The sequence below is a fragment of the Bufo bufo genome, chromosome 2 (assembly GCF_905171765.1).
Source record: "Bufo bufo chromosome 2, aBufBuf1.1, whole genome shotgun sequence".
In the NCBI taxonomy this organism is placed as follows: domain Eukaryota; kingdom Metazoa; phylum Chordata; class Amphibia; order Anura; family Bufonidae; genus Bufo; species Bufo bufo.
Genome location: NC_053390.1, coordinates 148,144,761 through 148,216,849, shown reverse-complemented (window position 1 = coordinate 148,216,849; position 72,089 = coordinate 148,144,761).

Below are 72,089 nucleotides of genomic sequence, written 5' to 3'. Positions count from 1 at the left end.
AAACTAGACTGTGCGGTGACCGTGTCAGAGTACTGCAGCTCAGCTCCCATTCAAGTAGATTGTGCTTTTTATCACATATTCTGACATTTTAATTTAATCCCTCATGAATCTCTTACTCTTTTTTGAGTTATATTTTTAGCCGTGCCCAATGAATATTTTATGGTACAACATTGGCAACTAACAATATGCTCACTATCATGGCAGACTCTCTATCTTCCTGGTAACATTTTGTTTGTGAATGTAAATCTGGACAGAAAGTATGTTGATATTACAAAAACAGGAGGACCATGATCTATAAACTTCTCTTTAAGAAATTAAAATCATTTCCCTTTTAAAATTCTTTAATGCTGTGAAATGTTTCTACAGTCATACACATAAATGTACCCAGCAATAAACAAGCCGGTCACCTATTGATTAAAAAATGATGAATGCAAAACATTGTCCAAGTGATTCACAGACTGTAAGGTTAAACAAATTAGTTTTCTGTATCCATCTGTGAATTTTGGCTGTAAGTTTTATGATGCACCCAGTGAAACTTAACTGGACTTCTGATTTGCAATCTGGTACACAAGTATGACTTGTAAACAGCCACGGTTACAAAATAAAGTGAATACAGAAAAGAAACCATATAAAAAAATAAAATTCTTATATACATTTTCTTCACATAAAATAATATAATAAATATATTGATGACCTATCCTCAGGATAGGTCATCCATATCAGATCGGAGTGGGTCCAACACCTGGCACTCCCATGATCAGCTGTTTTGGGCTTCCGCTGCACTGGACGCTATACAGCATCTGGAGCTGGAGACAGACACCTCTGGACAATGTGTAGTGGCCATGCTGGAGTACTGCTGCTCAGCTCCCATTGCTATCATCAAGGGTATGTTCAGACGCAAAAAATACATGGTGAAAAAATCTGTTGTGTATTTGTTGCAGAATTCACAAAAAAAATCCAAGGTTAACCATCATATTTCTTGAAACCACATCAAAAAGTGACACACCACTTCTTGAATGGCAACGTGGCAACAATGGGAAGCAGATTTCCTGCACTCCCCACATGGATTTCGGTGTGGAACACATGTCAAAATCCAAGTGCAATTTACACTGTGAACATACACATACATCTTTATATTCTTTTTTTTAAAGAATATTTCTCACCCTTCTTGTCTTAATGCTTCTACTTCCGCTGTGTTCTATGGTTGTCTACTTTGCATGCTCGAGATGTATTTAAAAAAAATCATTCTAGGAGATGGGATAGCCATTCTACAAATTTACTCTCTTGTTTTTTTAAAGGCAATGTGTTATGTTTTTATGTTAAACACTTTAGAATTTTGGTGATTTTTTTAATTAAAAAACTAAACTTGTACAGTTTTCACAGTGACCACTAGTGATGAGCGGCAGGGGTCTATTCGAATATTCGTTATATTCTACATTTTTTTTACTCAAAAAATTGGCAATGAAATGATCGCATAATAGTATCAATACAGGCGTGGGTCAAAAAGGAATCTATAGCACTATAGAATATAGTGCTATATATTAGTATTTTTAGAATATTCGTAATTTTCTGTTCACATCAGATGGAAAAAAGACGAATATTCTAAAAAACTAATATAGCACAATATCGAATATAGTGCTATATGTTCGTTTTTTAGAATATTCGTCATTGATGAATATTATAAAAAATGAAAAAATATAGCATTATATTGAATATAGTGCTATATATTCGTTTATTTGAATATTCGTCATTTTTTCCATCTGAAGTCATGATTCCTCCCCGCTTAAATTGCTTGTCAAGCAACTTAAGCAGGGAGGAAACATAACCTCAGATGGAAAAAAATGATGAATATTCTAAAAAACAAATAAATAGCACTATATTCAATATAGTGCTATATATTCCTTTTTGAAACATGCCTGTATTGATCATTACATTGCCGATTTTTCAAGTAAAAAAAAAATATATATTTGAAAAACGAATATATAGCACTATTTTCTAAATATTCACGAATTCTCTAAGTTGCGATATTCGGGTTAAATATTCGTAATTTGAATATTCGCGCTCAACACTAGTGACCACTAGGCCCATTTATGTGTTGAACCTTCCTGTTCTGTACAGGTACTGTAACTTTTCAGTAGCCATTATATTATGATCACAGCCAGAATTACAATGGCACATATCACCTTTGTATAGATAACACAGGATCCCTCATTTACAATAAGAGGTATCACAGCTTATCATGGCTAGAAAAATCTGGACACTGTGACACTAGTTAGGCTACTTTCACACTTGCGTTTGGTGCGGATCTGTCATGGATCTGCACAGACGGATCCGTTCAGATAATACAACTGTCTGCATCTGTTCAGAAAGGATCCGTTTGTATTATCTTTAACATAGCCAAGGCGGATCCATTTTCTATTGTGCCTGATTGTGTTATAGAAAACGATAGTCCAGCAGGGGTACCCTGTTTATTCATAAAGTAACTAAATTTAATAGGTAATTACAGAATTTACATATACACAGACAATACAGTACCATGCAGATGATCCATGTGGAGGCCAGAGTATTTAAACCCAAAATGCCGGTATGCACGGCGGGGGGCCGGGGAGGATTATCCCTAGCAATGATTCCCTGAACTGGTCCTCTGCCCAGGGACGTCTCCAAATGGTGGGGGCGCCCTGTCCCCGTACCTAGACTCAAACTCCTAGATATCCCTGGTGAGGTGAGTGGTGAGTAGGGACGGCATACGTGGTGTCTAGCATGGAAAAACAGGCACAGAAGAAAGAATAAGTTTAAAAGGTGTCCACTGTATACTGCCCTCGTGGTATAACCAGGAGGTACAGGGCACACCTAGAAGATAAAATACACAAACAAAACGCACAATTAGATATAGATATATTTAAGATAGGTATAAATGACCTACAGACCCCGACGCGTTTCGCCCATACGGAAGGTTCATCAGGGGGTTACGTGTAGTAGGCATGTAAGGATAACGGGACCGTTGCCAATGGTTATGGCCGCCCCGGTTCAGTGATGCGTGTGTGCATATATAACAGGAAAAAACAATCCTTAATGACACTGCAGACCCACAATAATAGACCGATTGCCAAATGGCAGTTTACATACGATTATGGCAGCGTGATGAGAGAACTCGGCCGCCAACATGCACACTGAGGTAGGCAGTAAAATATTGCACAATAGGTCATTCCTAAGGAGGCTCATAGATAAGAGCATACGTAACTGGCTGAATTGCAGCACGAAAGGTATGCGTGCCCCAGTTTAATCACCCAGGATGCCGGGCTAACCCACCAGCGGATACATGGTGTGGTCAGTGGTGTGAAATAATGGGTCTGACCTCAGACCCATTATTTCACACCACTGACCACACCATGTATCCGCTGGTGGGTTAGCCCGGCATCCTGGGTGATTAAACTGGGGCACGCATACCTTTCGTGCTGCAATTCAGCCAGTTACGTATGCTCTTATCTATGAGCCTCCTTAGGAATGACCTATTGTGCAATATTTTACTGCCTACCTCAGTGTGCATGTTGGCGGCCGAGTTCTCTCATCACGCTGCCATAATCGTATGTAAACTGCCATTTGGCAATCGGTCTATTATTGTGGGTCTGCAGTGTCATTAAGGATTGTTTTTTCCTGTTATATATGCACACACGCATCACTGAACCGGGGCGGCCATAACCATTGGCAACGGTCCCGTTATCCTTACATGCCTACTACACGTAACCCCCTGATGAACCTTCCGTATGGGCGAAACGCGTCGGGGTCTGTAGGTCATTTATACCTATCTTAAATATATCTATATCTAATTGTGCGTTTTGTTTGTGTATTTTATCTTCTAGGTGTGCCCTGTACCTCCTGGTTATACCACGAGGGCAGTATACAGTGGACACCTTTTAAACTTATTCTTTCTTCTGTGCCTGTTTTTCCATGCTAGACACCACGTATGCCGTCCCTACTCACCACTCACCTCACCAGGGATATCTAGGAGTTTGAGTCTAGGTACGGGGACAGGGCGCCCCCACCATTTGGAGACGTCCCTGGGCAGAGGACCAGTTCAGGGAATCATTGCTAGGGATAATCCTCCCCGGCCCCCCGCCGTGCATACCGGCATTTTGGGTTTAAATACTCTGGCCTCCACATGGATCATCTGCATGGTACTGTATTGTCTGTGTATATGTAAATTCTGTAATTACCTATTAAATTTAGTTACTTTATGAATAAACAGGGTACCCCTGCTGGACTATCTATTGATACATATTGAAACCCTGTCCTAGTATAAGCTCGCTATCTGTATTGCTGGACTTCTGTGTTATAGAAAACGGATCCGTTCTCATTGACTTACATTGTGTGTCAGAACGGATCAGTTTGGCTCAGTTTCGTCAGACGGACACCGAAACACTGCAAGCAGCGTTTTGGTGTCCGCCTCCAAAGCGGAACGGAGACTGAACGGAGACAAACTGATGCATTCTGAGCGGATCCTTTTCCATTTAGAATGCATTAGGGAAAAATGTATCCGTTTTGGACAGATTGTGAGAGCCTGAACGGATCTCACAAACAGAAAGCCAAAACGCCAGTGTGAAAGTAGCCTTATCTGAGTGTACTATTTAACTATTTCAAATTTTACTGTATATAGTATTTATCTGGAATTATGTATGCACAGTTTATCCAGATTTCTTGGCACTGAATGACACTAATTATATTGTTTCTGTCTAAAATTGAATCATTTCACTATGGCTGACCAAAGGAAAACTAGTGGTGATCTGGAGTTTTGTAACAGAAATACAGAGCTCCAATAAATATATATTATGACATTTAACACTGAAGAGGCTTGAACCTACAGTGGTGCTTGAGAATTTATGAACCCTTCAGAATGCTCTATATGTCTTTATATAGTCAACCTAAAACTCTAGATCAGATTTTCACACAAGTCCTAAAGTTGATAAAGATTACTGATTCAAACAAATGAGTTAAAAATATTAGACTTGGACATTTATTTATTGAAGAAAATGATCCAATATCATATATATGTGTGACTGCTAAAAGTGTGTCAACTTTTATGATTAGCAGATAATTTGAAGGTGTTTTCAATTAATAGGATGACAGTGTGAGCGAGTGACCTCATTTAGTTAATGAACAGGGATTTATCAAAGTCTGATCTTCATAACACATTTGTGAAAGTCTATGACGGCATAAACAAAGCTTATTTTTGATGCCTTCAGAAGAGTTGTAGATGCTCATCAAGCTGGAAAAGCTTTCAGGACCATCTATAAAGAGTTTGAACTCCATCAATCCACAGACAGATTGTGCACAGCAAAGCATGTAATAGTCTTCGAAGTCAAAAGCAACCCTAGGTAACCTCTAAGCCTTTCTCACATTAGCTAATGTTTATGAGTCTAGTATCAGGAAGATTCTGAACAAACATGATGTACATAATAGCAAGGAGAAACCCTTAGCTCTCCACAAAGAACATTGCTACCCAAGGCAGGGCTCCAGATGGCGACCAAAATGGTCGCCAATGCGACTTAGAATTGCAAAATGGCGACAAGACTTTGTAGTCTTGTCGCCATTTGCGCCTAGAGCCTCCGCTGCTCTGCCGCTTTAAGAAGAACGCATTTCATCCAGCAGGCAGGCGGCAATCCAATAACAGAGCTCCGCACAGTATAGAGCTCTGTTATTAGAGAGGAGGCTGCTGATTGGTCAGTATCAGTGTGCTGCTGTACCATTGGATGCTCCTCTCACACCCCCATTCTCCCGCGCTGAACACAGCAGCAGCTTCAGAGTCATGAAGACAGGGAGCCGCTGCATAGAACAGAGGTTAGCTTGAGAAGCCACAGACTGTCACAGTCACCCCTGCGCTGCCGCTGATAAAGGCTAATCCTTATCGTCTTTACAACCCTGATAACACTCAGGGGGCCGCTGCTGGTGCTCCGTGTGAGCTCCCTGCCTGGGCTCACAAACATTCTTAATAAGGGAATAAAAGGGTTAATAGGAGCCGCTGGTCAAGACACTAAAAAGCCAGTGAACCATATCTCTTTCAATAGTCCTTGCTTAGTAGGTGGAGAGGTTATCTCCTGGAGGTTATCTCCTCCTCCTAAGACTTTTGAAAGAGATATGGTTCACTGGCTTTTTAGTGTCTTGACCAGCGGCTCCTATTAACCCTTTACATACTTAACATTAGCAAGTGGTGAGATGACTGATGATCACCTCACCACTTGCTAATGGCTGCTGCTGCCCAGTATTCCCCCCGCCTACCTACCTACCTAACTTTCTCTGCACATCTCCTATTTTATGCTAAAGTGGGGGGGAACCTTTTCTGGTGTGAGCCTGATAAGTGCGATTGTGACCAGTTCCATCAGTTGGCACACGTGCAGCGGTATGAGGGAGCACTCTGCCATTTGTACAGCCTACGATGCGGAGATGCCACCACGCTGGGGAGGCTCAGGTGTGGCTGGCAGTGAAGGTGTTAAGGCTGCCGGTCGTTAAAGTAACGTTAGGCTGATATAAGGGGCAGCCGCGCAGCCCACCTGCTCCTTGCAGGACTCTGATCATGCACCCTCCCTATCCGCCCTTCCCAAACTATGGGCCCACTTACCGGCTACAGCCCCCCTACTACAAACCCAAGGGGACCTACTGGAAGCCTCCCTACAAGGGGGCCCATGAAGTCTGCCCTTCTCTTTAACTGCCTGGATAACTACCGGATATGGGCTCAGCTGTAGGCCTTGCTCAGCCAGCTGGGGCCGGAGCTGGGACTGAGCAGCTCTTACACCAAAGTAGTAGGGGTTCAGGTGAACCCCAGAGTGGACGCATCTGTTCAGTGTTCACTGGGGCCCCGTACGCTGAAGAGCCGCAAGGGATGGGCCCTACTGTGCCATGCCACACCTGGGCAGCATGCCGGACTGCGTAACGTCACCCCAGTCCGCTTTCCCCGCACTGTAGCCAGACAAGTCTTTTATTTTTTATTATAATTATATGTATTTTACATTTGGCGACTAAAAAATTCATTTGGCTCCTAAATTTTTCAGATTAGGAGCCAATGGCTCCTTGAAATTTTTTTTTTGTCTGGAGCCCTGCAAGGGAAGTTTGCTAAAAATCACCTGGACAAGCCGAAAGGGTATTGGATCAAATGTTTTGCAGATGGATGAGAATAGAACTTTTCGGTTTAAATGAGAAGCATTATGATTGGAGAAAGGAAAACACAGCTTTTTAGCATAAAAACCTAATTTAATCTGTGAAACATGGTGGTGGTAGTATCATGGTTTGGGCTTTCTTTGCTACAGCTGCGCCAGGATGGCTTGCCAATCATTGAGAAAACAATAAATTTGATTTATACCAGAGAATTCTAAAGAAAAATTGTCATCTGTCCACGAGCGGAATCTCAAGAGAATATGGGTCATGCAGCAAGACAATGGCTGTAAACACACAAGTCGTTCTATCAAAGAATGATTAAAAAAGAACAACATTTTTGAATTACCAAGTCAAAGTTCTAACCATAATCCAATAGAAATGTTGTAGAAGGACGTAAAGAGAGTGGTGCATGGAAAGAAATGCGCCAATATAACAGAGCTGAAGCTGTTATATACAGGGGAATGGGCTAAGATTCAGGACTAATCAACAAAGCAGAAATGTTTAGTTACAAATATTGCTGCACAAAGAGGTCACACCAGATATTGAATGCAAAAGTTCACATACTTTGGCCACTCACAGACATGTCATACTGGATCACTCTCGATAAAGAAATGACCGAACCTCAGGACTTGCCAAAGAAATGGTGCAAATACATTGATAATTGTCGATGTATTACAAAGAAACAGGACTATTGTCTAAGGCAAAGGAAGGTAATACCGTTCATCTTCATACTATTAAAACATATCAAACGCTGTTGGATGTTGCTTATTAAATAGTCTGTCACTTGAATACAAATTTTCACCTTCTTGGCTCTGCATGAATTTTCAAAAGGATCTCATATCTTTTAGAAAACAGCGAGCCAGTTATAGAAATGAACCTGTTTTCATAAATGTTATCCTCTAATTAAGTATCCCCTGAAGATAAGATTATTAATTATGGCTAGGTACAGGCAAAAATGAAAATTAATACAAAACAACACGATAAAGAATATACCTTTGGGTTGAGCATTAAAATATCTATATTTTTTATTAAAAGGAATGTGTCATCAGAAAATGGCATATTTCAATTATGGTTTAGTTAAACATTTGTTTAACCCCTTCTACCCCAGGCCAGTTTTCACCCTCCTTTCCAGGCCAGTTTTGGCAAATCTGACAAGTGTCACTTTATGTGGTAATAACTTTGGAACACTTTTACTTATCCAAGCCATTCTGAGACTTCTTTCTCATGACACATTGTACTTCATGACAGTCATACATTTGAGTCAATATATTTCACCTTTAATTATGAAAGAAATCCCAAATTTGCCCAAAATTTTGATTTAATTTCAATTTCTCTGCTTTTAAAACAGAAAGTGATATTTATTACTTAACATTCCCCATATGTTTACTTTATGTTGGCATCATTTTGTAAATTAAATTTTATTTTTTCAGGACATTAGAAGGCTTAGAATTTTAGAAGCAATTCTTACAATTTTTAAGAAAGTTTCCAAAACCCACTTTTTAACCTCTTAAGGACACATGACATACCGGTACGTCATGATGTCCTGGTACTTAAGGACACATGACATACCGGTACGTCATGATGTCCTGGTACTTAAGGACACATGACGTACCGGTACATCATGTGTTGTTCCGATCACTGCCGCCCGGCCAGCGGTGATCGGAACATGGTGCCTGCCCAAATCATTGAGTAGGCACCTAGGCTAAATGCGCGGGGGGGTCCTGTGACCCCCCCATGTCGGCGATCACATCAAACCGCATGTCAATTCAGACCTGCGGTTTGATGCGCTTTTTGCAGTTTCTGATCCCCGCGGTCCCTGACTGCGGGGATCAGAAACTTTATAATGCCCAAAATATATATGTTTCACCCCCCCTGCACCCCTGAATAATTTTATGGCGGCGGGAGGTGCAGGGGGAGGGTTGCGGGCGGTGCGGGAGGCGATCCCCCGCCCGCCTCCCCTTGAATAATCGTTGGTGGTTAGTGGGTATACCAGGATGTCAGCACATTGCTGACACCCTGGTATAAACGGCTGACATCAGTGATGCGATGTCAGCCGTTTAACCCTTTCCATACCGCGGTCCGTACGGACCGCTGTATGAAAAAGGTTAACAGCTCAGGGAGCTCCCTCCCTCTCCGATCGGGGGGCTGCCGTGCCTTTGCAGCCCCCCCGATGGGAGAGGGAGAGAGCTCCCAGACAGCCCCCCGACAGCCCTGTCCTTACCCTTCCCCGTCTGCGCAGTTGTGGCCACAACTGAACAGAGGGGGAAGGTTCCCATGGCAACAGGACGCCGTCTCAGGCATCCTGCGTTCCATGGTGCTGAACAGATCTGTGCTGAAGGCATAGATCTGTTCAGACAAAGTGTAAATAAAATACAGTACAATACCCTATATAGTGTATTGTACTGTATTATACAGACATCAGACCCACTGGATCTTCAAGAACCAAGTGGGTCTGGGTGTGAAAAAAAGTGGAAAAAAAAGTAAAAATCAAAAAACACATTTATCATTGATTAAAAAAATTAAATTCCCTACACATGTTTGGTATCACCGCGTCCGTAACGACCTGATCTATAAAACGGTCATGTTACTTTACCCGAACGGTGAACGCCATAAAAATAAAAAATAAAAAACTATGATGAAATTGAAATTTTGACCACCTTACTTCCCAAAAAAAGGTAATAAAAGTGATTAAAAAAGTCGCATGTACGCCAAAATTGTAACAATCAAACGGTCATCTCATCCCGCAAAAATCATACCCTACCCAAGATAATCGCCCCAAAACTGAAAAAACTATGGCTCTTAGACTGTGGAAGCACTAAAACATGATTTTTTTTGTTTCAAAAATGAAATCATTGTGTAAAACTTACATAAATTTAAAAAAGTATACATATTAGGTATCGCCGCGTCCGTATCGACCGGCTCTATAAAAATATCACATCGGTGACCACCATAAAATTTTTTTAAATAAAAACGGTGTAAAAAAAGCCATTTTTTGTCATCTTACGTCACAAAAAGTGTAATAGCAAGCGATCGAAAAAATATATGCACCCCAAAATAGTGCCAATAAAACCGTCATCTTATCCCGCAAAAAATGAGACCCTACTTAAGATAATTGCCCAAAAACTGAAAAAACTATGGCTCTTAGACTATGGAGACACTAAAACATTTTTTTTTGTTTACAAAATGAAATCATTGTGTAAAACTTACATAAATAAAAAAAAGCATACATATTAGGTATCGCTGCGTCCGTGACAACCTGCTCTATAAAATCACCACATGATCTAACCTGTCAGATGAATGTTGTAAATAAATAAAAAAAACGGTGCCAAAAAAGCTATTTTTTGTTACCTTGCCTCACAAAAAGTGTACTATAGAGCAACCAAAAATCATATGTACCCTAAACTAGTACCAACAAAACTGCCACCCTATCCCATAGTTTCTAAAATGGGGTCACTTTTTTGGAGTTTCTACTCTAGGGGTGCATCAGGGGGGCTTCAAATGGGACATTGTGTCAAAAAAAACAGTCCAGCAAAATCTGCCTTTCAAAAACCGTATGGCATTCCTTTCCTTCTGCACCCTACCGTGTGCCCGTACAGCAGTTTACGACCACATATGGGGTGTTTCTGTAAACTAAAGAATCAGGGCCATAAGTAATGAGTTTTGTTTGGCTGTAAACCCTTGCTTTGTAACTGGAAAAAAAATATTAAAATGGAAAATCTGCCCAAAAAGTTAAATTTTTAAATTGTATCTCTATATTCCATAAAATCTTGTGCAACACCTAAAGGGTTAACAAAGTTTGTAAAATCAGTTTTGAATACCTTGAGGGGTGTAGTTTCTTAGATGGGGTGACTTTTATGGAGTTTATAATCTAGGGTTGCATCAGGGGGGCTTCAAATGGGACATTGTGTCAAAAAAACTAGTCCAGCAAAATCTGCCTTCCAAAAACCGTATGGCATTCCTTTCCTTCTGCGCCCTGCCGTGTGCCTGTACAGCAGTTTACGACCACATATGGGGTGTTTCTGTAAACTACAGAATCAGGGCCATAAATAATGAGTTTTGTTTGGCTGTTAACCCTTGCTTTGTAACTGGAAAAAAAATATTAAAATGGAAAATCTGCCAAAAAAGTGAAATTTTGAAATTGTATCTCTATTTTCCATTAAATCTTGTGCAACACCTAAAGGGTTAACAAAGTTTGTAAAATCAGTTTTGAATATCTTGAGGGGTGTAGTTTCTTAGATGGGGTCACTTTTATGGAGTTTCTACTCTAGGGGTGCATCAGGGGGGCTTCAAATGGGACATGGTGTAAATAAACCAGTCCAGCAAAATCTGTCTTCCAAAAACCAAACGGCGCACCTTTCACTCTACGCCCCGCTGTGTGGCCGTACAGTAGTTTACGGCCACATATGGGGTGTTTCTGTAAACGGCAAAGTCAGGGCAATAAAGATACAGTCTTGTTTGGCTGTTAACCCTTGCTTTGTTAGTGGAAAAAATGGGTTAAAATGGAAAATTTGGCAAAAAAATGAAATTCTCAAATTTCATCCCCATTTGCCAATAACTCTTGTGCAACACCTAAAGGGTTAACGAAGTTTGTAAAATCAGTTTTGAATACCTTGAGGGGTGTAGTTTATAGAATGGGGTCATTTTTGGGTGGTTTCTATTATGTAAGCCTTGTAAAGTGACTTCAGACCTGTAGTGGCCCCTAAAAATTGGATTTCTGAAAAATTTCAAGATTTGCTTCTAAACTTCTAAGCCTTGTAACATCCCCCAAAAATAAAATATCATTCCCAAAATAATTCAAACATGAAGTAGACATATGGGGAATGTAAAGTCATCACAATTTTTGGGGGTATTACTATGTAATACAGAAGTAGAGAAACTGAAACTTAGAAATTTGCAAATTTTTCCAGATTTTTGGTAAATTAGGTATTTTTTTATGCAAAAAAATATTTTTTTTGGACATCATTTTTCAAGTGTCATGAAGTACAATATGTGACGAAAAAACCGTCTCAGAACGGCCTGGATAAGTCAAAGCATTTTAAAGTTATCACCACTTAAATGACACTGTTCAGATTTGCAAAAAATGGCCTGGTCCTTAAGGTGAAATAAGGCTGTGTCCCTAAGGGGTTAAGAAACTACATCCCTCAAGTTACTCAAAACTGATTTTACAAAGTTTGTTAACCCTTTAGGTATTCCAAAAGAATTAAAGGAAAATGGAGATGAAATATCGAAATTTTACTTTTTTGGCCGATTTTTCATTTCAATCCATTTTTTTCTTTTTACACTGAGTAAAACACTAACAGGTTGCCTAGGAGACTCATCCTGGGGCTGGATCTCCTCGGCCTCTGTAGAAGGCAGGTCCCGATGCCTTTCAAGACATTGGGCAGCCTCTGCAAGGCATCGGGCTGCCTTCTCACCCATTGCTGCTGTGGCGGGGACCCGAAATGCTCCCTCACACGACGCAAATACGTTCTATGCCGTGGTCAGCGCTGACTGCGGCATAGAAGGGGTTAATCTGCTGGCATTAGCTTTTAGAGCAATGCCGGCAGATACAGCAGGGGCCCGGCTATCAGAGACTGCAAGGCCCCTGCAGTAATCGGGCAGGCACCACTCCGGTGCCCACATGATCACCATGATGTAATAGTACGTCAAAATGTGGCAAGTCACTTGCTGCCATGACGTACTATTACGTCATGTGTCGGGAAGGGGTTAAAGAGTTTTTGGTAATTTTTTTTTCATATCACTACACCCCTCAACATAGAAATTTTAACACCAAGAAGGAAAACTGATAGAATTATGGGAATCACAGAATGGAAACAAAATACATTTCAAAATATTTCAATTTATTCAGTGTTGAGCACCGCATGCATGAGGTTATTAATAGTTGCCTGAGTAATGTTCTGCAATGCTGAATGCACTTATATAAAATCATTTATAAAATCACAAAAATCATTTGTACTGTATATGCTGCTGACAGCCCCCTTTGCAATCACCAACCAATGACGTCTAAGATTTGCTTGATGGGAGACAAATCCAGAGATTCTGCAGGCCATCATAGCATGTTTATGCCTCCTAGGCTGCTCAAGCAACATGAGCAACATGTGGCCTGGCATTGCCTTGTTGAAAAAAGGCTCCTTGGGCACTTTACAGAAATGACTGTACAAGTGGTTCCACACAACAAATCAATGTAAGCCAAGCTGTTAGTGTAGTTAAAATGAAGACTAGAGGAGTCCGGCTACTATACATTATGCCAGCCAACACCATAATCTAAGGAGTAGGACTAGTGTGACATTCCTTTGTGAAGCCCTCTTCATTGTGTTGCCCACAAAGTCTCCAGGCATTCTTCTGGCTAGCATCTGAGACAAAAGGGGAAATTGTCATTGAAGAGGATAGACCAGCCTCCATTGCCATCCTGTGTGAGGAAGGCACGCCGAAACGTGTGTTGCGGTATCGCCTATCCTTGACCACACTTATACATGGGTGAATTTTGAATATCGGTGTTGGATGTTTTTCACCTAATGCCTGGACATAGTTACAGTACTTCGAACAATGGTTTGGATTTAGTTACATTGGTTACAGGGTGTTTGCCCAGTGGATGGAGTTCAGCCATTATTTATATCTTTATATTGCAATATTATCCCTATTTATAAAGTTGTGGCCCTTGGATGGCGTTTTTTTTTTCACCTATCCTTGGCATCATGTGATTTTAAAAATATAACATATTTTTATGTTTGTATGACAATAAAGCTTTATTATATTTTATGGGTACGGGAGGATCACAGTTGAAGGTGTGATATGCTCATTAACATACTTACCATCTATACTTACCATTCTAATTGGTCCCTTGCTGACATTACCGGACCCTACACTGTCCGTGCAGGGATAGAAGTTTTAATCCAAGCACTTTACAGCTGGATTAAAAAGCTGCCATAACATTTATATATACGATTTATCTGCATGAGGTATGTGCAGATAGCACGTATATAGCTGTATGGCAGTCATGAAGGACTTAATAAGTCATTGCAAAGTATAAATTACTCTAGGAGGTTTTGTTCGGAGTCTGCATTATTTTAAGTGGACTGGTTTTGGGTCTGTATTTGTTTAGGAGGTCTGACATGGGTTGTGCATTGATTTCTACAACATTTGCCATGATGTCACTTCTCTAAACTTGACAAGTACAACCTAGAGCTTTGATTTTGCCAACTTATTTATATTACTGCCGCCATTTAAGGTCATAGGGGGCATTTGTTTGCGGCATAATTTGCGACTTTTGGCACTTCACACCACTTTTCTAAAGTGACAAGAAAAGGGGATGTGGTGAGGGTGGGGAGTGGGCAGCTCAGCAGGCCAGCACATTTAGGCCTTGTTCACACTTCAGTGTTTGGTCAATGATTTACAACAGTGATCTGTGAGCCAAAACCAGAAGTGAAGCCTACATAGAGATAAGGTATAATGGAAAGATCATCCCCTGTTCCAACACCGTGCTTCATATGCCCTAGGTGATATAACACTGGTAGAGTCACTTATAGAGAAGGATTTGGGTGTCCTTGTAGATGGTAGATTAAATAACAGCATACAATGTCAATCAGCTGCTTCTAAGACCACCAGGATATTGTAATGCATTAAACGGGGCATAGACTCACAGGGCAGGGATGTAATATTACCACTTTACAAAGCATTGGTGCTGCCTCTTATGGAATATGCAGTTTAGTTCTGGGCACCAGTACATAGAAAGGACGCACTGCAGCTGGAAAAGTACAGAGCGACTAAACTGATAAGGGGCATGGAGGGTCTTAGTTATGAAGAAAGATTAAAATTGAATTTATTTAGTCTTGAGAAGAGACGTCTAATGGGGAACATGATTAACCTATACAAATATATAAATGGTCCATACAAAAAATACGGTGAAAAACTGTTCCATGTAAAATGCTCTCAAAAGACAAGGGGGCTTTGCCTCCGACTGGAGAAGAAAAAGTTCACTCTCCAGAAGTGTCAAAGCTTGTTTACTGTAAGAACTGTGAATCTGTGGAATAGACTTCCTCAGGACATGGTCACTTTATGTCATATATCTTCTATATGAAAGAATCTTCATATAAAAGAGAGGATAAAAAAAAAAAAAAAAATTATATTATCCTTCAGGCGGACATAAAAAACACCTCTAAGTTCTTTATCGAGTATCTTAATTTGATTTGTGCAAGCAGTAAAACAAAGGGACAATCGTATATACAAAATATATAATCGTTTATTATATAAACAAAGAATATAAAAACAATACAACTGCAAAACAAATGATGAAGTTACAAAGTAACACCCAAAATGTACCACACGGTGGTGTTAACACACCCCTATCTGATCAGCACAGTATGATTTAATGATTTATGACAACCAGTGTCATACTTTTTAACAAACTGACTCATATACCAAGAGAAACTTAGGATCAGGCTATAACAATAAAACACGGATTATACAGGAAAATTAACTGTTATCCCTTGACTCTGTTTTCCTATGACCAATCAAAAATATATGATATTAATATGATAAAATATTCAGCTCGGCAATCAGACTAAGGAAAATAACTTTCCAAGGGTTTAGTCCTCTTTTCAAATAATGTCAGATCTTCCATTAACAATATGCATCTTTGCTAAGAGAATAATCAGCATTATGGAGGCACTTAAGACTATATATTCCCGCAGAATGGGAACTCTTGGCTATATACCGAGAGAAATATCTTATTAATATCATGAGTAGTAAACAAAATATACATTACCGGGTCAAAGGTAGACAGAGTTCAGATGGGACCAGTTCTGAAGAACTTTCCTAGTAATCCAAAAAGAATAATCCAAGTTTCTTCTGGTAAAGTTTTTCTTTTTGATTGAATGAATGGATGGATCAATGGATATATGGATCTTTATGGCTTTTTTGGATCTCTAGATCTCCTTTGCTACTCCGCACACGAGTAATTATTCCCCCCCCTTATCTAAGAATCATCCCCTTTAGATTAGGGATTCCCAATCAGGTAAGGTGGGTGTATTCGTATGCTAATAACACCATGATGTCATATCAACTCCTAATATGGTATAGAACAAATAATGAAATAATATAATATTTTCCATCTGCCTCCAGATGGCGCTGCGGTATTGTAGATGAACATCACAACTTTTAAGCATTAAAATTAAATATCTAATAATACGTTCTCATGACCTCGTTGACCTTTTTTAATATAAATCATTGAGGAAGGTCTTTTCCTGACACTTTTAATTACCTATATCCTGGACTTGTTGGAGTTGACTGTCTTCTCCTATCTTTTTGAAATATAGGTTGACTTGATGAAAATTTTATATAGCGGCTTTGATGCTTGGCATCAGAACTCGTACATTTCACTTATCTACATCCATGAATAAATATTGTCTTGAAATAACATTTACTCTTCCCAGAAATCCAATTAACATAAACTTACTTGTTTCTGTACCTTCTACAATACCTTCTAAATGGTAAATACATGGTATAACATATATAAATCGATACATTGTTACACTTAGATAACACATTATATGAATTATTGATTAACATATGTTGTAAACTAAATATACCATACAGAGATATATATATATATATAATATAATTATGAATATATAAATTGAACCTCATACAGCAGGTGTGTCTCAAGGATATGAGTCCTTATCAAGTAACCTTGTTCCCTCCAGACAGACATGTCTTAGGAAGTTGGCTTACTCCTTACAGATGGTCCCATATCTTTAGCAATAACTTTTAAATACAATGTCTGTTTATGTTCACAATTATTTTTATATAAACTGAACTTGCCATGAACTCATCTTGGCTTCCTCAGCCACATAATAGAACTTTGGTTCAGGCTGATTTTATTCTTAAAGGCAATGAGATGAGCATACATTTTGATCATAATGTCACTAGATAATATTGTATACGTATGAAAATGCACAACAAGCAGGAACAGTGGACAGTTTCAAAAAGGGTTTAGATGAATTCTTAAAAGTAAACAACATTAATGCTTATGAAAACGTGTTGAAATCTGAGTCTCACTTCCTTCTGGAATTTGCGTCCCCATCTATCCCTTGGTTGAACTTAAAGGATTTATGTCTTTTCTCAACCATATCAACTATGTAACTATGTGGTTTTGACCCGCACCTGGTTTTGGCTCACAAATCACTGACGGAAATCACTGACCAAACACTGAAGTGTGAATGAGGCGTTACAGTACTTTTCTGGCGTGAATGAATATAGAAATCTACAGCAGTTAGGAGGCTGCCGTAGAGTTTAGTCTGTTGTGTGTCCTGCCGGAAGATGTGACAAACCTATGATTGATGTGTGTCTCTACATAAATTTGGCATATCCTCTGGCTGCTCAGAAGGATTCAAGACTGGTGCAGAAAATGCCTCTCTTGATAAATGTCCCCCATAATGTATTAAATCTGCAAAGGGAAAGGGTTAAAACATAGTGTAGATATTGTCCTTTTAACAGCAGAACATTGTACAGAGCATCACAATGTCAGTTTGCTTTCTTCTCCTGGTGCCACCTCTTCTCCAGGTAAGTGAAGCACTGCTAGTTGTCTATATGACTTGAAAGAAAACATTATTCATCAGACTAGGCCATCTTCTTTTACTACTCCAGTTCTGATGTTCACGTATAGAGTTGAGCGTATCAAAACATCTAAAGCAGAATTCAGTTTAGGAAAACTTTGCTCACATGTATATAAATCATATAGACTTAATGGGATATTAAAAAGGATTTAACAAACATTGAGAGCTAAAAACAATTAACAAGGACTAAGCCAAAACCCCCATGTGTAATAACACAATATTATACAAACATCTAGCCTTCACAATATGCAATTGTTAAAGTCCCTCGTATCCTTCTCATTGCCCATTTTCCCACTTCTAACACATCAACTCAGAAGTACAGTAACTTTTCACTTGCTGCCTACTCTGTCCCACGGTAGCTACTGTAATAAGATAATGTTCTTCACCTCTCACTGGTTTTATTATTACGGTTGATCAATACTTTGCATTATTTTGTTGCCCACTACACTAGTCATTTCTTAATATATTTTTGTAAGACATTCTGCATAGTGTTCCAATCTATTTCAGAATAAGCTACACATAAATCCACCCCCCCCCCCCCAAAAAAAACATCACCTAATGTATGCATCTTTCTTTTTACAATGGACATTGGTCTAAAGCCCCCTTTTTTACAGACGTGTTTGTTTCCTGTGGTGGTTTACCTATGTTTTTGTATTACTTTGCACAGTCCCAAGGAGAAAAGTAGCATGAAGCACAAAAAGTTTGGCCCAGTGTGAATGTTGCTATAGGAGGCAACGCAAATTACTGGTGTCTTTTTATATTTGACAACATTTCTAAGCAATTCAAATAAATTACTGTATTTTTCGCTTTATAAGATGCACCCCAGGTTTAAGAGAAGGAAAATAAGAAAAAAATATTTTTAATCAGACCTCAAATCAGATCTTCATATCAGACCCCCATAAAAATCAGGACATAAGATCAGGCCCTCATAAATATCAGGACATCAGATCAGGCCCCCATATCAGGACATCACATCAGCCCACAATGTCATACCCACATCAGACCTCAGATCAGCCCACATTGTCAGACCCCCATCAGAACTCAGATCAGCCCACATTGGCAGACCCCCATCAGACCTTATATCAGTCCACATTGTCAGACCCCCATCAGATGTTATATCAGCCCACATTGTCAGACCCCTATCAGACCTCAGATCAGCCCTCAATGTTAGACTCCATCAGACCTCAGATCAGATTAAATTAAAAAAAACTCCTCTTACCTGTCCTGTGCTGCAGCTCCTCTCTACCTCTGTACCTCAGGCAGAAGTCGCACTCCCCTGTCTTCCCGGCCTGTGCTGCCTGTGCGCACTACGTCCTGACGCTGTACCCGGTCAGAACAGTGAAGTGTTGGCCCTAGGAAGGAAGACCGGGGAAGGTGAGTACTACAAGCGCTCGCCGCTCTTCGCTCCCCGTTCCCATCACCTAATGCATACTAGTGAGTGCTTCCATAAGGGAAGCGCTCACTAGTATTTGCTTTTTAAGACGCACAGCCATTTTCCCCTCACTTTTGGGGGAAAAAAGTGCATCTTATAAAGCGAAAAATACGGTATGTGCCAAAGCGACTATTTGGCTATATAAATAAATATTTTTACTGTTATGATTTGGCCATATGATATCCTTGCACACATATAGCTATGCCCTTGGCCCCATATTAACAAATAGCTATACAATTTTGGAACAGTCTGAAGAATGTCTGAAGAATGTGTGCAGAGTGCTGTCTGTCCAAAAACGGTATTATCTTGTATTTGCGTTTTAAAAAATATATATATATATTGCTATTTCAATATATAAAGAAAGAAAGTTCAGCAGCTCTCACCTGCCCCTCCTTCAGCTGTGAGCACGGATAACCCGAGTCAGGCAACGGGTGACTGTATGCAAAAAAGGTAGAAAAAGATCCAGCTCCACTTTGATAAAGGAAAGTATTTATTTTGCTTGTGGTAAAATCTCATCCATCAGATTACATAAATAGCAGTCTTGTCTACGCGTTTCGGGCTACCAAAGACAAATTTCGGCCCTTCCTCATGATTGGTCAAGCATTGACCAATCATGAGGAAGGGCTGAAATTTGTCTTTGGTAGCCCGAAACGCGTAGACAAGACTGCTATTTATGTAATCTGATGGATGAGATTTTACCACAAGCAAAATAAATACTTTCCTTTATCAAAGTGGAGCTGGATCTTTTTCTACCTTTTTTGCATTGCTATTTCAATGTTTCTTTTGTATAGAACCCTACCGTTTTATTATATTTCCTGCATACATCTACAGTAGCTGAATATTTTGTTAAAAACAGTCATCGTCTTTCTTTTCTTCAATTGAAAAACTTGGTCAGATTTAAAGCTCCTTTGGATTCCCATTAACAATCTGTAATAGCGCTATGTCCTTGGAAATAGGACAATTTGTTTCAAAAACTAATTTAAGAGTGGAAGATACTGCAATGAGGATAAAATATCACTGGTAAATTACAAATAGCAGGATATTAACATGAATCATTTCTTCATTATACCTGAACAAATAACTACACCCAACAATACCAGTATAACTATAAATAAAAGTATTAAGTTTTGCTTCCACTTCTGTTAAACATAAAGGGGGTCATTTATGACCAAATATACACCACTATTTGGTGTATATTTGATGCAGATTTTGCCGCAAAGGGGATTTGTGGCAAATTCTGCAACTTACACACCACATACGCCAGTTCTAAAATAGGGGGCATGGCGAGGGTGGGGAAGAGGGCGCACCGGGAGGCCTGTCTCATTTATCATTTTCTACTCCAGTTTTTGGCATAGAAAATGATCTAAATCTACGTCAGCAAGGGAGCTGGTGTAGATTTAAGGCTGTTGTAGAGACCACCACAGGGTTATTAAAACTGGCGTCTAAAATATTGGTCTTAATAAATGACCCCAAAGCTCTTTTTTCTTATAGCTTGTAAAATATAAAAGATTAACTTTTTATGGTGATTTTAAGCATATGAATAGATATATATTTGACCTAAGACTGCTTATTCTAAAGCACAACTGTCATTTGCAACAAATTTCATTTCACTGTTCATTTGTTTCATGCAATGAGCTGAGAAACTGGTCTATAGATAACTGAAGAATCGGCAGGCCATGGTCTGTTACACTTCTGTTCACTTGATTGCAAAAGGATGGAATTCATCTTTTTTTTTTCTACAGTTCACATGAGGTCTAAAATACCAATTACACAAGATTTCGTTTATATTCTGGAATGTAATTGTTTCAGTGGATATTAAAAATTTAATTAATTTACTTTATTTATTTATTTATTTATTTATTTGATAGTAGGTTATATTTTCGCACATAGGACCAGGACAATAGGTAGGTGAAGTAGAAAGTCACCTAGCATACCAGTGAAGGAGGGAGGCTCAATTTATAGTTTTTATAAAAATAAAAAAAACACACCCTATCTTAAGTTAATTTGTACAGCCAATCAGACACTGTGATAATGCTCTAGATACCAATCCAAGGCCAATGGGGCTATCATACAGAAACAGACTTTAACTATGAGACAGACGACCACTGTAACCATCAAGTGCTTCCCTGCAAAATAAATTTGCTGGCAGTGGTGCATTTTAAGACCAAGGGGAGAGACTGGGATTGCAAGATCCTATGGATAGATTGTCAATAAATCTACTGAATGAAGTCGATTGCACCCTGCAGATTAAATGAGCATCTTAACTTTAATTTATTTATATGTGTATCCAATATGTGATCAGTGTAGTGCTATTTGCTGTTGGAGAAAATTGGGTATGTGCTTTAAAGGCTATGTACACCTTCGGGGGCAATTTTTTTGTAACTGCATTTTACTCATTTTGGGCAAAAAATAATAATTTTCAATTGGTATTTATCAAAAATATTGAGCCGTTCTGTCACAAAGCGTTAATTGTTAAATTGTGTTGTCTAGCTATATGAATCATACTTCTTTCTTTTACTTTGTGCCAGTCATCTAATAAACCTTATCTAAGAGGTCATAAACACTTATTTAAGCCACATTCATATCAGTAAGATAAGAACTGAGCTATAATGAGTGTTTATAAGGTCAGAAAGCAGAGATAAGGAGCCTGTCAGATTAGCTGCCTGACGGAATCGAGTGTGCTACAAAAGAAACTCAAGGCTGCAGAGACAGGGGTTACAAATTTTCACTAACAACCAATTGAAAAAAAAATTTTTTAGCTCAAAATGAGTACAATGCAGTAAAAAAATTATTTGCCCCCAAAGGTGTACATAACCTTTAAAAGGCCACACATTGTGACACACAGAATGATTGACATTTTCTTGCTAACTAGACTGTTTCTGCCTGATAAGCCTGATATAATAGCTTGTAAACCACATAGGAGTGAAGGCATGAGTTTATAGGGTATGCTAACAAATGTAAAGAAAAGTTAAGCTCACCTCTGTTGCTTCACTCAGACTGTTAGGTGCACGGAAAACCCAGAGTGTAGTAAGTGAACATGAAAGATACAGCGATGCAGCACTTTAGCTTCTTGATAAAATCCAAAGGCTGTGTTGAAAAGCTAAAATGACATATACCTTCCTACGCATTTTGAATCCTGCGGTTCATGGCGGGGCTATGATTAAGAACCGCAGGTTTCACAACGCATAGGCTAGGCATGCGGTGGTGTCATTTTATCTTTTCAATAAAGCCTATGGATTTTGTCAAGAAACTAGAGTGCTGGATGACTTTATCTTGCATGCTAACAAGTGTAGAGACAGGTGCTCCACTCAGCATCCATCTTAGGGGTTAGCTTTATCGGACTCCAAGACAGCACATAGGGTGAGCTAGGAATGTGTAGGAGCTCTGGTGTTTTTGGAACCAAGGATCAGGCAGTAAATTACCTATGTACATAGCTTCTATGGCATGTCTGACTATTTTATGGCTCCAACCAGTATTGTTTACTTTTATTTTTTAATACATATCCAACAAAAGTTACATTTTATTCTTTTCACTTCCTCTTTCCTCTCTAATGCTTCTTAATATTATTTAGGATGGGCTTCTACACTAGGGCACAGTCATAATCTATAACTATGTATACTTGCATTCTAAGACTCCCTGCCTTGGGCACTAAGAGTGCTTGTCCCCTTTGTGTTCTCACAGTTTGTGTGCTGTGTCAGTTTGTATCTACATGTCTAACGTATGTCGTTGAGATGCAATAGATTTGGCATACAGTATGAAGGCCCTGTACTTTATAATGTAGCAATGCATTAAGGAAATCATGACCTACACACTGTAGCACCATATTATTAGTATTCTTATTTCACTTTTGACCTTAGAACAAAATAGAGGTTGAACTTTTTGTGATGTAAAACTTTAATATTGTGGAGAATCCTAGGATGTACTACATCTAATTGCATTAACAAGGTATACAGAGAGAGATAGAATGGACAGCAGCAGTGTTAGAACAGAGCTTCTTTTAAAAGCCAAGTATATGGCTATGATTCTTATTTTATTTACTGATAACATTATTAACTTTTCTCCAATTGTGCAGAAAACTCAAATGGGAAAGTATCACATAAATAAAGTTTAGTGACCTTTTCTAGAATGATGACCATCAAAAACATTTTGAAGTTCTAAAAGTGCTGCCACATTTGCAATATGTTTAACCCCCTTAGTGACCAGCCTGTTTTGGGCACTACTGACCAAACATTTTCCTTCCTTTTTTCATTGTCGCCTTCCAAGAGCTAACTTATTTATTTTTCGGTCTATGTATCTGTATGAGGGCTTGTTTTTTGCTGGACAAGTTGTAGTTTTTAAGAGTGCCATTTTGGGGTACACATCATTTTCTGATTAACATTTATTAACTCTTTCTGGGTGGGAGATGTGAAAAAACAGCAATACTGTCACTGAGTTTTTACATTATAAATTTTGCTGTGTTCATTTTTCAGCAAAAATAATATACAATCTTTATTCTTTGGGTCAGTACGATCACAGTGATACCAAATACATATATCAATATTTTTTACATTTTACTACTTTTGTGCAATAAAAACATTTTTTTTTAGAAGAAAACCTTTTTGTATCGCCCCATCCCAAGACCCATAACTTTTTTATTTTTCTTTCTATAGAGTAGTGTGAAGGCTTGATTTGTGTGGTATTTTTGTTGTTTTTTTTTTACAGCGTTCACTGTAGGGGATAATTTACATGATATTTGTGTAGTGCAGGTCGTTATGGATGCAGCGATATCAAATATGTGGGAGAGATTTTATTTTTTACTTTTTTCATTGAAAAGTGTACTTTCAATGGAAAAAAGCATTTGTTTTATTGGAATTTTTTTTATTTGATGAATGTTTATTTTTTACTTTTTTTGACCACTTAATAGTCCCACAAGGGTAAAATACAGCTCTGAGTACTGCTGTAAGAACTTATTGCTCCTCATTAACCATTCCTCTTCTACTTTAGGTGCTGCCTGCTACAATGGGTGTTGACGTGTTCCTGTATCAGGCTGTAATGTGCCAGTAGCGCACATAACATCCTGGCACTGACCATCATCAGGAACCCAGTTGAAGTGAGTGATGCCTGGAACAGTAGAGCACCAGAGTAAAGAGTAATGAGTATAGAAGGCATCTATTCTGAGAATTAGCGGAAATTTCACCTTTGGTCTGAGGTCTGAATTTAGGGGTCTGGGGTCTGATCTACGGTTTTATTCATTTTGGTTCTGATCTGGGGTGTGATCCATTTAGGGGTCTGGGGTCAGATCTGAGATCTTATTTCATTTGGGGATCTAGTCTCTACTAATTGTTGGTCTGGTCTGGGTTCTGAATTAATTTTGGGGTCTGGTCTAGGGTTTGATATAATTTGAGGGCTTGGTTTGGGTTCTGGATTCATTTAGGTGTCTCATCTGGGGCCTGCATTATTTAGGATTCTGACTTGGGGTATGAATAATTTAGTGATCTAAAAATTCTGTTTGTGGTGGTGGGGTATGAATAAATTCGGGAGTCTGGGATTGTAATACATTTTGAGGTTTGGGGTCTGAATTATTGTTTGAGTCTGGTCTATGGCTTGAATTAATGTTAGGATCTGGTCTCAAGTCTGATTAATTTTGGTCTGGGGTTTAAATTCATTTTGGTGTTAAAAAGTTATCCCAACAATTTCTATTCATGCCACTGCTTTCATCTGTATCGGCATTCCACGGGCACTATTATTTCAATAGTTTAGTATTTGGGGGAAGAAGGTGGGCTTTAGAATTGAGAGGCTAAAGCTTTCTGGGCAGCAAACTCCGCTATTGTCTGGAAAATTAAGTACTTTCATCAGAGAAAATGTCAGCTGTGACTTTTTCTATACCATGTTCACTTATATTTAGTGTTGGACGAATTGAAGTTGATGAAGTGGACCTTGAGCTAAATTTCCTTGTGCTTCGTGGTAATTAATCTGTTTTCCCTGAAATGGCAGTAAAAATAAAAAAAATAATCGAAGGGGTTGAATGACAGGGGTCAGCGCAATTGCCGTTCCTTGTCATTGCCCCCGCTATTTACAAAGAAATGCGCTTCGTGATGAAGTAATGCATCACTAAGCAAATTTTTTTGTAAAATTCGAGCAGCCGAATCAAATTTTAGACAACTTCGCTCATCTCTACTTACATTGTCTGCACAGCGTTTGTGTAGAACTGATATCTTTCACTATATGGTCACTGTACAATGGTACTGTAGTTCAGTCTTTTACCCAGTAACTGTTTATGGACATGACCTTTCTTGGCACAGTCACCATTAGGGCTCATTCACATGGCCATTGCCCCTCCGTTGCCATATTGCGGGCCGCATACAGCGGGTCCACAATACACGGGGCAACGGCCGCGTGCATTCCGCATCCGGAGATGCGGTGCGGAACGGAAGCACGGAAAGGAACCCTGCGGAAGCACTATGGAGTGCTTCCGTGAGTTCCGTTCCGTGCCTCCGCACCTCAAAAAAATAGAACTTGCTCTATCTTTTTGCGGAACGGACGGATCGCGGACCCCAATCAAGTGAATGGGGTCACTATCCGCATGCGGCAGCCCCACGGCCGGTGCAATTTGCTGTCCACAGCATGGGCACGTAGGAGCAACGGTCGTGTGAACAAGCCCTTATAAACCACATGAACGAACAAGCAGCCTCCCTTTGATAACAGTGTGAGGTGGATTGTGTGTGCCACCAGTTTTTGATGTGGAATCCGCCCTAAATTTCCAGCGTCAAAATATGCTGTGTGAACAAGGCATTATGGATACTGTTTCAAAGGCCAACAAAACTGTGTAAGTGATATCCAGGGACATTTTACTGCTGAGATGGAGCATATCAGACAATCCTGTGTTCTAAAAGGTGTTTGATTTGATAACTATTACTGATCAGTCATTTTCTGTACCCTTTTGAGCTGAGTTATCTGAAACACACCAGAATATCTGATTATTACTGAAGCAGTTTTTGAAGCATAAGTCCTAGGGTAAATAGACGGAACATATGTTTTAGTAGTTACATCATTCTATTTGCTGTAAACCTGTTTGAAACCAGCACCTCGGTTTTTGAAACTTTTGATATACTGCCCTTATTTGCACAACCACACCCCTTATTCTCATGACTAAACCCACAAATATTGCACAAATCGTACAGATCCGCTGCATACTGTCTCAGATATGGCACTTTATCTTTTAGGATCACATCCCTGAGGGTCACCCAATGTCATGCCTGATTAACATTTTATTGGTCAAAGCTACTGTCTGTAATTTTTCCTTAAAAGAACTGACAATCTTTAAAGATCAAATATAAAATATTTCATGTTAGATCATTTTGATCAATAATTGAAAAAATGAAAAAGCATATCCTTTTTATGTTATTTGATTTATTAAATTCTCTTTATCTGATGAAGACTCTTCGGGCCAAAGTTATTTATAAAGGCAGAAAATATCAAAGGAATGGCACACTTTCTAGCATTACTTTATATAGCATAATTTTTTTTTACTTCGGCTTTATAGGGTATTTTCCAAGCCTTTTATACTGATGAACGATCTACTGGATAGGTCATAAGTATCTGATCAGTGCGGGTCTGACACCAGCACCCCTGTCGATCAGCTGTTCGAGAAGGCAGCAGCGCTTGTGAAGTGATGACACATTCATTGGTCACATGGCCTAGGCACTAGTGATGAGCGGCAGGGGAAAGATTCGAATTTGCGATATTTCGCGAATATTTTGTAGAATATTCGTTGAATATTCGAAAATTTGAATATTCGTTATATTCTACATTCTTTTTTTTTTACTCGAAAATCGGCAAGGTAATGATTGTGTAATATGCAAATATTATGCGATCAATACAGGCCTGGGTCAAAAAACAAATATATAGCACTATAGACTCGTATAGTGCTATATATTTGTTTTTAGAATATTTGTCATTTTTTCCATCTGAGCACATGATTCCTCCCTGCTTCTTGCTTGTGGGCCAATGAGTCATTGGCCCACAAGCAACTTAAGCAGGGAGGAATCATGGCTTCACATGGAAAAAAATGACGAATATTCTAAAAAACAAATACCGCATTTTTCGCCCTATAAGACGCACCTAGGTTTTTGAGGAGGAAAAGAATTAAAAAAAAAATGTAACCAAAAGGTGTGCTTTTGAACTAATGGTGGTCTGTGCATGACACTACTCTGGGGGATCTGTGGATGGTACAGTTATGGGGGGGATCTGTGGATGGCACTGTTATGGGGGGGATCTGTGAATGGCACTGTTATGGGGGGATCTGAGGGGGGAACTGTTATGGGGGGGATCTGTGGATGGCACTCACTGTTATGGGGGGTGATCTGTGGATGGCACTGTTATGGGGGGTGATCTGTGGATGGCACTGTTATGGGGTGATCTGTGGATGGCACTGTTATGGGGGGTGATCTGTGGATGGCACTGTTATGGGGGGAGATCTGTGGATGGCACTGTTATGGGGGGTGGAGATCTGTGGATGGCACTGTTATGGGGGGTGATCTGTGGATGGCACTGTTATGGGGGGGTGATCTGTGGATGGCACTGTTCTGGAGCGGGATCTGTGGATGGCATTGTTATGGGGGGTGGATCTGTGGATGGCACTGCTATATATGTGTCACCCACAGATCCCCCACCCCATAACAGTGCCATCCACATATCCCCACCCCATAATAGTGGCATCCACAGATGCCCTAATATACCGGAGCTAAACCTGTGGGAGGGGCCGGTGGCATGCAAATGCAGCGGGGCCGGTGCGGTCACTGTACTCTGGCCCCGCCGCTCACTCACTGCTGTATTGCCTAAACATTTTATAATAATAAATGTAATGATACTGCGCTCTGGGACTCTAAATATATTTAAATTAATGCAGGGGTGTCGTAGGTTAATACAATCCAGCACATGAATATACACTATTATGCAAGTCTCTATCTGGCTTTGCCAGTGTACCTGCAGTGTAGACTCCTGTTTGTATGCTGATCCTCCTGCTTGTGCTCTGATATTTGGTGCGATGCTTCGTCTTCCTGAAGTCAGGGATTGCCGATTAAATGATTATTACTCGCCGAATCATCGATGCTGAAGTCCGGGGAATAAGGCAGTCCAGGTATCGTGTAGGTCAGCGTGCAGCTTCGCGCCCCGGCCGGTGACGCGATGCTAAAGCCGGTAGAGGTTGGACAGATTTTTTTAGCGCTCACTAGGAGCAATGAGTGAAGTCACTACCGCGGTCATCAATGACCACAGGTGCCAGGTATCTTTTCTCCAACGCATTTCGAACAGACGCTGTTCTTCATCAGGGAATGTTACATGGCTGTTCATGCTCTCTCTATTTATGCGCTCATTTGCAACCCAGAATATTAACCCCTTCCCTGCCATTCCTACACAGATCCGTTACCAATCATCATTCAAAGCCGAACAGCTCTATTTCTGCATTTAAGCCATTAGGCATTAAGGTGTCCATGTTGAATATCCATTTTGCCTCTATTCTTGACATTTCTTTAACATAGTCGTCTCCCCTTTTGTTTTTCTGTATTATTTCTACCCCACAGAAATTAGAACCCACAAAGCTGCCTCCATGTTTTACATTGTAATGACGGGATAATGGATGGCCTTCATATTTTCTATTTATGTTATATATGTGTTCCCCTATCCTTCTATTCAAGGGTCTTTTGGTGCGGCCCACATATATCTTTTTGCATGGGCATGTTATTATGTATATAACACTCTTGCTATTACACGTTATAAAATTCTTTATAGTTTGTTTATATGTTCCCTCCATGTTACTTATTTGTGTTTTTATTTTCTTATCTTGGGATATTTTACATCCTCTACACATTTTGCATGGATAGAAGCCACCCCTTTCTTCCCCTTTTCTTTTTTGATTTTTCTCATTTACATTTATTCCTGTGCATTTATTTGTGGAGGCAATCATGTTACCCACATTTTGTGCCTTTTGGAACACAAATTTAGGATCTTTGGGGGATCATTTCACCTATGATTTTGTCCTCCTTGAGGATATCCCAGTGTTTTTTTATGATTTTTTTTAAAAACTGGTACTTGGTTACTATATGGTGTAATAATGGGTGGGATTGTTATCTCAGTTTCAATCTCCTTGTTTGCTATTTTATTTTTTCTTTCGATTAATAAGGTCTGTCTATTTATTTTATTTATTTCTGATTTTTGTTGTATTCATTTTATTTTATCATAGCCCTTATGTTCAAATTTCTTCTGTAGAATCTCCGCCTCCCTTTCATATTCCCCTGTCTCTACACAATTTCTTTTCAATCTCATGAATTAGCTCCGTGGGATATTTTCCAACCATCTTGGGAGATGGCAACTCTCCATGGCAATGAAGCTATTTCCATCAGTCGGCTTATTATAAGTTCTGGTGAGTAATTTATCCCCCTCCGCATAGATAACTAAATCTAAAAAATGTATTTCTTTTTGACTGTAGGATGAAACAAATTCTAGATAAAAATCATTTTTATTAATATCCTTTAAAAATTACTGCAGTTTTATTTCCCCCCCCATGCCATATAAAAATAATATCATTTATAAAACGCCGCCAGAGGACGAGACCCGCACGGGGATGCCATCAGGATGAATAAAAAGTTTTTCCCACCATCCGACGTACAAATTTGCGAACCCCGGTGCGAATCTCGTCCCCATTGCGGTCCCCCACGTCTGGAGATAAAAATTTTAATTATATAAAAAATAGTTTTTTGTTAAAATAAACATAAAATACACTCCCCCAAGAAGTTTATTTGTGCTTCTGGCATCTCTCCCTTTGTTCTTAAAAAATATTGAACAGCGTCTACCCCTTTTTTATTTTCTATGACAGTGTACAGGGATTTTACGTCTAGTGTACCAATGATGTAATTTTCTCTCCATTCTATCTTATTTAAAATTTGTAGAGTGTGTTTGGTATCCTTGAGGTAAGTTGGAAGTACCTGTACATATGGCTGAAGTTGTTGATCAATGTACCTGGAGAGGGGGCTAGTAAGACAGTCTATACCAGATACTATAGGTCTCCCTGGTGGTTTTTGGGTATCTTTATGTATTTTTGGATTATGGTATAGCACTGCAATTTTTGGATGTTCATTATTTATAAATACAGCTTCTTTTTTATTTAGAATACCTGTATCTTTCCCTTTTTGGACTAACCCCTTAAGTTGTTTTTTAAAAATCTCAGTTGGATTACTCTTTAATTTCTTGTATGTTCTATCATCACTCAAAATATTATCTGCTTCTCCCTTATAGTCCTTGATGTTCATTAAGACTATACCCCCGCCTTTGTCGGCTGGGCGTATAATAATATCATGATTTTTCTGCATAGTAATAATGGCTTTCTTTTCCTCCTCAGAAATATTACACATGTATTGCGGTTTTTTGGGGTAGTGAATTTTTCTTATATCCCTGGTTACTTGGTTCATGAAGCTGTTCAACGCCGAGGAATATTCCTGCAATGGATTATATTTTGATTTCGGCTTCAAATCTGTATGTTTGAAGCCATTTTTGAGTCCCTCCACAATTTTTTGTTGTTCTTCATTAAGTTGACCTTGTTTTGAAGACGTTTGTTTTTTTATAGATTTTTTCAACGCTAGGCGTCTCATGAAACTTCTAACTCCGATAAAAGCCTGGAATTTATTTAGATAGACCGTAGGGGCAAATTTGAGTCCCTTTTTCAATATTTTTGCCTCTCCTGATGTTAATACATGATTGCTTAGATTGTATATTTTTTGCCCCCATTCATCATCTATTTCTACTTCCCCCGTTAATTTTTTCTCTTTTTTGGAGAATTTCCCCCCTCTGCATCCCCTTTTCTGTTTGCGTTTTTTCGGACCTGAAAAAATCAATTTTTAGAGTTTTTTTAATACTATCTCTCTTTTTGCTTATGTTCTCAGGAATTTCACGATTTATTTCCTCATCTATTACTGGTTGTATATCTGTGGCTTCTTCCCTTCTTTCCCCACAACTTTTTATTTGTATTACTGCTGCTCTGTATGTCATTTTTGCAGAGCTTCTCTTCGAATCAGGTTTTTCTCCTCTCCTTTTGCTGTTATTGCCACCGTAATTCTCTTTTTTATTTTCTCGCTCCTTTAAATCTCCTATATTTTCACTCATATCCTCATCTTCATTTATTATTTGGCTAAGGGGACTATACCTATTACATTTATTACAGTGCTTTCTTTTATGCGGCAGACTTTGCGGTTCTGCTGCGATACCGCTGCCACTACTTAGCGCATCCACGGAGCGCCTTTGAAGCGTTTTTTTTAATCTTTTGATTTTATAATAACAACTTTAATTGAAGTTCCGATCCCCAACCCCATCTGTACTACTTACTAAATGTCCTGTAGCAGACAGAGCAGGGCGGGCGGCCGGCCGTAACTCACTGATGTCACGTGCCTGCGCATATCTTGGCCGGCCGGCCGTAACTCACTGATGTCACGTGCCTCATAAAGTAGGCGGTGCAGGCACGTGACATCAGTGAGTTACAGCCGGCCGCCTGCCCTGCTCTGTCTGCTACAGGACATTTAGTAAGTAGTACAGATGGGGTTGGGGATCGGAACTTCAATTAAAGTTATTATTATAAAATCAAAAGATTAAAGTTATTATTATAAAAGGTTTAGGCAATAAAGCAGTGAGTGAGCTGCGGGGCCGGAGTACAGTGACCGCACCGGCCCCGCCGCATTTGCATGACACCGGCCCCTCCTCCCTCCCCCCTCCAGCTGATACATCGCAGTCTGCGATGCTGCAGCATCGCAGTCTGCGATGCTGCAGCATCGCAGACTGCGATGTAAAATGGCAGCATTCACCCCATAAGACACAGGGGAAAAAAGTGCGTCTTATGGGGCGAAAAATACGGTATATAGCACTATATTATAAATATTCGCGAATTCTCGAAGTTGCAATATTCAAGATAAAAATTTGCTTTTCGAATATTCGCACTCAACACTACTAGGCACAGCTTGGCCCCATTGAAGTAAATTGGGCTCACTTACAATACCAAGTACAGCCTCTATACAATGTACGGCGCTGTGTTTATTGAGCAGAGAAAGGAGCGCCGCTGCCTTCTCAAGCAGCTGATCAGTGGGGGTCCTGGGGGTCAGACCCCCACTGATCAGATACTAATGATCTATTCAGAGGATAGGTCATCAGTATGGAAGTCTCAGAAAACACACTGGGTGAAACTACATCCCAAGTTCACTACATAAAGATTTGAAGGGGTAAAAAATAATACAATTCCAGTTTTGTAGATTGGTTCGGAAAGGAGCTCTGCTGTCCTGCTGAATTATACATTTGGTTGATTTACATAATGATCCCAAATCAAGCAAGTTTCAATTAAAATTGCCCCTAATACTTCAGTTATACACAGATGCTTACTGCATCCAAGAAACTTTAATTAAACATGTCAGGTAAAATCAATCAAAACCACATTCCCATTGTAGCAACTGCCAGATCTAGTGCATTTCTGTAATATGTATTAACTGCAGTCACTTTTATTGCCCTCGAGAAAACATTTACTCCACTGGTCACTCTCTTTGTAGTACATCACATGCTGTCAAGTGAAAATGAGTTTTCTAAATGAAAATGATTAACCACTGAGACAAATGTAATCTATTTCTACAGTTAATTCTCACAATGATGCCGTATCGAGTATCATATATTCCTGCCTTAGGGCTCAGGCACACAACCGTATGCATTATGTGGTCTGCAAAACACGGATCTGCAAAAAAAATGGATGACATCTAGTGTTGATCGAACATGTTCGGCCGAATACTGCATGTGCTCGAGCGCAATGCTCTAGTCTCCTCCCCGCATGTTTCTTGGCTGCTACGCAGCCAAAAAACGTGCAGGTGATTACTGCCCTCATTGTAATGCCATAGCCATGTTGGCTACTGACATTACAGTGATTGGCTGGCCAGAACGCATCATCAGGTGCTATAAAGCACCCGATGATGCATGTTCGGCTCAGTCTTAGTCAGGGAGAGCTGTGCTGAGGAAGGGACAGACAGTGTAGGGAGTGATATAAGAATATTTTTATTAGAAAAACTTTTCAGAGACCCAAAAGTCCTTTTAAGGACTATTGTGTGTGGCAGCAAAATCTATTTTTAGCGCATCTTGCGCTAAATAGCGTGCAATAGTGAGGCCACTCCAGACAGCGACATTAGCTGCGCCACATCTGCTGTGTAAAGTGTGTGCATTCAAAAAATATCTGTGATATCCAGTGTACTTTTTCAATAGACGGTGTCCGCTGCAGACAGTGAAATTAGCTGAGCCACATCTCCTGTGTAAAGTGTGCGCATCCCAAAAATATCTGTGACATTCACTGTACTTTTTCCGTAGACGGTGTCCGCTGTGGACAGCTGCACCACATCTCCAGTGTAAAGTGTACACATCCAAAAAATATCTGTGACATCCAGTGTACTTTTTCCGTAGACAGTGTCTGCTGCGGACAATGACATTACCAGTGCCACATCTGCGGTGTAACGTGTGCACTTAAATTTTATTTTTGTGACATACAGTGTACTTTTTCAATAGACAGTGTCCGGTTCTGACAGTGACATTACCAGTGCCACATCTCCAGTGTAACGTGTGCGCATCCAAAAAATATTCATGACATCCAGTGTACTTTTTCCGTAGAAGCTGCGGAAAGTGACATTACCGGTAGTTCCTCTCCTGTATAACGTTTCCTCATCCCAAATACCTGTGACATTCCCTGTAATTTTTTATTAGCCGCTGGTGACGGCATTGACATTACCTGCGGGATATCTCCTGTGTGACGTTTCCACATCCCAAATACCTTTTTAAATTTGTTTGCACATACACTTCCAAATCCTATGCTACTGTACATGTGACATACTTTCAAGCATACATAACATTTACTATGAAGAAGGCGAGCAGTAAGGGATGGGTAAGTGGCTGTGATGCTGATGGTGCACGCAGAGACTGTGGCCATGAGCGCGTTGAAACTGTGACTGCTGCTAGAGCACACAAAAAAACAATCATCCACGATACCTAGCTTCATGTCCCAGTTTGCAGGGTGGCGCAGGACACCACTCTTGAAGTCAGACCAGTGCGACCAGGTGATTGGTTGGATTGCAGCAGATAATGCTTCCAGTCGGTTAAGCACCACCCTGTCTTCCACCAAGTCCAGTCTCAGTAGCCAAGAGTCTGCTCAACACAATCCTCACCCTGATCCTCCTTCCTCCCACAAAGTGATCCCACACTCGGATATTCCGAGGAGCTCTTTTTAGCGCCATTCCTTTATTTGGCCCTCTCGCCAAGCACACTTGAAGAGGGACAGATCTTGCGCCCTGATTCCCAAACTCTTGAGCATCCACAGTCACAAGAAGATGACGGTGTGGAACGGCAATAACTGTTTAATGAGGTGGATGATGATGAGACACAGTTGCCAATAAGTCAATGGCAATTACTGTCTCAAGAGGTTGATGAAGAGGATAAGAACAGTTGTCAATCACTGAGGTTGTGGTTAGGTCAACAAGTCAGGAGGATAAGCAGAGTTAGGAAGTGGAAGAGGAGGTGGTGGACGATGAAGTCACTGACCCAACCTGGGAAGGTGGAAAGCCGAGTGAGGACAGCAGTACAGAGAGGGAGGGATCTGCAGCACCGCAACAGGCTGGAAGAGGCAATGGGGTGGCAAAAGAGAGAAGGCGGGCTACACCAAACAGGCCCGCAACTGTTCCACGGAGCACCCCTTGCGGAAATCTCCCTTGCCAAGGGGTAGGTGTTCCGCAGTATGGCGCTTTTTTAAAGGAAAGTGCGGACGACAAAATAATAGTAGTTTGTAACCTGTGCCGTACCAAAATGAGCCGGGGCGTGAACACTAGCAACCTCACCACCACCAGCATGATCCGTCACATGGCATCCAAGCACCGTAATAAGTGGGACGAACGCCTGGGTCCACAATCTGTGTCTGCGGGTCACACCACTGCCTCCTCTTCCCCTGTGTTACGTGCTGCCCAATCCTCTGTCAAAGGCGTAGGCCCGGATGTCTCCTCCCGCCATGCACTTAGACCTTTGCAAGCACCATCATCCACTTCCATGTCCCAGCGCAGCATCCAAGTGTCCTTACCCCAGGCCTCTGAACGCAAGCGCAAATACCAAGCCACCCACCCACAGACCATAGCACTAAATGTGAAGCTTTCCAAATTACTGGCCCTGGAAATGTTGCCATTTAGGCTTGTGGACACTGAGGCCTTGAGCAGCCTGATGTCGGCGGCCGTGCCGAATTACGCAGTCCCCAGCCACCACTATTTTTCCAGGTGTTCCGTGCCAGCCTTACACCAACCTTTGTCCCGTAACATCACACGTGCCCTGACCAACGCAGTTACTGGGAAGGTCCACTTAACCACGGACACATGGACAAGTGCATTCGACCAGGGATGCTACATTTCCCTGATGACACACTGGGTGAATGTTGTGGAGGCCGGAAGCGAGTCATACCCTGGGATAGCACAGGTGTTACCGACGCCAAGGATTGCGGGCCTTACGTCGATCAGGGTTTCCGCCAACACCTACGTTAGTAGCTCCAACCCCCACTTCTCCTCCTCCGCTTCCTCCTCCACTTCCACCTCCGAAATATCTGGGTGCAGCTCCAGTCAGCCATCAGTCGATAGCTGGAAGCAGTGTAGCACTGCAGTGGGGAAGCGGCAACAGGCCCTGCTGAAGCTGAGATGCTTAGTGGACAAACAGTATACCACCGCAGAGCTGTGGCAGGGGATAAGAGACCAGACTGAGCTGTGGCTCTTGCCACTCAACCTAGAACCAGGCATGGTTGTGTCTGATAATGACTGTAACTTGGAGCTTTGGAGCTCGGCAAGCTCACACACATCCCATGCGTAGCCCACGTCTTAAACTTAGTGGTTCAGTGGTTTCTCAAAACCTACCCCAATTTGCCTGAGCTATTGGTGAAGGTGCGCCACGTGTGTGCACATTTCCGCAAGTCATCGCTGTCAACGCTGCAGTAGCACCTTAACTTGCCAGCTCACTAGCTGTTGTGCGACTTGAGCACACACTGGAACTCAACGTTCCACATGTTGGCCAGGCTTTGTGAGCAGCAGAGGGCAGTAGTGGAATACCAGCTGCAACATGGTTGTCGCCTTTACAGTCAGCTTCCTCTAATCAGAAGCGAGGAGCAGGCATGGATGTCTGAACTCTGTGAGGTTTTAAGAAACTTTGAGGAATCAACACAGATGGTGAGCAGTGATAACGCTATTATCAGCGTAACCATCCGACTTCTGTGTCTACTCAAACACTCACTGCTCACAATTAAGGACGACGCTTTGCATGTGGAAGAGGTGGAAATGGGGGAAGACATTACACAGGGTGATAGCCAGACCACCCTCAGTTCGTCTTCTCAGCGCGAATTGGACGATGAAGAGGAGGAGGAGCAGAAGACGGTTGCCTCCGCTACAGAGGGCAGTACCCATAGAAGTTTAATTTTCTGCGAGGGTGGCCAGAAGAGTAGGAAGAGGATTAGGATATTGAGAGTCATCCTCCTGATGACAACAGCGAAGTCTTGCCTGTTAGTACTCTGGCACACATGACTGACTTCATGTTAGGCTACCTTTCCCGCGACCCGGGCATTACACACATTTTAGACAACACGGATTACTGGTTGTTCACACTTCTCGACGCCTGCTACAAAGAGAACTTCTCATCTCTCATTCCTCTGGTGGAGAGGAAGAGCAAAACAGTGCAATACTAGAAGGTCCTTGTTGAAAAATTGCTCCAAAAATCTCCATCTGACAACACTGGCGGCAGAGTCCGTAGTTCCTCGGGTAACTGAGGAGGGGAGACAAGGGGAACACACAGCAGTTCCAACAGAGGAGAGGCAACACTCTCCAAAGCCTGGGACAGTTTCATGACACCCCGCCAGCACCCTCACCCTGATGCACGGCCTACTGTCACAAGGAGGGAAAAAATTTGGAAGATGGTGAAGGAGAACATAGCAGATAGAGTTGAGCGAACCCGAACTGTAAAGTTCGGGTTCGTACCGAACTTTAGGTTTTTCGGCACCCGGACCCGAACCCGAACATTTACGTAAAAGTTCGAGTTCGGTGTTCGGCGCTTTCTTGGCGCTTTTTGAAAGGCTGCACAGCAGCCAATCAACAAGCGTCTTACTACTTGCCCCAAAAGGCCATCACAGCCATGCCTACTATTGGCATGGCTGTGATTGGCCAACTGCAGGATGTGACCCAGCCTCTATTTAAACTGGAGTAACGTAGCGCCGCCCGTTACTCTGCTCGGATTAGTGTAGGGAGAGGCTGCAGCTGCTGTGAGGGAGAGATCAGGGAGAAATCTTATCAAGAACTGCGATCTACAGAAAATGTGTTTTGTGGGTGCAGTGCACCATTTTTTTAAGGCTGCCCTGAGCCAACTACTGCTGAAAACAAACTTTTTTTACTTCAGTTTGTCAATATCAATACATAATCGGCAGCCATTTTATGCAACGATAGTGCACCAGCACAGGCTATCTGCATGTCAGCAAGTCCAGAAATACAGCTTTTTGCTTACTTGGGTTAAAAAAAACCTTTTTTTAATATAGTGCACATCTAGGATTAGACGTGCATAATTGACTGTCACATTTAGGCCAGTAATACATCTTTTTGCTTACTGGGGTGAAAAAACCCTCTAATATACTGTACATCTGGGATTAGACATGCATAAGTGACTGTCACATTTAGGCCAGAAATACGGCTTTGTGCTTACTGGGGTGAAAAAACCCTCTGATATATTGCACATCTGGGATTAGACGTGCATAAGTTACTGTGAAATTTAGGCTACAAATACCGCTGTCATATAGAGTTAAAAAAAATAATAATGAGTGCCTACATCAGGGTTTTTATTGGCGGTTAATTATTTTTAACAGACTTAACCCCTTTTTACTTTGCTTTGGGAATGCTAACTATGAGGCAAACATCTAATAAGGGATGCGGTCGTGGTAGTGGTGTTGGGGGAGCCTCTGGTGCAGGGAGAGGACGTGGCCGTTCTGCCACAGCTACACGTCCTACTGAAACTACTACCTCAGGTCCCAGTAGCCACCAGAATCTACAGCGATATTTGGTCGGGCCTAATGCCGTGCTAAGGCTGGTAAGGCCTGAGCAAGTACAGGCGCTAGTCAATTGGGTGGCCGACAGTGGATCCAGCACGTTCACATTATCTCCCACACAGTCTTCTGCAGAAAGCGCACAGGTGGCGCCTGAAACCCATGCCCATCAGTCTGTCACATCACCCCCGTGCATATGGGGGAACCTGTCTGAGCCTCAAGTCATGCAGCAGTCTCTTATGCTGTTTGAAGACTCTGCTGGCAGGGTTTCCCAAGGGCATCCACCTAGCCCTTCCCCAGGGGTGGAAGACATAGAATGCACTGACGCACAACCACTTATGTTTCCTGATGAGGACATAGGAATACCACCTCAGCACGTCTCTGATGATGATGAAACACAGGTGCCAACTGCTGCGTCTTTCTGCAGTGTGCAGACCGAAAAGGAGGTTAGGGAGAAAGACTGGGTGGAAGACGATGCAGGGGACGATGAGGTCCTAGACCCCACATGGAATGAAGGTCGTGCCACTGACTTTCAGAGTTTGGAGGAAGAGGCAGTGGTGAGACCAAGCCAACAACGTAGCAAAAGCGGGAGCAGGGTGCAAAAGCAGAGCAGCCGTCGCCAAAACAGTTCGCCTGCTACTGGCCATCGTCACCAAGGACCGAGCTCACCAAAGGCAGCTTAAAGGAGTTCCCTGACATGGCACTTCTTCACACAATGTGCTGACGACAGACCCGAGTGGTTTGCACGCTGTGCCATCAGAGCCTGAAGTGAGGCATTAACGTTCTGAACCTTAGCACAACCTGCATGACCAGGCATCTACATGCGAGACACGGGCTGCAGTGGAGTAAGCACCTTCAAAACCAAGAAAGGGCTCATGCCCCTCCTGCTCCCTCTTCTGCTGCTGCCTCGGCCTCTTCCTCCGCCTCTGGAGGAACGTTGGCACCTGCCACCCAGCAAACAGAGGATGTGCCACCAACAATACCACCTCCGTCACCAAGCATCTCCGCCATGTCACATGGAAGCGTTCAGCTCTCCATCTCACAAACCTTTGAGAGAAAGTGTAAATTCCCATCTAGCCACCCTCGATCCCTGGCCCTGAATGCCAGCATTTCTAAACTACTGGCCTTTGAAATGCTGTCATTCAGGCTGGTGGAGAGTCGTACAGCTTCAAACAGCTCATGTCGCTTGCTGTCCCACAGTACATCGTTCCCAGCCGCCACTACTTCTCCAGGAGAGCTGTGCCCTCCCTGCACAACCAAGTATCGGATAAAATTAAGTGTGCACTGCGCAACTCCATCTGTTTTTTTTTCATTTAATTATCTTTATTATTTAATATATCAAACAAGTTACGATACAAGAGAAAATACAAAAAATAAATTTTTTCCCTTCCCTTTTTCCCACCCCCCTCCCCTTACCTGTGGTGCGACAAAAAAAAAAAAAAAACACAGCAGCCACAATTTTCACAACTAATCAAATCCTCCAACCACCCCATATCTTAGTCCACTTATCATCAGCTCCCCTCTGTTTAAAGATGATTTTCTCATAGTTTTTTACATTGTCAATAAGGTTTACCCATGTATTTATATCTGGAGTATAACGAGCAAACCAGGTCCGACTAACCAGAATTCGGGCCAGCATCAATATCCTACCCAGAAAAATCTTTTGATACTTAGGATTATCTATTTTGGAAAGATCATTAAGCAAGAATAGATGAGGTTCAAAAGGGATTCGTATTTTTAGTTTGTACCTGATAAAATTATTGATGCTGTTCCAATAGTTTATGAGTTCTTGGCAGGTCCATATCATATGAAGATAATCCGCTCCTAAAGTGTCACATTTAGGGCAATTAGACGTATCCCTTAGTCCACATTTATTCATCCATAAAGGAGTAATATATAATCTGTGGCAGATATAAAAATGTACTACAACATGGTTGAAGTTCAGGGATAGTGAACCTAAATTCCCAAAAATATTCTCCCACCCTTCTCGTTGTATATTCGGACAATCCACCTCCCATGCTCTTTGTCCTGGTGACTGTGTATCACTAAAACGTGCCTTAAGTAATCGCTTATATATATTTGAGATCTTTATTCTAGACAGTGTATCCCCTACCCAATCATTCAAAAAAGATGAACTATCTATTTCCAACACCAATTTATCGTCCAGACTAGATAGTACTGAACGCAATTGAAAATACCTAAACCATGAAAAATTTTCTATATTATGTGTCATCTCTATAAATGGCTTAAAGGGGTTATCCCACTTAGCAGTTTCATACTTACCTGCTGCCACCGCGCGTTCACTTCCTGGATTCTGGCTGGGGGCGGGCTTCATCTGGATTGAAGTCTTCTCCCGGCCGGGCCGCGCGCTGGATTGAACGCGCACGCTTCCGCGCATGCGCAATGTGACTTATTTCTGGCCAGTATAGTACAGAGCCGGCGTGCGCGTTCGCAGCTCTGTACTATTCTGGCCGGGAAGAAGTCACCGTCGCGCATGCGCGGCAGCGTGCGCGTTCAGGACAGCGAGTGGCCCGGCCGGGAGAAAAGAAGAAGTCTTCTGGGCAAGCGCGACCATCGGGATTTTGCGGAAGAGCGGTGGTCGTAACCAGGGGAGACCGAGTCACAACAATAAGGTAAGTGGGGATGAATTTTCTCCTAATCGGTGGGAATTTGTTAATAAAGTATATTTACAAAAATGATCACTGTCAAATCATTAACAGATTTAACAGTGATCATTATGATGGGATAACCCCTTTAATGTCTCCATCCCTAACTACCTGTGAGATATACAAAATGTTGTTCCTTTGCCAAAATGTGTCAGCTGCAATATCATCTAACCTTTGTAGGTAGACATTGTGCCAAAGAGGCGTGAATGTAAGTGAACCTTTTACCTTCAACCATGTCCTAGTAGTAGCCCACAATTTCAGGAGCAGCTTTATAGTCTCTCTGTAGCCCAGCTCATAGATCTTCAATAGCCCGGATTCCAAAAGAGTAAATATATTATTATGAGCGTAGCTCCCTACCAACTTCCCTAACAGTGCACTATTTTCTGATTCGTAGCACATCAATAACTGAGCTGCAATAAAATAACCTTTAAAATAAGGGAGATTTAGACCCCCACACTCCAGTGATTTATACAGATATTCCAACTTTAATCGAACTCGTTTTCTTCCCCATATTAAATCATTAATTATTCTTTCCATGAGTTTAAAGTATTTATCTTGAATCCAAATAGGTGAATTCCTAAGCACATAGAGAAGTTGTGGTAGTATCACCATCTTGACCAGTGAAACTCGGTCAGCTCTAGATAGGGGAAGTTTCAACCAGATCCCTATTTTAGCTCTAATCCTTGCCATTGTGGGGATCAAATTAAGTTGTACAAAATTTTCCACCCGGGGTGATATATTCAAGCCCAAATATTGAAAAGTGTCAACGATGTCCAACTGTGTTACGAGAACCTCTTTCTGTGGCAGGGGGTCTATTGGCATCAGACTGGTCTTAGACCAGTTTATAAGAAGACCGGACACCTCACCAAATGCTTTAACCATTTGAATAATTCTAGGAAGAGTTATTTCCGTGTGGTCTATAAAAAAAAGAACATCATCCGCATATAAAGAGATGCGGTCTTGCACTCCTAACGTACCGAATCCTTTAACCCGATCGTCCTGCCTAATGGCCATCGCAAGGGGTTCAATATAGATGTCAAATAACAATGGGGAAAGTGGACAGCCCTGCCGCGTCCCTCTGTTTAAATCAATGGTAGTAGTCAAGGTCCCATTTAAACTTAGTTTTGCCCTAGGGGATCTATAAAGTAGTTTGAGAATACCTATAAATTTTTCCCCAAAGCCCATCCTTGCCAGAACCTTCCAGAGGAAGCGCCACTCCACCCTGTCAAAGGCCTTAGAGGCATCCAGTGACAGGATGGATCGAGCGGTCCCCCCAGGGGCCTGTATATTGGAAAAAAGTCGATGCAGATTATGATGGGTACCCTTGTTTTGAATAAAGCCATTCTGATCCGGATGTATAATAGAGGAAACAACCCTAGAGAGCCTTGTGGCTAGAACCCTCGCAAGAAGCTTAACATCTGCATTCAGCAGTGAGATTGGTCTATAAGATTCTATATCTAGTGGATCCTTTCCTTTTTTTAGAATTAATGTTATTACAGCTTCCATCATTGAGTCTGGCAACTTCCCGTCCTCCACTGATTCAGAAAAAACCTCCAGCAATCTAGGGAGAATACAATCCCCGTATTTACTATAAAATTCATATGGAAGTCCATCTGAACCAGGGTTGGAGTTGGCTGAGCATAGTTTAATAGCTCCCTCCAGTTCCTGAATTGAGATCTCTAGTTCAAGTGCTTTCCTTTGCACTTCAGTGATGGTTGAAAAAGCAATGCCATCAAGATACGAATCCATCTTATCATCTGTGATCTTAGATTCAGCCTTATACAAATCCAGGAAATAATCCACAAAGGCCTCCTCTACAGGACCCTGTCCACTAACCATCCTACCATTACTCAGTCGAACCTTATCTATGTATTTTTTAGATTGGTGACTTGAGATCACTCTGGACAAGAGTTTACCAGGTCGCCCTGACTCCGTAAAGTATTTTTGCCCCTTAAAAAAAAGGGATTGTTGGGCCTTATCCAATAAAAAGTTAGAGTATACTTGTGTGGCTCTTTGCAACTCCATCTGTGGCAAGGTCCACATTTTAACGTGTGCTGACTACTGGGTGGCCACCCTGCTGGATCCCCGTTACAAAGACAATGTGCCGTCCTTAATTCCCTCACTGGAGAGTGATCGGAAGATGCGCGACTATAGGTGCACGCTGGTAGACGCGCTTCTGAGAGCATTCCCGACTGACGCCGGGGGACAAGTGGAAGCACAAGGCGAAGGCAGGGGAGGAGGAAAAGGTCGCCAACGCAGCTGTGTCAGCGCCAGCACCTCAGAAGGCAGGGTTAGCATGGCCGACATGTGTAAAAGCTTTGTCACCTCGCCGCAACAATCGGCCCCAACTGCTGATATGGAGCTTGTTAGCAGGAGGCAGCATTTGAACAACATGGTGGAACAGTACCTGTGCACATGCCTACACGTACTGACTGATGGTTCTGCCCCATTCAACTTCTGGGTCTCCAAATTGTCCACATGGCCAGAGCTTGCCCTGTATGCCTTGGAGGTGCTGGCCTGCCCTCCAGCCAGTGTAATCTCTGAACGTGTATTTAGCACGGCAGGAGGCGTCATTACAGACAGACGCAGCTGCCTGTCCACAGCCAACGTGGACAAGCTCACGTTCATTAAAATGAACCAGGCTTGGATCCCTCAGGACTTGTCTGTACCTTGTGCAGAATAGACAGTTCTAACAGCCTCAACCATCCATCCTTGTACTCAAGTGCACTTATTCCTTTTTTTTTATATATGTCCCAATATTTTGGGGGATACCCCTATGTAAAAATGCTAAATAACCCACATCTGTGTTGGCTACCTATTCCTCCTTCGCCGCCGCTTCCACCTAGATCGCCCACGGCAACATCCACCCATTCAGTGCCTCCTCAACCTCTTTCTCCTACATCATTCCTATTTTTATTTTTTTTAAGTCTTTTATGTTTTTTTTATTCATTTCCCTATCCACATTTGTTTGCAGAGCATTTGCCATGATCTTAAGCACATTTTGCTGCCCTCTAGCTCTCTCCATGACATTTTTACAGCTATTTTAGTGCTCAAAAGTTCGGGTCTCCATTGACTTCAATGGGGTTTGGGTTCGGGCTCAAGTTCGGGTCCCGAAACCCTTTTTTTTTTTAAAGTTCGGCCGAACCTGCCGAACCCGAACATCCAGGTGTCCGCTCAACTCTAATAGCAGTAGTCAATAATCCCTCAGTGCCTTACAACTACTGGGTGTCCAAGCTGGACACGTGGCACAAACTGGTGCTCTACACCATGAAGGTGCTGGACTGCCCTGCCGCCAGTGTTTTGTCTGAGCGGGTATTTAGTGCTGCTGGTGGCATTATAACAGATAAGAGTATCCGCCTGTCAACTGCAAATGCTGACAGGTTGACTCATATAAAAATGAACAGGGCCTGGATTGACCCTGATTTCTCGACTCCACCAGAGGAAAGCTGATGAACATAAAGGCACTTTTAATGTGTTGTTTATAATATACTGAATACACTGTATTCCCATGCACGCCTTCCACCAAAAAAAATGGGTATATGGTTGAATCTTCCTTTTCTCATCCTCCTCCCACCTCTTCCATCATATCAACATGTTTATTCGTCGCATATAATGCCCTCGCATATAATATTTAACAGGGTCAGCTCACCTGCAGGCCCCCACCTACAATTTTTTACAGGGTCAGCTCATCTGCAGGCACTCGCATATAATTTTTTAGAGGGTCAGCTCACCTGTAGGCCCTCGCATATAATTTTTTAGAGGGTCAGCTCACCAGCAGGCCCTCACATATAATCTTTTACAGGGTCAGCTCACCTACAGGCCCTCACCTACAATCTTTTACAGGGTCAGCTCACCTGCAGCCCCTCGCATATAATGTTTTACAGGGTCAGCTCACCTGCAGGCCCTCGCATATAATGTTTTACAGGGCCAACTCACCTGCAGGCCCTCACCTACAATCTTTTACAGGGTCAGCTCACCTGAAGGCACTCGCATATAATTTTTTAGAGGGTCAGCTCACCTGTAGGTCCTCGCATATAATATTTTAGAGGGTCAGCTCACTTACAGGCCCTCACATACAATCTTTTATAGGGTCAGCTCACCTGCAGGCCCTCGCATATAATGTTTTACAGAATCAGCTCACCTGCAGGCCCTCGCATATAATGTTTTACAGGGTCAGCTCACCTGCAGGCCCTCGCATATAATGTTTTACAGGGTCAGCTCACCTGCAGACCCTCGCATATAATGTTTTACAGGGTCAGCTCACCAACAGACCCTCATCTACAATATTTTACAGGGTCAGCTCACCTTCAGGCACTCGCATATATTTTTTTAGAGGGTCAGCTCACCTGCAGGCCCTCATATATAATTTTTAGAGGGCCAGCTCAACAGCAGGCTCTCACCAACAATCTTTTACAGGGTTAGCTCACATACAAGCCCTCACCTACAATCTTTTACAGGGTCAGCTCACCTGCAGTTCCTCACATATCATTTTTTAGAGGGTAAGCTCAACTGTAGGCCCTTGCATATAATTTTTTACAGGGTCAGCTCACTTGCAGGCCCTCGCATATAATGTTTTACAGGGTCAGCTCACCTACAGCGCCAAACACCTACAATCTTTTACAGGGTCAGCTCACCTACAGGCCCTCACCTACAATCTTTTACAGGGTCAGCTCAACTGCAGGCCCTCGCATATAATGTTTTACAGGGTCAGATCACCAGCAGCCCCTCACCTACAATCTTTTACAGGGTCAGCTCACCTGAAGGCCCTCGCATATAATGTTTTACAGGGTCAGCTCACCTACAGGCCCTCACCTACAATCTTTTACAGGGTCAGCTCACCTGCAGGCCCTCACATATAATGTTTTACAGGGTCAGCTCACTTGCAGGCCCTCGCATATAATGTTTTACAGGGTCAGCTCACCTACAGGCCCACACCTACAATCTTTTACAGGGTCAGCTCACCTACAGGCCCTCACCTACAATCTTTTACAGGGTCAGCTCACCTACAGGCCCTCACATATAATGTTTTACAGGGTCAGCTTACCTGCAGCCCCTCGCGCATGTAATGTTTTACAGGGTCAGCTCACCAGCAGGCCCTCGCATATAATGTTTTACAGGGTCAGCTCACCAGCAGGCCATCGCATATAATGTTTTACAGGGCCAGCTCACCTGCAGGCCCTCACTTACAATCTTTTACAGGGTCATTTCACCTACAGGCCCTCACCTACAATCTTTTACAGGGTCAGCTCACCTGCAGGCACACGCATATAATTTTTTAGAGGGTCAGCTCACCTGCAGGCCCTCACCTACAATCTTTTATAGGGTCAGCTCACCTGCAGGCCCTTGCATATAATGTTTTATAGGGTCAGCTCACCTGTAGGCCCTCGCATATAATGTTTTACAGGGTCAGCTCACCAGCAGGCCCTCACCTGCAATCTTTTACAGGGTCAGCTCACCTGTAGGCACACACAAATAATTTTTTAGAGGGTCAGCTCACCAGCAGGCCCTCACCTACAAACTTTTACAAGGTCAGCTCACCTGCAGACCCTCACTTACAATCTTTTATAGGGTCAGCTCACCTGCAGGCCCTTGCATATAATGTTTTATAGGGTCAGCTCACCTGTAGGCCCTCGCATATAATGCTTTACAGGGTCAGCTCACCTACAGGCCCTAATCTACAATCTTTTACAGGGTCAGCTCACCTGCAGGCCCTCGCATATAATGTTTTACAGGGTCAGCTCACCTGAAGGCACTCGCATATAGTTTTTTAGAGGGTAAGCTCACCAGCAGGCCCTCACCTACAAACCTTTACAGGGTCAGCTCACCTATAGCCCTCATCTACAATCTTTTTGCAGGGTCAGCTCACCTGCAGGCCCTCGCATATAATGTTTTACAGGGTCAGCTCACCTGCAGCTCCTCGCGCATATAATGTTTTATAGGGTCAGCTCACCAGCAGGCCCTTGCATATAATATTTTACAGTGTCAGCCAACCTGCAGACCCTCGCATATAATGTTTTACAGGGTCAGCTCACCTACAGACCCTCACCTACAATCTTTTACAGGGTCAGCTCACCTGCAGGGCCTTGCATATAATGTTTTACAGGGTCAGCTCACCTGCAGCCCCTCACGCATATAATGTATTACAGGGTCAGCTCACCAGCAGGCCATCGCATATAATGTTTTACAGGGTCAGCTCACCTGCAGGCCCTCGCATATAATGTTTTGTAGGGTCAGCTCACCTGCAGGCCCTCGCATATGTTTTACAGGGCCAGCTCACCTACAGGCCCTCACCTACAATATTTTACAGGTCATCTCACCAGCAGGTACTCACCTACAATCTTTTTGCAGGGTCAGCTCACCAGCAGGCCGTTGCATATAATATTTTGCAGTGTCAGCCAACCTGCAGGCCCTCGCATATAATGTTTTACAGGGTCAGCTCACCTACAGGCCCTCACCTACAATCTTTTACAGAGTCAGCTCACCTGCAGGCACTCGCATATAATTTTTTAGAGGGTCAGCTCACCTGCAGGCCGTCACCTACAATCTTTTATAGGGCAGCTCACCTGCAGGCCCTTGCATATAATGTTTTACAGGGTCATCTCACCAGCAGGACCTCGCATATAATGTTTTACAGGGCAGGCTCACCAGCAGGCCCACGCATATAATGTTTTACAGGGCCAGCTCACCTGCAGGCCCTAACCTACAATCTTTTACAGGGTCAGCTCACCAGCAGGCCCTCACCTACAATCTTTTACAGGGTCAGCTCACCTACAGGCACTAGCATATAATTTTTTAGAGGGTCAGCTCACCAGCATGCCCTCACCTACAAACCTTTATAGGGTCAGCTCACCTGCAGGCTCTTACTTACAATCTTTTGCAGGGTCAGCTCACCTGCAGGCCTCATCTACAATCTTTTACAGGGTCAGCTCACCTACAGGCCTTCGCATATAATGTTTTACAGGGTCATCTCACCAGCAGGCCCTCACCTACAATCTTTTACAGGGTCAGCTCACCTGTAGGCCCTCGTATATAATTTTTTAGAGGGTCAGCTCACCAGCAGGCCCTCACCTACAATCTTTTACAGGGTCAGCTCACCTGCAGGCCCTCGCATATAATTTTTTAGAGGGTTAGCTCACCAACAGGCCCTCACCTACAATATTTTACAGGGTCAGTTCACCTGTAGGCCCTTGCATATAATAAGGCAGGAAGTGCTCAAACCCATATGCAGTTGTGCATATATATACAGGTGGAGCAAATCCTGCACTTGTGGCCCGTTGCTAATGGCAATCCCCAGCAAAAATGCATACAGTGGAGGATGTCCGCAGCTAGGGATGAGCGAACCCGATCTGTATAGTTCGGGTTCGTACCGAATTTTGGGGTGTCCGTGACACGGACCCGAACCCGAACATTTTCGTAAAAGTCCAGGTTCGGGTTCGGTGTTCGGCGCTTTCTTGGCGCTTTTTTGAAAGGCTGCAAAGCAGCCAATCAACAAGCGTCATACTACTTGGCCCAAGAGGCCATCACAGCCATGCCTACTATTGGCATGGCTGTGATTGGCCAGTGCACCATGTGACCCAGCCTCTATTTAAGCTGGAGTCACGTAGCGCCGCACGTCACTCTGCTATGATCAGTATAGGGAGAGGTTGCAGCTGCGACGTTAGGGCGAGATTAGGCAGATTAACTCCTCCAAAAGACTTCATTCTGTGATCGATCTGCAGCTGTGGATCATTGAAGTGCTATTGACTTGCTCACTTTTTTGAGGCTGCCCAGAGCGTTTTTAGATCACTTTTTTTCTGGGGTGATCGGCGGCCATTTTGTGACTTGTGGTGCGCCAGCACGAGCTATCAACAAGTGTATTTAACCATCGATAGTGTGGTTATTTTGTGCTATATCCTACATCAGCTGCAGGCTGAGCCTGTGTCACCGAAGTGCATTTAACCATCAACAGTCTGGTTATTTTTTGGCCATATACTACATCAGCTGCAGGCTGAGCCTGTGTCACCCAAGTGCATTTAAACATCAACAGTCTGATTATTTTTTGGCCATATACTACATCAGCTGCAGGCTGAGCCTGTGTCACCCAAGTGTATTTAACCATCGATAGTGTGGTTATTTTGTGCTATATCCTACATCAGCTGCAGGCTGAGCCTGTGTCACCCAAGTGCATTTAACCATCAACAGTCTGATTATTTTTTGGCCATATACTACATCTGGTGCAGGCTGAGCCTGTGTCACCCAAGTGCATTTAACTATCAACAGTCTGATTATTTTTTGGCCATATACTACATCTGGTGCAGGCTGAGCCTGTGTCACCCAAGTGCATTTAACCATCAACAGTGTGGTTATTTTTTGGCCATATATTACATCAGGGGCAAGTTGAGCCTGTCACCCAGCGCCTAAAAAATAGACCTGACATTTCTATTCAACCAAATCTGTACTGTTTTAGCTGGTCAAGTTGCTGATAGAAGTGTCATTCTGTGATTAAACCTATACCTGTCACACAGCGCAAAAAAAAACAGGTCTCACATCTCTATTCAACCAAATCTGCAGTGTTTTATCTGGTCAAGTTATTTGTAGTGACCGTAAAAGCAGACTTTTTGTTCTGGGTTGAAAAAGCATTCCCAAATTTGCCATTCTCAAAATTGTGGTGAACGGGAACAATGAGGAAAACATCTAATAAGGGCCGCGGACGTGGACATGGTCGTGGTGGTGTTAGTGGACCCTCTGGTGCTGGGAGAGGACGTGGCCGTTCTGCCACAGCCACACGTCCTAGTGAACCAACTACCTCAGGTCCCAGTAGCCAGCAGAATTTACAGCGATATTTGGTGGGGCCCAATGCCGTTCTGAGGATGGTAAGGCCTGAGCAGGTACAGGCATTAGTCAATTGGGTGGCCGACAGTGGATCCAGCACGTTCACATTATCTCCCACCCAGTCTTCTGCAGAAAGCGCACAGATGGCGCATGAAAACCAAGCCCATCAGTCTGTCACATCACCCCCATGCATATCAGGGAAACTGTCTGAGCCTCAAGTTATGCAGCAGTCTCTTATGCTGTTTGAAGACTCTGCTGCCAGGGTTTCCCAAGGGCATCCACCTAGCCCTTCCCCAGGGGTGGAAGAGATAGAATGCACTAACGCACAACCACTTATTTTTCCTGATGATGAGGACATGGGAATACCACCTCAGCACGTCTCTGATGATGACGAAACACAGGTGCCAACTGCTGTGTCTTTCTGCAGTGTGCAGACTGAACAGGAGGTCAGGGATCAAGACTGGGTGAAAGACGATGCAGGGGACGATGAGGTCCTAGACCCCACATGGAATGAAGGTCGTGCCACTGACTTTCACAGTTCGGAGGAAGAGGCAGTGGTGAGACCGAGCCAACAGCGTAGCAAAAGAGGGAGCAGTGGGCAAAATCAGAACACCCGCCGCCAAGAGACTCCGCCTGCTACTGACCGCCGCCATCTGGGACCGAGCACCCCAAAGGCAGCTTCAAGGAGTTCCCTGGCATGGCACTTCTTCAAACAATGTGCTGACGACAAGACCCGAGTGGTTTGCACGCTGTGCCATCAGAGCCTGAAGCGAGGCATTAACGTTCTGAACCTTAGCACAACCTGCATGACCAGGCACCTGCATGCAAAGCATGAACTGCAGTGGAGTAAACACCTTAAAAACAAGGAAGTCACTCAGGCTCCCCCTGCTACCTCTTCTGCTGCTGCCGCCTCGGCCTCTTCTGCTGCTGCCGCCGCCTCGGCCTCTTCTGCTGCTGCTGCCGCCGCCGCCTCGGCCTCTTCCTCCGCCTCTGGAGGAACGTTGGCACCTGCCGCCCAGCAAACATGGGATGTACCACCAACACCACCACCTGCGTCACCAAGCATCTCAACCATGTCACACGGCAGCGTTCAGCTCTCCATCTCACAAACATTTGAGAGAAAGCGTAAATTCCCACCTAGCCACCCTCGATCCCTGGCCCTGAATGCCAGCATTTCTAAACTACTGGCCTATGAAATGCTGTCATTTAGGCTGGTGGACACACACAGCTTCAAACAGCTCATGTCACTTGCTGTCCCACAGTATGTTGTTCCCAGCCGCCACTACTTCTCCAAGAGAGCCGTGCCTTCCCTGCACAAACAAGTGTCCGATAAAATCAAGTGTGCACTGCGCAACGCCATCTGTGGCAAGGTCCACCTAACCACAGATACGTGGACCAGTAAGCACGGCCAGGGACGCTATATCTCCCTAACTGCACACTGGGTAAATGTAGTGGCGGCTGGGCCCCAGGCGGAGAGCTGTTTGGCGCACGTCCTTCCGCCGCCAAGGATCGCAGGGCAACATTCTTTGCCTCCTGTCTCCTCCTCCTCCTACTCAGCTTCCTCCTCCTCTTCTTCCACCTGCTCATCCAGTCAGCCACACACCTTCACCATCAACTTCAGCACAGCACGGGGTAAACGTCAGCAGGCCATTCTGAAACTCATATGTTTGGGGGACAGGCCCCACACCGCACAGGAGTTGTGGCGGGGTATAGAACAACAGACCGACGAGTGGTTGCTGCCGGTGAGCCTCAAGCCCGGCCTGGTGGTGTGCGATAATGGGCGAAATCTCGTTGCAGCTCTGGGACTAGCCGGTTTGATGCACATCCCTTGCCTGGCGCATGTGCTGAATTTGGTGGTGCAGAAGTTCATTTGCAACTACCCCGACATGTCAGAGCTGCTGCATAAAGTGCGGGCCGTCTGTTCGCGCTTCCGGCGTTCACACCCTGCCGCTGCTCGCCTGTCTGCGCTACAGCGTAACTTCGGCCTTCCCGCTCACCGCCTCATATGCGACGTGCCCACCAGGTGGAACTCCACCTTGCATATGCTGGACAGACTGTGCGAGCAGCAGCAGGCCATAGTGGAGTTTCAGCTGCAGCACGCACGGGTCAGTCGCACTGTGGATCAGACCCACTTCACCACCAATGACTGGGCCTCCATGCGAGACCTGTGTGCCCTGTTGCGCTGTTTCGAGTACTCCACCAACATGGCCAGTGGCGATGACGCCGTTATCAGCGTTACAATACCACTTCTATGTCTCCTTGAGAAAACACTTAGGGCGATGATGGAAGAGGAGGTGGCCCAGGAGGAAGAGGAGGAAGAGGGGTCATTTTTAGCACTTTCAGGCAAGTCTCTTCGAAGTGACTCAGAGGGAGGTTTTTTGCAACACCAGAGGCCAGGTACAAATGTGGCCAGACAGGGCCCACTACTGGAGGACGAGGAGGACAAGGATGAGGAGGAGGTGGAGGAGGATGAGGATGAAGCATGTTCACAGCGGGGTGGCACCCAAAGCAGCTCGGGCCCATCACTGGTGCGTGGCTGGGGGGAAACACAGGACGATGACGATACGCCTCCCACAGAGGACAGCTTGTCCTTACCTCTGGGCAGCCTGGCACACATGAGCGACTACATGCTGCAGTGCCTGCGCAACGACTGCAGAGTTGCCCACATTTTAACGTGTGCGGACTACTGGGTTGCCACCCTGCTGGATCCCCGGTACAAAGACAATGTGCCCACCTTACTTCCTACACTGGAGCGTGATAGGAAGATGCGCGAGTACAAGCGCACGTTGGTAGATGCGCTACTGAGAGCATTCCCAAATGTCACAGGGGAACCAGTGGAAGCCCAAGGCGAAGGCAGAGGAGGAGCAAGAGGTCGCCAAGGCAGCTGTGTCACGCCCAGCTCCTCTGAGGGCAGGGTTAGCATGGCAGAGATGTGGAAAAGTTTTGTCAACACGCCACAGCTAAGTGCACCACCACCTGATACGGAACGTGTTAGCAGGAGGCAACATTTCACTAACATGGTGGAACAGTACCTGTGCACACCCCTCCACGTACTGACTGATGGTTCGGCCCCATTCAACTTCTGGGTCTCCAAATTGTCCACGTGGCCAGAGCTAGCCTTTTATGCCTTGGAGGTGCTGGCCTGCCCGGCGGCCAGCGTTTTGTCTGAACGTGTATTCAGCACGGCAGGGGGCGTCATTACAGACAAACGCAGCCGCCTGTCTACAGCCAATGTGGACAAGCTGACGTTCATAAAAATGAACCAGGCATGGATCCCACAGGACCTGTCCATCCCTTGTGCAGATTAGATATTAACTACCTCCCCTTAACAATATATTATTCTACTCCAGGACACTTCCTCATTCAATACTATTTTTAATTTCATTTTACCATTATATTGCGGGGCAACCCAAAGTTGAATGAACCTCTCCTCTGTCTGGGTGCCGGGGCCTAAAAATATCTGACAGTGGCCTGTTCCAGTGTTGGGTGACGTGAAGCATCATTCTCTGCTATGACATGAAGCCTGAATCTCTGCTATGGGACCTCTCTCCTCTGTCTGGGTGCCAGGGCCTAAATATCTGACAATGGACTGTTCCAGTTTTGGGTGACGTGAAGCATGATTCTCTGCTATGACATGAAGCCTGAATCTCTGCTATGGGACCTCTCTCCTCTGTCTGGGTGCCGGGGCCAAAATGTGTGACAGTGGCCTGTTCCAGTGGTGGGTGACGTGAAGCCTGATTCTCTGCTATGACATGAATACAGATTCTGCGCTGACATAAGGCCAGATTCTCTGTTACGGGACCTCTCTCCTCTGCCTGGGTGCCTGGGCCTAAATGTGTGACAGTGGCCTGTTCCAGTGGTGGGTGACGTGAAGCCTGATTCTCTGCTATGACATGAAGACAGATTCTGCGCTGACATAAGGCCAGATTCTCTGTTACGGGACCTCTCTCCTCTGCCTGGGTGCCTGGGCCTAAATGTGTGACAGTGGCCTGTTCCAGTGGTGGGTGACGTGAAGCCTGATTCTCTGCTATGACATGAAGACAGATTCTGCGCTGACATAAGGCCAGATTCTCTGTTACGGGACCTCTCCTCTGCCTGGGTGCCTGGGCCTAAATGTGTGACAGTGGCCTGTTCCAGTGGTGGGTGACGTGAAGCCTGATTCTCTGCTGACATGAAGCCAGATTCTTTGCTATGGCATGAAGAGACTGATTCTCTGCTGACGTGAAGCCAGATTCTCTGCTATGGGACCTCTGTCCAATTGATATTGGTTCATTTTTATTTTTTTAATTTTAATTTTAATTCATTTCCCTATCCACATTTGTTTGCAGGGGATTTACCTACATGTTGCTGCCTTTTGCAGCCCTCTAGCTCTTTCCTGGGCTATTTTACAGCCTTTTTAGTGCCCAAAAGTTCGGGTCCCCATTGACTTCAATGGGGTTCGGGTTCGGGACGAAGTTCGGATCGGGTTCGGATCCCGAACCCGAACATTTCCGGGAAGTTCGGCCGAACTTCTCGAACCCGAACATCCAGGTGTTCGCTCAACTCTATCCGCAGTGGACCACAAGTACCACAATAAACATTCTACACAAGGTAGCAATTATGTGGATGTGAGAACCAATATAACAATCTAATAACAACAAGGACAGGTGCACTCTGCGATCTTCCTAAGCCCTCAAACTGATGTTAAAATTGAGAGATTAGCAAACATGCTCTATCAGGAGGACATGTCTGAGCCCAAGCACCGCGCAAAGGTTTCTCAAGTAGCTCGGGTCCTAACACTCACCTACCTGAGCCGTATGGGCAATACCAGGGGCCAGTGGGCGAATTACAGGAGTGTGAAGTCCGACTCACAGACAACTCACAAGTCAGCCCCAGCATCTACCATGCTAGCAATGGGAGGAGGGAGGAGTCTGCGAGTCCTACTCAAGATTGGCTGGTATGGCCCAGGCTTCATAGGTGCGCCTAAATGTAGCCTGTGGATGGAAAATAGGCACATTTAAATTTGAGCTTATACACCTCCATATAGAAGCAAACTAACAAGAATAGCGTGGTGTTAAACAGGCAGGAAGTGCTCAAACCCATATACAGTTGTGCATATATATACAGGGGAGCAAATCCTGCACTTGTGGCCCAGGTGCACTCTGCGATCTTCCTAAGCCCTCAAACTGATGTTAAAATTAAGAGATTAGCAAACATGTCCTATCAGGAGGACATGTCTGAGCCTGAGCACTGTGCCAAGGTTTCTCAAGTAGCTCGGGTCCTGGGGGCGTGGCCTGACCTGCATGGCGTGAGGAAGCAGGAGAGCAGTGCTCAGTTAGAATCTAAAACCCTGCTAACAGCTAGCAAAATTGGGGTTATTTGAGCCCACACTAGAACTGATAGGACCCCTGAACATTAGAGACGTACCACACCGACCTAAGTGTCGCGAGTCCTGTGGAAACCTGAAGATGCTGACGGCGCAGGAGAGGGAGCAAGACAGTGCTTAGAGAAGGGAGAGAGGAGCGGAAGTCTGACAGGCTGCAGCAGAGCGCTTGAAACACACTGCAGGAGCGGTATCTTTCCAGAGGCACTACCGGTGACTGCCGGTTACACGCAATCTGCGGCTGGAGCCGGAAAGGAGCCGAGTGACGGGCGCCATCTTGGATGTGGAGGGGGTGAGCTGAAAAACTTTCCTCTGGTCTGGGGGACGAACTGTGGCTGAGAGTGAACGTCTCTCCCTTATTAAGATCGCTAGTGTGCGACTTGCTGTAGTCTGCTGACTAGGAGATCTCCCCTTTTGGATGGCATGGTGGCTGCTGGGGGGCCCTATTGAAGCCTGTAGTGCTGTTTGGTTGTGGGACTGACACACCTATCCCCCTGTACAGTACAAGAACCAAAAGTAGTCTGACTGGCTGATATTTAACATGCAAAATAATTGTGGAGCCCCAGTTATGGGTCTTCAACACAGTTTTGTTTGACTGATATTTAAGACTTTCTAGATCAAGCAGAACAGCTATCTGGTATACTGCAGGTGTGACACACTTAAACCGGCCATTCAAGTGTCTGTGGACTGTTTCTATGTGCCGCAAAACCTCTTCTGCCATGAGCCAGACCGAGCAAGAAAGTGAGGGGTCTCATATGCCTGTTGCCTCTGCTGAAGCTTCTCAAATTATGAAAGCCGCTATGGCTTGTCAAGCTGCTCTCACATCCAAAATAGACCATCAGAGAGAAGAATGTGAAATATGCAATGATTTACCCTTCCCGTCTGTGGGTACAGGATGGAGAAACTGTCAGTTTTTTTAATACTCCTGAAGAAGCAACAGAATGGATTGACAGGAATTAAAAATGCAAGGCCCCATCGCTGACGGACTGAATTCTAAGCGGTGACAAATAAAAGAGCTAATAACTGCTTACATGTTAGATTGCATTACTGACAGGAATGTTTATGCAGGGGGTGGGAGTGTTAGGTTTCACTGTTTTGCCATTTTTCCTGTTATAATGCCTAATCTTTGGTTCTATCTATTAATAGGTTTTAACCCTATATACACTCACCTAAAGAATTATTAGGAACACCTGTTCTATTTCTCATTAATGCAATTATCTAGTCAACCAATCACATGGCAGTTGCTTCAATGCATTTAGGGGTGTGGTCCTGGTCAAGACAATCTCCTGAACTCCAAACTGAATGTCAGAATGGGAAAGAAAGGTGATTTAAGCAATTTTGAGCGTTGCATGGTTGTTGGTGCCAGACGGGCCGGTCTGAGTATTTCACAATCTGCTCAGTTACTGGGATTTTCACGCACAATCATTTCTAGGGTTTACAAAGAATGGTGTGAAAAGGGAAAAACATCCAGTATGCGGCAGTCCTGTGGGCAATAATGCCTTGTGGATGCTAGAGGTCAGAGGAGAATGGGCCGACTGATTCAAGCTGATAGAAGAGCAACGTTGACTGAAATAACCACTCGTTACAACCGAGGTATGCAGCAAAGCATTTGTAAAGCCACAACACGCACAACCTTGAGGCGGATGGGCTACAACAGCAGAAGACCCCACCGGGTACCACTCATCTCCACTACAAATAGGAAAAAGAGGCTGCAATTTGCACGAGCTCACCAAAATTGGACTGTTGAAGACTGGAAAAATGTTGCCTGGTCTGATGAGTCTCGATTTCTGTTGAGACATTCAAATGGTAGAGTCCGAATTTGGCGTAAACAGAATGAGAACATTTATCCATCCTCTGATGGCTACTTCCAGCAGGATAATGCACCATGTCACAAAGCTCGAATCATTTCAAATTGGTTTCTTGAACATGACAATGAGTTCACTGTACTAAAATGGCCCCCACAGTCACCAGATCTCAAACCAATAGAGCATCTTTGGGATGTGGTGGAACGGGAGCTTCATGCCCTGGATGTGCATCCCTCAAATCTCCATCAACTGCAAGATGCTATCCTATCAATATGGGCCAACATTTCTAAAGAATGCTATCAGCACCTTGTTGAATCAATGCCAAGTAGAATTAAGGCAGTTCTGAAGGCAAAAGGGGGTCCAACACCGTATTAGTATGGTGTTCCTAATAATTCTTTAGGTGAGTGTATGTTTGCTGGGTGGTAGTACCCTAAATAGATATGCACTGTAATAAGAGTAATTGTTTATTTGCCCTTTCTCACTGATATACCTATATGGTATCCATGTTCATTTAGAGGGTTAGGGTAGGGCTATCATACCCGAAAGGTTATAAGTTAAGGGATTCAGGCTCAACCATGTTAGGAAGGTTTGGCCAGGGTGGGTCGGGATGGATTGGGCAAGGAGGTTGGGGAAGGGTGTTTGTATCTTTGATATGGTATGTATGTGTTTGTGATTGTACCCTCATAGGACCGAGATATTGGGTGTCTCTTTACTGGCGGGTAAAATGGCGTTAGTCAAGCTAGTTTCCTGGAACTTTAGGGGTCTTAATAATAAGATAAAAAGGTCTTTAGTTTTCAATTATGTAAAGAAGTATAACCCAGATATAGTGTTATTGCAAGAAACGCACCTTTAAAGAGGACCTTTCACCGATTCTTACCCTATGAACTAAGTATACAGACATGTGGAGCGGCGCCCGGGGATCTCTCTGCACTTACTATTATCCCCGGGCGCCGCTCCGTTCTCCTGCTATGCCCTCCGGTATCTCCGTTCCCTAAGTTATGGTAGGCGGAGTCTGCCCTAGCGCTGGCCAATCGCATTGCAGAGCTCACAGCCTGGGAGAAAATAACCTCCCAGGCTGTGAGCTCTGCGCTGCGATTGGCCAGCGCTAGGGCAGACTCCGCCTACCATAACTTAGGGACTGGTATCTCCGCCTACTATAACTTAGTGAGCGGAGATACCGGAGGGCATAGCAGGAGAACGGAGCGGCGCCCGGGGATAATAGTAAGTGCAGGGAGATCCCCGGGCGCCGCTCCACATGTCTGTATAGTTAGTTCATAGTGTAAGAATCGGTGAAAGGTCCTCTTTAAGGTCGGAAAGTGCTCGCTTTGCGATGTCCTTGGGTGGGGCCCACGTATCATGCAGTATACTCAAATCATGCTAGAGGAGTTTCTGTTTTAGTTTCTAAGAGTCTCCCGTTTCAGATACTTTCAGTGCACTTAGACCCTCATGGTAGGTATGTGATTCTACATGCCAGTGTCAGAGGGTTGCAATATTTGATCGTTGGTCTCTATATCCCTCCGCCATTCCGCAGATAAATCCTAGACTTGATTATAGCTAAGATAGCAATGTTTCCAGCAATTCCCTGCATTATTATGGGTGACTATAATGCCACTCTAGATCCAGTACGAGATAGATTAACTCCCCAGGCCTTTCACAATATTGCGCTTTCGTGTTCGGCTGATGCCTCTGGTCTCATAGAAACGTGGCGTTACTTTCGTCCCACAGATACACAGTTTTCGTGTTACTCAGCTTCCACTGGTTCATTGTCATGTATGGATCTGGCCTTTGTTAGCAGAGACTTATCTCCTTATATCAGGTCTAGTGATTATCTGCCGAGAGGTGTTTCGGATCATGCCACCCTCCTTCTGATTCTGTCTCAGCCGTTGGCTTCAGCTAATAAGCAATGGCGGTTAAATCCCATGTGGCTAGAGGTCTTGCCGGTGGTGAGTGAGAGTTTAGAGGTTATGGGAAACTACTGGATAGAAAATGAAGGATCTACTAATCCTCTGGTGGAATGGGATGCTTTCAAGTAAGTAATGAGGGGGGCATTGATTGCAGCAATACCAACTCACAGAAAGGAATTGAATATTAAGCGGACGAAACTGGAGATGGAACTAGCAGATAGTGAGAGGTTGTTTCTACTAGATCCGTGTAGTGAGAAGCAAAATATGTGGCTGGATGCGCAACGTAGGTTCAATCTACATTTAGCTGAGTACACTCAGAAGAAACTCCTGAATCAGAGACAAACCATTTTTTCAGATGGTGATAAGTGTGGTAGAGCTTTGGCATATCTAGCTCGATCTGAGACCCAGCAAACGGTAGTGGCAGGAGTGCTGAATGATCAGGGTGTATTGTTGAGAGAGCCTAGAGATGTCTGCCGTCAGTTTGCCTCCTACTATGAGAACTTGTATGCTTCTAAAACCTCATGCTCTCCGGGAGGGATTGCCAAGTTCCTGGCAGGTATTAACGTTCCTTCACTTGATAGTGACGACAGGGGGGTCCTGGGGGCAGACATATCTGACTCTGAAATTGAAATAGCCATCAACTCTTTAGCAACCCAAAAAAAAATGGGCCAGATGGATTTCCAGCTGAATGGTATAAGCGTTTCTCTAAGGACCTTGCTACCAGGATGGGGAAGTTGTTGAGATACGCGTTGGAACAAGATGCACTACCTCCATCTTTTTCAGAGGCAACAATTGTAGTAATTCATAAGCAGGGGAAGCCATGTGATCAGTGTAGCTCATATCGGCCTATCTCACTTCTGAATCTTGATGTCAAAATCTTTGCGAAGGTACTGGCATTGAGATTGAGGGAGGTAATTCTCTCCTTGGTTGGGGTAGATCAATCATGTTTCATGCGCCTGTTCATTAATCTTCAGGTTAATCATGATAATTGTGGCATGATAGTTCTTGCCTCCTTAGACAATGAAAAAGCTTTTGATTCAGTAGAATGTGACTTTATGTGGGCGGTGTTAGATCGAATGGGTTTCTGCGATGGCTACAGATGCTATATAGATCTCCAATGGCGAGAATAAGGGTAAATGGGTGTACATCGGATTCCTTCTCCTTGAGTAGGGGTACTAGACAGGGCTGCCCTCTCTCCCCCTTATTATTCGCATTAATACTGGAACCTTTATCGATACTCATTTCCTCTAATTTAGGTATAGAAGGCTGGGAAATAGCCGGAATAACAGAAAAGCTTTCGTTATATGCTGACGACATGTTGGTATACCTAGCTGATCCGGGGAAGTCCTTAGACACCCTTTTAAATGTAGTGGATTGTTTTGGTAGCTTCTCGGGTCTTCGCGTGAACTGGGCCAAATCAAGTCTTTTCTTAATTGATTGGTTTGATCCAATTCACATTTCATTGAACACTAAACTCCAAATTGTGGAATAATTTACATATTTGGGGATAGTTATTCACTGAGAGGTGGCAAATTTTTATGACCTTAATGTTGCTCCTACAATGCAATACATTACCCAAAAATTAGAAGCATGGGAAAACCTACCTTCAAATCTCATTGGGCGTATCAACATTATAAAAATGATTCTTCTCCCAAAAGTGCTGTATTTTTATAGGGCTGCCCCAATACTGCTTCCTAGGAAGCACTTTGCTACTGTGGATAGAGCAATCACTCCTTTTCTGTGGAGCAAATCTCTTCCCAGAATAGCGAGACGCACCCTTCAAGCATCTTACCTGCAGGGGGGCCTCGCTTTGCCCAATCTATACATGTATTATGTGGCCGTACAGCTGAGTTATGTGGCGTGGTGGGTACGGGCTGACTCGGGTAACCCGGCGGTGGTGCTGGAGGCAGCGTTGATAGGGTCCTATGAGGCGCTCACGAATTTGGCATATAGGAAGGGGGCTAGTTCTGCAGGACACTATACCCAATCGATGGCTGCAATAGTGAAGATTTGGGATAAATGGAGTCGGGTGCGTAACTCCAGTGAGAATAGCGTTACTTGGTCACCGTATTTGCCGTTGTGGAGGAATAGAGGGTTACCGGAATTGTTCTCATTAACGGAATTTGAATTTTGGTCCCAAAAAGGGGTGCGTTATCTCACCCAACTATATGATAGGTTATTTTTTAGATCCTTTACTAGTCTGAAGCAGGAATTTAATCTACCCCAACATGGTTTAAACAGATATTTTCAGCTTAGACACGCCTGTCAGGCCCAGTTTGGTAGAGAACCATTAAAACTGGAGTGTGGATCTGTAGAAGCAGTGGTTAGAAGAGTTCCTTTGATCAAACCAGTGTCGACTCTCTATGCATCGCTGATGACGTTACAGGATTCTCCCCTTGATAGCTCATTTGTCAAGTGGAGAAGAGATGTTGAAAATCTAGAAGATATACATATTAAAGAATTTAGCCATTCATGGAGATCTACAGTGGTAAGCGCTAGAGACCAATTGATTCAAGTTAAGTGGCTTCATAGGATATACTATACCCCTGAGAGATTATTCAAAATGGGTAAATTATCAGATCCTCAGTGTACACGATGTGGGTATGAGAAGGGATACCTAATACATATGATTTGGCAATGCCATTTATAGCTTCTGGGAAGCAGTCCACACTTACATTAATGTAATTCTTTTATTTTAAAGGTATTTTAAGCATATATATTATGGAGTTACATTACTCCAAAATGAATAAAATTAAGCATTCCTTTACATAACAGAAAGTACCGTATTTTTCGCTTTATAAGACGCACTTTTTTTCCCCACAAGAGGGGGGAAAATGACAGTGCGTCTTATAAAACGATGGTTGACTTTTTTTACAGGGCTGACACGGATGTATCGCCGGCCGCTATGCTGCACAGTGTGGCCGGCGATACATCAGTAACTATGTTCATAGTTACATCAGTAACTATGAATGTAGCGTGCGGTCCGGCCGGCGTCACGCTCCTGCCACTTCATTAATGAAGCAGGAGCAGGATGAAGTCATGCGCCGGAGGGACCGCACGCTACATTCATAGTGAGTACTGATGCAGGCGATTAGGCTAGTAAAGTTTATCAAAAGGAGAGCGATTTACGGTATAAAGGATTAATGAAAGATTTTACATACAAAGAGACTTCTGTGCGCGGGGCCCGGTGTAATACAGTGACTGCACCGGGCCCCGCTGTGAGTTGCCTCCAGCCCCTCCTCCCTCCCCGCACTGTGACTGATGTATCGCCGGCCACACTGTGCAGCATAGCGGCCGGCGATATATCAGTGTCAGCTAGTTTATCAAAAGGAGAGCGATTGATTCAGGATTAAAGAAATATTTTACATACAAAGAATAAAGTACTGTAATGCTGTGAAACATAGGGCCATGAGGGGGACCAGCATAAGATGCTATATGTGTGTCACCCATACATATAGCATCTTATGCTGGCCCCCCTCATGGCCCTATGTTTCACAGCACACATCCCCCATAACAGTGCATCATCCATAGATCCCCCCCATAACAGTGCATCATCCACAGATTTCCTCCCCATAACAGTACATCATCCATAGATTCCCCCATAACAGTGCATCATCCACAGATTCCCCCCCATACCAGTGCATCATCCATAGATCCCCCCCATAACAGTGTGTCATCCACAGATCCCCTATAACAGTGCGTCATCCACAGAGCCCCATAACAGTGTCATCCCCAGACCATTAGTTCAAAATCCACCAAAAGCACACCTTTTGGTTCAAAATATTTTTATTATTTCTTATTTTCCTCCTCAAAAACCTAGGTGCGTCTTATAATCAGGTGCGTCTTATAAAGCGAAAAATACGGTACTTTATTTATTTATTTATTTTTACTTGAAACTATAAAATTTTTTTGTAAAACTCTAATTTTATTAACTTATTTTTTTCACTTTATTATTTGTCCCACTCTGGGACTAAAACATTACAGGGTCTGGTCCCTGTTGCAATGCAGCACGATACATCTGTATTGTGCTGTATTGAACTGTTAGTGTCTTACACTGTAAGATGCTAACAGTTGCCTAGGAGACCCAGCCTGGGGGCCGGGCCTCTTAAGCCTCCGTACATGCCAGGCCCCAAACCTTGGAATGGCTTGGGGCTGCCATGGCAACCATCGAATCCCCGCCACAACAGCGCGGGGACCGTTGGATAAAGTGAGGGAGCGCAAACCTCCCATATGCTGCGATCAGCACTGACCGCGGCATATGAGGGGTTAATCCACCGACATCGGCATCATCACCAATGCTGGTGGATGCAGCAGGGATCCGGCTGTCAGTAACAGCCGGATCTCTGCCGCTGATCGCTGCCCCGCGCGCGGGGGGGAGGAAAGACCGCAAGACGAGAATGCTCGTCCTCTAGCGCTAAGTGCCGGCGATTTAGGACGAGCATTCTCGTCCTGGGTCGTTAAGCTGTTAAATGATGGCAGGTGTATTCTGACTCCTATTTAACATGATTTTGAATGTGATTGCTTAATTCTGTACACAGCTACACCCCCAGTTATAAGAAGGTGTGCACACTTATGCAACCACATTATTATTATTATTTTTGTTTTCTTCCCTCCACCTAAAAGATTTCAGTTTGTTTTTAAATTGAGTGGTACAGTTTATAGGTCACATTAAAAGGTGGAAAAAGTTCTGAAATGATTTATCTTTGTCTCATTTTTTTACATCACAGAAACCTGACATTTTAACAGGGGTGTGTAGACTTTTTATATCTACTGTATATGGCCATGCACATCACCTAGCTAAAAAAAAAAAAAGCATACAGCATCTACTGCTGCATCTACCTTCAGTAAAGCAAAAAAAAAATGAAAAAACTCTGTGCGCCCCTGCAGGTGTCCTAATGACTCTTTAGTGGAACAAAATAAGGACACGGAGGCAGCGCCAATAAAATGGTGGAGAAAAAAAAAGGTTCTTTTAATCCATATTATGATAACACATGCGTTTGAATCCCTTCTGTTGGATTTGGAATAACTGTGGGTCACAATTAGGTGTAGTTCACACTTCACTTATTTGGTCAGTAATTGTAAGCCCAAAGCAGGTGCGTATCAAACCCACAGAATAGGTGCAGATCTATTCATGATACCTAATCAGAGAGTAGACTTGGGTCCTGAATTTGCCTCACAATAAGGGATTATTCACACGACCGTATGAATGGGTCTGCATCCGTTCCACAATTATGCAGAATGAGTGTGGACCATTCATTTAAAAAAAAAAGAGCATGTTCTATTCTTGTCCACAATTGTGGACAAGAATAGGCATTTCTATGATAGTGCTGGCCATGTGCAGTCCACAAATTGCGGAATGCACACGGGCCGGTCATGTGAATGTAGCCTAAGTGATAGAAATAACTGACCAAATAACAGAAGCCAGATCTAATTAATAGCGTGGACTTTATTTTTACGTTCTTCTGATCCATCAAAAGAACAGCCCAAAAAAGCAAATCATGTAGTTTAAGCATCCCCCTTCACTCTGTCAGCATTTGGTCAGAATTTGATCAGTATTGGTAAGGCAAAAACAGGAGTGGGTCCAAAACAAAGATAACATCAGTCTATGTATAACAGAACAGATTATATATAAATTGCCCAGCAGATAAACTATATAAAAGTTCCTATATTACACCACCTGTTTACAATGAGTCTGATGCACAGTACGTCTATGTATAACTGAACAGATTAATTATTAATGACACAGCAGATGAACTAGGTGCACACGCCTATATATTAGACCGGCTGTTAAGACTAAGTCTGATGCACAGTCAGTCTATGTATAACAGAACAGATTAAGGCCTCATGCACACGACCGTTGTGTGCATCCGCGGCCGTTGTTCCGTTTTCCATTTTTTTTTGCGGACCCATTGACTTTCAATGGGTCCGTGGAAAAATCGGAAAATGCACCGTTTGGCTTCCGCGTCCGTGATCGGTTTTTCCAGTCCGTGAAAAAAATATGACCTGTCCTATTTTTTTCACGGACAACGGTTCACGGACCCATTCAAGTCAATGGGTCCGTGAAAAATCACGGATGCACACAAGATAGTCATCCGTGTCCGTGATCCGTGTCCGTTTTTCCTATCATTTTCAATGCAAACTTGACTTAGTTTTTTTTTTCACTTTTCATATACGTGGATCCTCCAAAAATCAAGGAAGACCCACGGAAGAAAAAAACGGTCACAGATCACGGAACAACGGAAATCCGTTTTGCGGACCGCAAAAAAAACCGGTCGTGTGCATGAGGCCTAAGAATGAATGGAACAGCAGTGGAACAAGATGCACATGGGGATTACACAGAGCCTGTAGTCTCCCTGCTCTATCCTTATGCTCCCCCTACAGTGTCTAAAAACTCTTCCCACAATCTCCCTACATTGTCCCTGCACTGTCCGTATCTGAGATTCTACAATTAAAGCTTTGTTAAACTTTAAAACCAGTATAAAATTGATTTATTGTACTCACAAGCATAAAAGGGTTACAGGCAATACATTAAAACCAATCCAATGATCCTGCCCTAAGGGCATACTGGTTTTAAAGTGGTGCTTCACTATTGGAGCGATTTAAATATTTTATACAGGTACTCGTGCTGTTATGAGTATAATCATACTAGTGTCAGTAGCATTGGATTACAGTGCTTCTGTCACCGCCAGCTTTCTGAGAAGGTCTGGCAGACGTTCTTCTGTGCCTCTTGCATGATGTTCTTTGTTTTGGTTTCACTTTGTTATCTCCTTTCCTTCTCCCAGCTGTCACCTATTTACACTAATTCCCTCCGTTTATATTCCCTCCTATACTGCCTCACTTTCCGGTTTATACTACTTCCTGGATTGAAGTGTTCACTGCTGGAGTCTTCTGTTACTGCTTGTACAGATAAGTCCTTTCATGTATTGCGTTTCCTTGCTGGCTTGATTCTAGGTGACCCTGACTCCCTCCGTATTAAGTGCAGGGAGCCGGTGGTCATGTCCCCTCACTATTATAGGGTTTTCAGGTGTCACACAGTCTAGGTACGAGGGCATGCAATCGTCTACCTCTGAGACCCTTGTATGTGCTTAGCAGTCAGGGTGAGCTCTTAGAGTTTTATGCTCCTTAGTTTGGGATCAAGCCAGTCGGATGTTTATCCATAACTTCCAGCTATCTGCAACATCATCCGTGACAGCTTCACTATCAGTGCATTTTCTGATATCCCACAGAAATATCTGGTAGAAAACAATATTGGTGGGACCTGATGTTTTGCCTATGTGTATGAAATTGGATGATCTGAGCTTGAAGAGGCTTTCTCCTGATTGCATAGGGAACACGCAATCCCATATAACGCATTGACTGAACTGTGAATTTTTCCCACTTCACCTTCGGGAATCGCTGCGGTAAATCCTGGTAACAACGGATGAATTTTTAAGGCTTTTTATAGGGCTGTGACATCACAGGGGATGGCTATCTGCTGATTGGCTGGCTGCAAAGCATTATGGGTCATATCTCTTTCCCTGGCTTCTTACTTTCACTTTGTAACAAGTGTAGCCACCATTTTAGGAAAAAAAATCGATTAATTACAATATAATATATATATAATATATATATATATATACATTGATTATACTTCAGTGTACTGACATGTGAGGTACAAGGTTTAATAGATGTATAGTAGATGTATATTATATACAACGGTGTACTGATATGTGAGGTGCGAGGTATAATAGATGCAGTGTGTACAGATATATAGCATATACAGGAGTGTACTGGTATGTTAGGTACAAGGTAGAATAGATGCAGTGTGTACAGATATATAATATATACAGCAGTGCACTAATATGTGAGGTATGAGGTATAATAGATGTCTTTTGTGTGCCAGGGCAGTTTTGTAATCCCAGTCCGGCCCTGATGGCACACAATATCGCACGCATCAGCAAGCACAGTGCATAGAGCAAAAGGAGAGGCCCGGAACGGTTATTGGGATGTGCTAAAAATGGGGCATGGGGGCCTAATTTAATAGATGTATAATTTAATATAGATGTAATACAGCTGCACGATTAGTGTGCTGCAGCGATCTCTGTACTGAACATTCAAGCAGAAATATTTGCTGACCGCCAAGATCAATATAGTCAGCGGGCAGTTGGCAAGGTGTTGAATGAAAATGCCCTTGTTTATAGTGTTACTTGATCGACATTTTAGGATTATTGTCATAATCAACAATTGAAACCATATTTTAAAACATTTCACTTTCATGCTTTAACAGAAGAGAATTCATACCACAGGGACAGGCAATATTACTGCTATGGGGCCCTGATAGATATTCCTAGTTAGTCATTATTATTTTTATTATTATTATTTATTTTTTAGTGTCATTAATTCCAGGGTGCTGTACATTTAATATTTATATGTACATATGCAGTGTCCCACTCCGTAGTAGTAGTAAGCAGTAAGTAAATAGTAGGAAAGAAGCAAGAGAAATGAAGTGAGTGAAGTGTAGTGTAGTTAGAGAGCAAGGTCAGACTAGACCAGAACGCTAAAGTTAGGTTCAGCACAAGTTTAGTCTGCAGCCAAGGAAAGCTAACTCCAGAGTCAGACACAAAAGTCAGATGCCTCCGCCATACTGCAGATTCAGACATAAAGAGCTGGCTAACCAAAGCTACTGCGGACCTACTGAACACAGAAGCCAAGTTAGCTGACCCTCTGAGTTGTGCGCAGACCAAGTGTTGGCCTCAAAAGAGGAATAACAGAAACCCAGAGTGTTGAGAAGTATAAGGAGAGACTAGTGGAGACGAGAGTGTTACTTCAGCCTATGGACTCAATTGGCACCCAATGTGAGACAGGAGTTAGCCCACAGTGCCTGTTCATAGTCTATAGTGAAGTATAAGCTGTATTTGGAGCCACATTACTTTATGGACAGTGTGCACACTCATATTGGAAATTGTGAGTAAGCTTAGGAAGATGTATGTAACGGCTGTGTGAAACAGAGAAGTTTCTTGATGTATACTCCACACCTAGAAGATAGGCAGTCAGCCAGAAGTTACAATAGCCTGAGTGTGACCAGAGTCAATACCTCACCAAGAGCCTATTAGGATTACAGATACAACTGACTGGTAATCTCTTTTGAATTGATTACAACTACCACTTGGCAATGCAATAGTCTGCCTGAAGGCAAGTGATTCTCATTAAATGTTCCAGTTGTTTATTCAAACAAACTTTTCTTTATTTTACCACCTCATTTGCATCCAAGGGTGCTGGCGTCACAAAGAAATCAGGGACCCTGCCTTCCCTGCAATGTAAATTCTATACCATCAAAGGCACCTCAACCAACATCTGGCAGGAGATCCCTCAACACTAGAGTGTGCCCCGAAGAAATCTGGTGCCTTCCTTCCCATCACTGCACACTGGCCCAGGGATCTCTGCTAAACCATGAGTACCAACTACTACACCCATCAGGCCACACACACTCACGTGCGCCCCTGCGGCCTGGTCGCTGCATATATATACACACACACACACACACACACACACATACATACACTATAAACCATAACATGTACAATAAGCATGAACTTATTATCCTACTGGTACATAGGAGGAAAGGATTGCCTGCGATGCAAGGCATTACAATTTACAACAGAAGGGGTAAGGAGAAAGTAGAGTTAAAGTTGCTCATCTGGCCATGTAGTGGCAGTAGGGTTATTGTAGGTTGTAGGCTCTCCTGAAAAGGTGAGTCTTCAAGTTGCAGTCTGATGTGCAAGCAGGAGTGTACAAAGAAATAATTAGGCCACATAGCAAGAATCTGAAAGGACTCTCCTAACCCTGTCCACTGCCCACTCAGGCCAATCTCACTACCTGCCCTGGCTCCTCCCCTGCCCCCCCCACCTTTTTACCAACAAAGAGATAAAATGTATAAATAACCTATTGAAAGCTTATGAAACTGCTCCTGTCTGTCTACTTTGCTAAAGGCTGGCATAGATGAGCTATGTCAGAAGTATAGGAGATACACATGAGAAATCTTGTAGACTACTTTATGAGGTCAAGACAAGAGGAAAGAAAGAGGTCTTGTGATGGGAATATATTGGGAGAGTGAATCAGAAATGTAACAAGGGGACAGGTTCCATTGTATGTTATCATTAGTATTTTCAACTGAATTCGCTGGAGAAAGGAAAACCAATGAACAGATTGGCAGAGGATGGACTGGAGGGGAGCAAGAGTGCTAGATGGGAGGCCACAGAGGAGGATGTTACTGTCCAGAAGACAGGAGATGATGAGGACATGCATTAGCATTTCAGTTGATTCAGGGTTGAGAAAGGAGTGGATGCCAGAAATTTTAAAGTTGAGGTGACAGAAGCTGGTAAGGGCCTGGATGTCAGGCTTGATTGATGGACAGGGCAGAATCAATGTTATCCCAAGGTGAGACTTGTGAGACTGAAGAAAATGTTGAGCCATTAAGTGTAATTGAGAAGTTTGGTTGGGGGGGTTTAGTGACATGAGATAAAAATGATGAATTCTGTTTTCTCTATGTTAAGTTTTAAAAAGCTGGAGAAGGAAGATATAGCTGATAGATAAGCTGGGATTCTGGATGGCAGGGAGAGGGGTAAAGTTGAGTGTATGGCACACCCGTTTAAGCTCTGTGGGCATCAAAATTCTGAATATACAGTAGCTATGGATGTGAAAGGGTCATAAAAGTGCTGTATAACTCTGGGTCAGTACAATAAAAATTATGCCATGTATTTGCAAAAATTGCAACACAGTGCTAATATAGCTGTGTTTTAGAAACAAATTACTAAGTATTTCCAGGACATTTAAAAGTAATACTGTCATAAAATAATTTACACAAAGCTAATACGCTTCTCCAAAGTGTAGTGCCACACCAAATCACCAAATCATACCGCTTACATGGATAGATTGCTATCTATTATGTAATATAAACACAACCTGCTTTTCCTTCTTCCCCTAATTCTACGTTTACAAAGAATATTGGTGAGACTTTCATTTGGAAAGTGTGAATAACATCTAGATAACACTTTAAAATAACTCTTCAAAAAGCAGGCGTCTAGACATTTCACATTTACAGCTGTAATGGAAAGGAAATTGCCTTTAGCTTTGCAGCAGTGACTGCAGTACAGATAGAAAAATACCTAGGACGGTCCCTGTAGGAATTACATCATAAGAGTAATTGTTACACCTCCCTGGAGCATACATCTTCTAGACTCTGTATAAAGGGGGATATCCTTTAGGATCATTCTCCTTATCAGTATTATTAATACTCACATTAGTGGTTAGGATTATAGAATGGGAGCAGGGGCGTAGCTAGAAATGACTGGGCCCCATAGCAAAAAAAAATTATGGCCCCCCCCCCCCCCTTTAAATAATGCAGCTGCGCCTGCCAGGCTTGAGCAGGTATATGTGTGAATATGGATTAGGGAAGATGCTGAGATCTGGCTGTACCTCACTGTGAGGTACAGCTGGATCTCAGCATCTTCCCTATTCACACATATACCTGCTCAAGCCTGGCAGGCGCAGCTGCATTATTTAATAGTGTGGTGTGGTAATGGTTAATAGCATTTTGGCGAAGAAACAGCCACCTAGGCTACTTTCACACTTGCGGCAGTGTGATCCGGCGGGCAGTTCCGTCATCGGAACTGCCCGCCGGATCCGCTGATTTTGATTGTCATTGTCATTGTCATGCGGACAGACGGATCCGTCTTGTATTCATTTTCACATTTTTACCGGTCTGCGCATGAGCAGGCCGGAAGGACGGATCCGGCACTAATACATTCCTATGGGGAAAAATGCCGGATCCGTCCTTCAGGCAAGTCTTCAGTTTTTTTCGCCGGAGATAAAACCGTAGCATGCTACGGTTTTATCTTTTGTCTGATCAGTCAAAACGACTGAAGTGAAGACATTCTGATGCATCCTGAACGGATTACTCTCCATTCAGAATGCATGGGGATGAAACTGATCAGTTCTTTTCCGGTATTGAGCCCCTGTGACGGAACTCTATGCTGGAAAAGAAAAACGCTAGTGTGAAAGTATCCTAATCCTATCTGAGGACCCCTCAGATAGGATTAGGTGGCTGTGTCTTCACCAATGCCATTAACCATTACCACACCACAGTATTAAATAATGCAGCTGCGCCTGCCAGGCTTGAGCAGGTATATGTGTCTGTGAATAGGGATTAGGGAAGATGCTGACTGAGATCCGGCTGTACCTCACACACACACAGATGAAGTAACACCACAGTCTCCACTTGTCCACTACACTACACTAGTCTCCATTTACAGTACTCCTCCACATCTCCACTGACTGATGCTGCCGCGTGCCGCCTCGGTTGGACACACACCCCAACAGTGACAGACTCAGTCGCACTCCCCAGCCAGTCCTCAGCCACTTGAACTGACCGGGGCGGACACCGATGACCGAACCGTACCTGTACTGCACGCGCCGCCAAGCCAGCCAGCCACCCACACTCACTTACTCCAGCAGCTAACCTCACAGCTTCCTATCCTTGTACGTGCCGCTCCAAGTCTGCGACTCCGCCTCCTCCACTTCCAGCGAACCACCGCCCAGACTGCCTCTCTAGTCTCTACCTCCGGCTACGAGTCCGACCGCCCCCTATCACAGCACCACGTCCGGCCCAGTCGCCACATGAATTTTATTTTTATTTTTTTAATCCTCAGTCGGCGGCGGGCCCCCAGTGGCGTAGGGCCCCATAGCCATTGCTATGGCTGCTATGGCGATCCCTATGCCACTGAATGGGAGGTATTTGTAACCTTAGAGAAATGACGCATTTCATATCGTACATTGTGTATAATGACAGCCTTATATTTGGCAAATAAGCACTCAATTAATATGTTTTAGAGCAATGTTTAGCCAATAAAACCAATAGTGTTTCTATAGAAACAACTTAATATTGTGCTTCTCATTGTATAATTAACAAACCCTTTGGCTTTTGTATTAGTAAGAGTTTAGGGGGTGAGTTATCAAACTGGTGTAAAGGAGAACTGGCTTAGTTGTCCATAGCAACCAATTACATTCCTCCTTTCATTTTCCAAAGGAGCTGTCCAAAATGAAAGGTGGAAACTGATTGGTCGCTATGGGCAGCTAAGCCAGTTCTACTTTACACCAGTTTGATAAATGTCCCCCTTAATTTTTCTTAACCCCCCTGGGCCACCACCAGATGTAAACTTTGCATAGAAGGCCTCATCCACCCAAAAGGGAGGGAGCGCCCATACAGATACAAAGCCATAGGCACTTAAT